The 72,089-nt window shown below is 43.9% G+C and overlaps 1 long non-coding RNA gene across 1 annotated transcript; it reads left to right on the top strand.

Annotated features, from left to right (window-relative positions):
* Positions 1-17,010: 17,010 nt before the first annotated feature.
* Positions 17,011-51,540, top strand: LOC120027510. The gene is made up of 3 exons (XR_005473306.1): positions 17,011-17,123; positions 18,206-18,327; positions 50,267-51,540. It is a non-coding gene; the product is annotated as an uncharacterized LOC120027510 (long non-coding RNA).
* Positions 51,541-72,089: the final 20,549 nt, after the last annotated feature.

Raw genomic sequence — 72,089 nt, 5'->3', positions numbered from 1 at the left:
AGTCAGGTGCAGAAAGCAGAGGGTTCAAGAAAAATAGGCACTTTTATTCCGGCACAAACGGTCATGCCCAAACACAGGGCGGAAAACACTGACGAACCCAAAACACAGGGCGGAAAACACTGACCAACCCAAAACACAGGGTAAAAACGGTCCGGAGCACCAAACCACAGCCAACACTAAACGTGAACACAAAATAATCGCGCACAAACTAGAGCGGGCCTAACAAGCTTAAATAGGCTAGAAAATCAAGAAAACACAAATAGGAACAGGTGCAACTAATAAGACTAAACTAACACAAAAGGAAAAAAGGATCGGTGGTGGCTAGTAGGCCGGTGACGACGACCGCCGAGCACCGCCCGAACAGGCAGGGGAGCCAACTTCGGCGGGAGTCGTGACTGTACCCCCCCCCTGACGCGCGGCTCCCACAGCGCGCCGCCACCGGCCTCGAGGGCGACCCGGGGGGCGAGGTGCCGGGCGATCCGAGTGGAGGTGGTGGAAGTCCCTCAGAAGTGAAGCGTCCAAAATGTCCCCCACCGGTACCCAGCACCTCTCCTCCGGACCGTACCCCTCCCAGTCCACGAGGTACTGTAGGCCCCCCACCCTGCGTCTCGAGTCCAGAATGGCACGTACTGTGTACGCCGAGGACCCCCCGATGTCCAGAGGGGGTAGAGGGACCTCAGGCACCTCACCCTCTTGCAGGGGACCAGCCACCACCGACCTGAGGAGAGACACATGAAACAAGGGGTTAATACGATAATAAGTAGGAAGTTGTAACCTATAACACACCTCGTTTATCCTCCTCAGGACTTTAAATGGCCCCACACACTGCGGCCCCAGCTTCCGGCAGGGCAGGCGGAGGGGCAGGTTTCGGGTCGAGAGCCAGACCCGGTCCCCCGGTGCGAACACGGGGGCCTCACTGCGGTGCTGGTCAGCGCTCTTCTTCTGTCGTCCACCAGCCAGTCTCAACGATTCCTGGACGGCTCTCCAGGTGTCCCTTGAGCACTGCACCCATTCCTCCACCGCAGGAGCTTCGGTCTGGCTCTGATGCCATGGGGCCAGGACCGGCTGGCACCCCAACACACACTGGAAGGGAGACATGTTAGTCGAGGAGTGGCGAAGGGAGTTCTGAGCGAGCTCTGCCCATGGAACATACCTCGCCCACTCACCAGGCCGGACCCGGCAATACGACCGCAGAAACCTACCCACATCCTGGTTTACTCGCTCCACCTGCCCATTACTCTCAAGTTTCAAGTTTATTTTATATAGCCCTTTGTATATCAGCTAATATCTCGAAGTGCTGTACAGGAACCCAGCCTAAAACCCCAAACAGCAAGCAATGCAGGTGTAGAAGCACGGCGTCTAGGAAAAACTCCCTAGAAAGGCCATAACCTACGAAGAAACCTAGAGAGGAACCAGGCTATGAGGGGTGGCCAGTCCTCCTCTGGCTGTGCCGGGTGGAGATTATAACAGAACATGGCCAAGATGTTCAAATGTTCATAAATGACCAGCATGGTCAAATAATAATCAGAAGTAAATGTCAGTTGGCTTTTCATAGCCGATCATTAAGAGTATCTCTACCGCTCCTGCGGTCTCTAGAGAGTTGAAAACAGCAGGTCTGGGACAGGTAGCACGTCCGGTGGACAGGTCAGGGTTCCATAGCCGCAGGCAGAACAGTTGAAACTGGAACAGCAGCAAGGCCAGGTGGACTGGGGACAGCAAGGAGTCATCATGCCCGGTAGTCCTGACGCATGGTCCTAGGGCTCAGGTCCTCCGAGAGAGAGAAAGAAAGAGAGAAGGAGAGAATTAGAGAGAGCATACTTAAATTCACACAGGACACCGGATAAGACAGGAGAAGTACTCCAGATATAACCAACTGACCCTAGCCCCCCGACACATAAACTACTGCAGCATAAATACTGGAGGCTGAGACAGGAGGGGTCAGGAGACACTGTGGCCCCATCCAATGATACCCCCGGACAGGGCCAAACAGGAAGGATATAACCCCACCCACTTTGCCAAAGCACAGCCCCCACACCACTAGAGGGATATCTTCAACCACCAACTTACCATCCTGAGACAAGGCCGAGTATAGCCCACAAAGATCTCCACCACAGCACAAACCAAGGGGGGGGGGCGCCAACCCAGACAGGAAGATCACGTCAGTAACTCAACCCACTCAAGTGACGCACCCCTCCTAGGGACGGCATGAAAGAGCACCAGTAAGCCAGTGACTCAGCCCCTGTAATAGGGTTAGAGGCAGAGAATCCCAGTGGAGAGAGGGGAACCGGCCAGGCAGAGACTCTCGGGGTGGAAACCCGAGGTCAGGCTGACCGAGACCCCCAGCCTCTCCATAAAAGCCCTCCAAACTCTGGACGTGAACTGGGGACCCCGATCAGAAACGATGTCCTCAGGCACCCCGTAGTGCCGGAAGACATGGGTAAACAGAGCCTTCACAGTCTGTAGGGCCGTAGGGAGACCAGGCAACGGGATGAGACGGCAGGACTTAGAAAACCGATCCACAACGACCAGGATCGTAGTACTTCCCTGGGACGGGGGAAGGTCGGTGAGGAAGTCCACCTACAAGTGTGACCACGGCCGTTGCGGAACGGGGAGGGGCTGTAACTTCCCTCTAGGCAGGTGTCGGGGAGCCTTGCTCTGAGTGCACACCGAGCAGGAGGAGACATAAAACCTCACGTCCTTCGCCAACGTGGGCCACCAGTACCTCCCCCTAAGACTCCGCACTGTCCTCTCGATGCCAGGATGACCCGAGGAGGGTAGAGTATGGGCCCAACGAATTAACCTATCACGGACACCCCGCGGCACGTGCCGAGCCCCTGCGGGACACTGAGGGGGTGCAGGCTCCAACCGTGATGCCCTCTCGATCTCCTCGTCCACCTCCCATACCACCGGTGCCATGAGACATGAAGGTGGAAGGATGGGGGTCGGCTCGATGGACCGCTCCTCGGTATCATATAGGCAGGACAGCGCGTCGGCCTTCGTGTTTTGGGAGTTGGGAGCCTGGCCGGTATGAGATGGTGAAACGGAACCAGGTAAAGAACATGGCCCATCTAGCCTGACGCGGATTCAGTCTCCTCGCTGCCCGGATGTACTCGAGATTACGATGGTCAGTCCAGATGAGGAAAGGGTGCTTAGCCCCCTCAAGCCAATGTCTCCACACCTTCAGAGCCTTGACTACAGCTAACAACTCCTGGTCCCCCACGTCATAGGGAGCTTTGGTGGCGCGCCCGAGTGCTGTGACAGCACGGCTCCTACCCCAGCCTCGGACGCGTCCACCTCTACTATGAACGCTAAAGAGGGGTCCGGATGCGCCAACACGAGCGCATTGGTGAACAGCTCCTTCAGACGACTGAAAGCTCTGCCCGCCTCTGCTGCCCAGCGCAAGCACGCCGGTCCTCCCTTCAGCAGTGAGGTAATGGGAGCAGCCACCTGACCAAAACCCCGGATAAACCGGCAAACCCTAAAAAATTGGCAAACCCTAAAAAACGCTGCACCTCTTTTACCGTGGTCGGAGTCGGCCAATTACGCACGGCTGTAACGCGGTCACACTCCATCACCACCCCAGAGGTGGAAATGCGATAACCCAGGAAGGAAACGGCTTGTTTGGAGAACACACATTTCTCAGCCTTGACGTGCAGGTCATGCTCCAGCAGTCGCCCAAGTACCTTACGCACCAGAGACACGTGCGCGGCGCGTGTGGCAGAATAGATCAGTATGTCATCGATGTACACTACCACTCCCTGCCCGTGCAGGTCTCTGAGAATCTCATCTACGAAAGATTGGAAAACGGCTGGAGCATTCTTCAACCCATATGGCATGACGAGGTACTCATAATGGCCAGATGTAGTACTAAATGCGGTCTTCCACTCATCTCCCCCCCGGATACGCACCAGGTTATACGCACTGGTGCGTAAGGTCCAGTTTTGTGAAGAAACGCGCCCCGTGAAATGATTTCACCGCCGTGGCGATGAGAGGTAGTGGGTAACTAAACCCCACTGTGATTGAATTTAGACCTCTATAATCAATGCACGGACGCAGACCTCCCTCCTTCTTAAAAAAAAAAGAAGCTCGAGGAGACGGGTGACGTGGAGGGTCGAATGTACCCCTGTCCCAGAGATTCAGTGTGATGTATGTCTCCATAGCCACTGTCTCCTCCTGGGACAACGTGACTCCTAGGAAGTGCAGCGTTCTCCAGGAGGTTTATCACGCAGTCCCCTCGTCGATGGGGTGGTAATTGGGTCGCCTTCTTCTTACAGAAGGCGATAGCCAAATCGGCATATTCAGAGGGAATGCACACAGTGGAAACCTGGTCTGGACTCTCCAGTGGTCCATCAAAGCCCTGTCGTTCCACCCCTCCCCTGCGGCCACGGTCCGGAACTCCAGTGTAAAGTCCTGTGCACTCCTCGTCTCCAGTCGCAGGTGGAACAGCCGTTCACCCAGCCGCTCGGCCTTCCGGTGGGTGGTCGAACACAGCCCGGAATCGGCGGGTGAACTCGGGGTAGTGATCCCTCGCTGAGTCTGGGCCATTCCACACTGCGTTGGCCCACTCCAGGTGCAACTAATAATACTAAACTAACAGAAAAGGAAAAAGGGATCGGTGGCGGCTAGTAGGCCGGTGACGACGACCGCCGAGCACCGCCCGAACAGACAGGGGAGCCAACTTCGGCGGGAGTCGTGACACCATTAGTCTTTTCATCATCCTAATGGATAAAAGTAATCATGTGCTCACACCTCTTATACTCTGGTCTCACTTTATCCACCATTAGCTTAATTAACATACTGCACATTCCTTATGAAATGTGATTAATTAGCATACTGCACATTCCTTATGAAAGGTGCTTAATTAACATAATGTACATTCCTTATGAAATGTGCTTAATTAACATACTGTACATGCCTTATGAAAGGAGATGAATGAACATACTGTACATTCCTTATGAAAGATGCTTAATTAACATACTGTACATGCCTTATGAAAGGTGCTTAATTAACATACTGTACATGCCTTATGAAAGGTGCTTAATTAACATACTGTACATGCCTTATGAAAGGTGCTTTAAGACCATTTGCTTGTATTTATAGACCCCAATGGACTGCACTGTCCAGTCCATCGGAGAGGGAGAGGGAGAGGGAGAAGGAGAGGGAGAGGGAGAGGGAGAGGGAGAGGGAGAGGGAGAGAAAGAGAACTGAGGTAGGAGAGAGAGGAGAGGTCATAAAAGCAGAAGAGCTCCTGCATTTTTCAGCATGATCTTAGAAAAATATAGATTTAGAGTTAGATAAACTTGGATTTTTTGTCAGGGACATATACAGGATGCTACCCTTTACAACATAACCTTCACTCCAAATCAAAACTCAAAACCTTCAACGTGACTTTGGATGGAATTACGGAATCACCTGGAAGGTTTACAACTACCAAAGATTATTATTCCAAAGCTATACAGCAAATGTTCTGGAAAACAACAGAAACCTGAAAACACCATCCAACCTGGAACTGAGTGAATAATGTTTAGTCTGAAGCTATATTTTATTTCCAAAAGTCAAGAAGTGTCACGAATCCCGCTTCCTGAGTGTTTTTGCCTGTGTTCTGTCCTGGAGTGTTTTTTCCGGTGTCCTGGAACGCACCCTGTCTGGTTGCCGGGCGACGTAGCTAGTTGGAGGATCTCTGAGTACCCGCACCTGTCTCCCATCAGCTATCTGCACACCTGGTCCTGATCATCACCCCTCCACTTCATAAGCGCTGACCTGACATCCATTCCCTGCCGGATCGTTAGCCATGAACAGTATGTTGTGCCAGCGTATCAGCCTCCAGTTTGATAGAGTTTGTTTTGTTGTTTTGTACGTCTTGCTTGCCTTGAACTCACCTCCGTTTTTTTCTGTCTACAGTCATTCACCCGGAACACTCATCCCATCCCTACCTGGTCGTCGGTGACTTCAGTTACTTCTTTGGATCTGCCTATTCAATTCCATCAACTCACCTCTGCTGCCCGCTCCGCCACTTGGATTTTTCTATCACTACATTTAAACTTGTAAATAAATACTCACCTTCGTCTTACTCTCCTTGTCCTGGTCTGCTTCTGGGTTCTACGTTAGAAAACCGTGACAAGAAGAAAAATACATTACATTACTTTATAAGGACTGAATGCTAAATTAAGGCTGCCAAGCTTGATACAACTTCAATTAGCACTGACGTGTCAAGTGAGAGGTGTCAAAGCCTTTTAGCCCAATAATGGCAGGAGAGTCGCACAGTCTACTCCAACCAAATGGAGAGGCCTTAGAAGCTGCCTCCCGCTGTTCAGAGGTAATTAAAACACAGTACCCTGTTTATGTAAAGAATGATAAGACACGAAAAGAGCACAAAATTAAGCTCCTTAGGAAAACATTTTTTTTTTTCAAAAGACACTTTTTGCTGACTTATAAAAATGGGAACATCAGCAACCTTATCTTCCACATAGACCATCCCTTGGCATGACACACATGCTATATTAGCACACTACACCTCTGTTAAGAGGGGGGGGGGGTGTTACCGAGGGGTGGAAACTCAGGATACTAGACAACGAGGACTCTGAGTCAGCTAATATAAATCTATATAAGTCTGGAACAGTATTGGTACAGGGCCACCCCAAACAGTTTCAGCTGGACTTTCACCTAATCAAAGAATTAGCTCAGCAGAAGAAGCTCTCCCATGAGAAAGATACCCCCACCTCGAGCGGGTCAGACCTGACCTCTTCATTATATAACCCCACAGATGAGCAACACCAAGCGGAAAGTCAACCTCCCAGCATACAGTACTACTCCCTCATTGAAATGAAGGATACATTTACCCAGCTGGAGATAAGGTAGGTGGAGCTGGAACAGCAAGTTCCAGTCAGCACAGTCCCAGACAACAGTCCAGCACAACAACACCCCCTTAACCAGACCCGGAGAGCTGGAGGTGGAGAGAGACATATCTGCACTCTGGACTGTGGTGAGACAACTTCAACATGAGACAGACCAGGAGCAGGAGAAGAACAGAGCACTAGAGGAGAGGATCAGACTGCTGGAGGAGAGGTTGAGGGGGATGGCGTGTGACAGAGAACAACCCACTAGAGAGGTGGCCACCCCCGCAGAGAAGCCAGCAGAACAGCCCACCTCAGCTCCCGACAAAAGTCTCGACACCACAGCAGAACAGTCCACTCCAGACCCTCCTCTGAGAATTTGTTCTTAACTGACTTGCCTAGTTAAATAAATTGGAAATACAGACATTGTCATCTGACAAGAAACATGGTATAAAGGAGATGGACCCACTGGTTGCCCTCTAGGTTACAGAGAGCTGCTAGTCCCATCCACCAAACTACCAGGTGTCAAACAGGGAAGAGACTCAGGGGTATGCTAATTTGGTATAGAACAGACTTAACTCACTCCATTAAATTAATCAAAACAGGAACGTTTTACATTTGGCTAGACATTCAAAAGGAAATGAGCTGAACAGAGAAAAATGTCATCCTGTGTGCTACCTATTAGGCCCCACTAGAATTACCATACTTCAATGAAGACAGCTTCTCCATCCTGGAGGGGGAAATCAATCATTTCCAGGCCCAGGGACATGTAATAGTCTGTGGCGACCTAAATGCCAGAACCGGACAAGAACCTGACACCCTCAGCACACAGGGGGACAAATACCTGCCTGGATGTGACAGCATTTCCTCCCCCATATGCCCCCCTAGGCACAACTATGACAACATAACCAACAAAAACGGGTCACAAGTCCTGCAGCTCTGTCGCACACTGGGTATGTACATAGTCAATGGTAGGCTTTGAGGGGACTCCTATGGTAGGTACACCTACAGCTCATCTCTTGGCAGTAGTACTGTAGACTACCTTATCACTGACCTCAGCCCAGAGTCTCTCAGAGCGTTCACAGTCAGCCCACTGACACCCCTATCAGATCACAGCAAAATCATAGTCTACTTGAACAGAGCGATACTCAATCCTGAGGCATCAAAGCCAAAGGAACTGAGTAATATTAGGAAATGCTATAGATGGAAGGAATGTAGTGAAAACCTACCATGCAAACCTAGCAAAAAACCTATTAGGCAACAACAAATTCAATCACTTTCACAACAGCTTCCTGGACAAAACATTCCACTGTAATAATGAAGGTGTAATCTTAACAGTATATTTGACCTCTCAGCTTCCCTATCAAATCTAAAAATTCCAAACAGAAAACTGAAAAAAATTAATAACAATGACAAATGGTTTGATGAAGAATGCAAAAACCTAAGAAAGAAATTGAGAAACCTTATCCAAACAAAAACATAAACCTGAGTCTACGCCTTCACAGCACGTCAGAAATCAGCTCAATGTAATTGAAGAATCCATAGACTCTAACCACTTGGAAAACACTAAACAAACAACAACACAAAGAATTATCTATCCAAAATGGAAATGAATGGGTAAACTACTTCTCTAATCTTTTTGGCTCTAACAAAGAACAAACAGCAAAAACATATACATGATCAAATATAAATCTTAGAATCAACTATTAAAGACTACCAGAACCCACTGGATTCTCCAATTACCTTGAATGAACTACAGGACAAAACACAAACCCTCCAACCTAAAAAACCCTGTGGTGTTGATGGTATCCTCAATGAAATGTTCAAATATACAGACAACAAATTCCAATTGGCTAAACTGAAACTCGTTAACATTATCCTTAGCTCTGGCATCTTCCCCAATATTTGGAACCAAAACCACCCAAATCCACAAAAGTGGAGACAAATTTGACCCCAATAACTACCGTGGTATATGCGTCAATAGCAACCTTGGGAAGATCCTCTGCATTATCATTAACAGCAGACTTGTACATTTCCTCAGTGAAAACAATGTACTGAGCAAATGTCTTATTGGCTTTTTACCAAATGGTCGTACGACAGACCACGTATTCACCCTGCACACCCTAATTGACAAACAAACAAACCAAAACAAAGGCAAAGTCTTCTCATGCTTTGTTGATTTCAAAAAACCCTTCGACTCAATTTGGCATGAGGGTCTGCTATACAAATTGATGGAAAGTGGTATTGGGGGAAAAACATACAACATTATAAAATCCATGTACACAAACAACAAGTGTACGGTTAAAATAGGCAAAAAACACACACATTTCTTCCCACATGGCCATGGGGTGAGACAGGGATGCAGCTTAAGCTTCACCCTCTTCAACATATATATCAACGAATTGGCGAGGGCACTAGAACATTCTGCAGCACTTGGCCTCACCCTACTAGAATCTGAAGTTGAGTGTCTACTGTTTGCTGATGATCTGGTGCTTCTGTCACCAACCAAGGAGCGCCTACAGAAGCTCCTAGATCTTCTGCACAGATTCTGCCAGACCTGGGCCCTGACAGTGAATCTCAGTAAGACAAAAATAATGGTGTTCCAAAAAAGGTCCAGTCGCCAGGACCACAAATACAAATTCCATCTAGACACCGTTGCCCAAGATCACACAAAAAACGATACATAGCTTGGCCTAAACATCAGCGCCACAGGTACAGTTGAAGTCAAAAGTTTACAAACACCTCAGCCAAATACATTTAAACTCAGTTTTTCACAATTTCTGACATTTAATCCTAGTAAAAACTCCCTGTTTTAGGTCAGTTAGGATCACCACTTTATTTTAAGAATGTGAAATGTCAGAATAATAGTAGAGATTTATTTCAGCTTTTATTTCTTTCATCACATTCCTAGTGGGTAAGAAGTTTACATACACTCAATTAGTATTTGGTAGCATTGTCTTTAAATTGTTTAACTTGGGTCAAACATTTCAAGTAGCCTTTCACAAGCTTCCCACAATACGTTGGGTGAATTTTGGCCCATTCCTCCTGACAGAGCTGGTGTAACAGAGTCAGGTTTGTAGGCCTCCTTAATCGCAAACGCTTTTTCAGTTCTGCCCACAAATTCTCTATAGGATTGCGGTCAGGGCTTTGTGATATCCACTCCAATACCTTGACTTTGTTGTCCTTAAGCCATTTTGCCACAACTTTGGAAGTATGTTTGGGGTCATTGTCCTTTTGGAAGACCCATTTGCGACCAAGCTTTGTCACAACTTCTACCGAAGTCAATGCCTCTCCTTGTTCAGGCGGTGTTCGGCGGTCGACGTTGCCGGTCTTCTAGCCATCGCCAATCCATTTTTCATTTTCCATTTGTTTTGTCTCGTTTTTCCACACACCTGGTTCTCATTTCGCTCATTATGTGTTGTGTATTTAACCCTCTGTTTTCCCCCATGTCTTTGTGTGGTATTGTTTATCTGTTTCATGTATGCGCACGTATGTCTGGTTGCGCTGGGTTATGTCAACCCGTATTGTATTTCGTGTTCGTTGTGCTGTGTGCTTTTGGTTCGCCAAATAAAAGGCTCTGTGTTACTATCAACTATCTGCTCTCCTGCACCTGACTTCCTACAGCCCTTCAAGCATACCTTGACAAGCTTTAACTTCCTGACTGATGTCTTGAGATGTTGCTTTAATATATCCACATCATTTTCCATCCTCATGAAGACATCTATTTTGTGAAGTGCACCAGTCCCTCCTGCAGCAAAGCATGCCACAACATGATGCTGCCACCTCTGTGCTTCATGGTTGGGATGGTGTTCTTCGGCTTGCATGCCTCCCCCTTTTTCCTCCAAACATAACGATGGTCATTTTGGCCAAACAGTTCTATTTTTGTTTCATCAGACCAGAGGATATTTCTCCAAAAAGTACGATCTTTGTCCCCAAGTGCAGTTGCAAACTGTAGACTGGCTTTTTTATGGCGGTTGGAGCAGTGGCTTCTTCCTTGCTCTGCGGCCTTTCAGGTTATGTCGATATAGGACTCGTTTAACTGTGGATATAAATACTTTTATACCTTTTTCCTCCAGCATCTTCACAAGGTCCGTTGCTGTTGTTCTGGGATTGATTTGCACTTTTCGCACCAAAGTACTTTCATCTCTAGGAGACAGAACGCGTCTCCTTCCTGAGCGGTGTGATGGCTGCGTGGTCTCATGGTGTTTATACTTGCGTACTATTGTTTGTACAGATGAACGTGGTACCTTCAGACATTTGGAAATTGCTCCCAAGGATGAACCAGACTTGTGGAGGTCTACAATTTTTTTTCTGAGTTCTTGGCTGATTTCTTTTGATTTTCCCATGATGTCAAGCAAAGAGTCACTGAGTTTGAAGGTAGGCCTTGAAATACATCCACAGGTACACCTCCAATTGACTCAAATTATGTCAATTAGCCTATCAGAAGCTTCTAAAGCCATTACATCATTTTCTGGAATTTTCCAAGCTGTTTAAAGGCACATTCAACTTAGTGTATGTAAACTTCTGACCCACTGGAATTGTGATACGGTGGATTATAAAGGGAAATAATCTGTCTGTAAACAATTGTTGGAAAAATTACTTGTGTCATGTGTAACGGATGTGAAATGGCTAGCTAGTTAGCGGGTACGCGCTAATAGCGTTTCAATCAGTTACGTCACTTGCTCTGAAACCTAGAAGTAGTGTTGCCCCTTGCTCTGCAAGGGCCGCGGCCTTTGTGGAGCGATGGGTAAAGACGCTTCGTGGGTGACTGTTGTTGATGTGTGCAGAGGGTCCCTGGTTTGAGCCCGGGTATGGGCGAGGGGACGGACTAAAGTTATACTGTTACATTGATGCTGTTGACCCGGATCACTGGTTGCTGCGGAAAAGGAGGAGGTTGAAAGGGGGGTGAGTGTAAAGGATGTGAAATGGCTAGCTAGTTAGCGGGTACGCGCTAATAGCGTTTCAATCAGTTACGTCACTTGCTCTGAAACCTAGAAGTAGTGTTGAAAAACAAGTTTTAATGACTGCAACCTAAGTGTATGTAAACTTCCAACTTCAACTGTAACTTCCACAAAGCTTTGAACGATCTGAGAGACAAGGCAAGAAGGGCATTCTATGCCATCAAAAGGAACAAAGAATTTGACATACCATTTAGGATCTGGCTAAAAATACTTATAGAATACAGTTTTAGAACCCATTGCCCTTTATGGTTGTGAGGTCTGGGGTCCGCTCACCAACCAAGAATTTACAAAATGGGCCAAACACCAAGATGAGACTCTGCAAGCAGAATTCTGCAAAAATATCCTCCATGTACAACGTAAAACACCAAATAATGCATGCAGAGCAGAATTAGGCCGATACCCGCTGTAACGGTACTCGTCCTCGTCTGATGACGAGTATGAAAGATCGGACCAATGTGCAGTGTCGTGACGTTGTATTAGTTAATGTGGCGACTGTTGCTCATCGAATGATTACAAGTTTCTAATTACGTGATTAACTGAATCAAGCAATTATTAACTCATTAACCTGGGGCACCATGGGAAAACTAGTTTTTATTGAGTTTCTATTTCCCAAATTAACTCAAAGAATATCAGAATATCGATTTTACCACAGCCGCTGATTAACCAGTTGCCTCTAACAGTCTCGTTCTGAACGTCGTATAGCCCGGGATTCTGCACGGACCCGGGTCTCACTAATGAATTCGCACCACACCAATCTTAGTTGAATGTTTATTTACTAAAAAGCTAAAATGATGATAAAAGATACACATACACAAAAACACATTCTAGGCTATTGATTAGAACTTAGTATAATGGGCCAACACACTAGGGCGCGTGTTACCCAAAATGGGGATTTAAAAGAGAGAGAAAGAGAGAAAGTACACAAGAGGAATATACATTTGGGTGAAATTGTCAGCTATGCTCATTCTAACCCTAGCCTTGCCCCAAACTGCCGCTGTTATGAGTCAGAATATAATGATGTAATTACTTGTGGAAGGTCTCCGTGGATTTTCCCGCGTGGACCGTTCAAGCTGCTCAATGACGCACTTCTCCTGCGCACCTCTCTAGGTGTCATCACGATGTCCGTGTCCTTTGGCTTTACTGGCCTGTTCCTTTGTCCTCGCTCTGGAAGGGGTCTTCGGAGGACAGATAGCTCTGTAGCTCAGAGCTCACAGCGTAAAGATGACGCTTAGACACCGCTACTCATCCGTAGCTTGGGTAGAAAAATATTTCTTTGTCTTCAAACTTGTTGCGTTTTGGGTTCGTTGACCTTTTAGACCTTTGGCTGCAGCTCGGGTCACTTAGTCTAATCTGTTAATTCTGCACTCACAGGTTTTATACCCTCGGGTCAGAAGTTGGCCTAACCGCCTTCAGGGCAATTCTCTGGGCGTACCAAGTTTTAGGGGCAAGGTATAGATTTTACTCAAATCCAATTTTAGACAACTAACTTCACATTTCATCTCTACCGAAACATTCTCTTTGATTTGGACATTTTCCACACAACGTACAATGTATAAACATCAAGCATATACGAGGAAAACTCTTAACGTTACAATGTTTTCATAATAACGTAATCTATTAACCTTTAATAACAAAACAAAAATGACATACATTTTCATATTCCATCTATCGTCATGACCACCATTGTAGTTGACGGAAACCATTGTTCCAAAGTCCCTTTATTGCATGTTTACAGTTCTGAGGCTGGTTCTCCATAGTGAGAGGGAAGGGACAAGGGAATGTTGTCCGTGGTCTCAGAATTACCATGGGTGTGAGGGGTCATAAAACCCCCACATCTTCAGACCCCTAGATCTCTCCTCCTCTGTTGGGGTTGAGAGATAATCTGTAGGGTTGTGGTCTCCTGTAACCTGACCTGATCAGGACAGTCATGACAGCAGCGTGGTAAGTGTCCATTTTCATGAAAACCAACTGAACACTGAATGACAAAACAAAATGAGAATGACCGAGACTGAAACAGTTCTGTATGGTAAAACACAGAAAACTACCCACAACCCATAGTGGGAAAACAGGCTACCTAAGTATGATTCTCAATCAGAGACAACGATCGACAGCTGCCTCTGACTGAGAACCATACCAGGCCAAACACAGAAATACAAACATAGAAAAACAACATAGAATGCCCACCCCAACTCACGCCCTGACCAAACCAAAATAAAGACATAAAAAAGGAACTAAGGTCAGAACGTGACACCCGCTAATTATCGAAATCCAGAAAAGAGCCATTAAATTCTACAACCACCTAAAAGGAAGTGATTTACAAACCTTCCTTAACAAAGCAATCACCTACAAAGAGATGAGCCTGGAGAAGAGTCCCCTAAGCAAGCTGGTCCTGGGGCTCTGTTCACAAACACAAACAGACCCCACAGAGCCCCAGGACAGAAACACAATTAGACCCAACCAAATCATGAGAAAACAAAAAGATGATTACTTGACACATCGGAAAGAATTAACAACAAAAAACAGTGTGCTATTTCAATGCTAGAATGCTATTTGGCCCTAAACAGAGAGTACACAGTGGCAGAATACCTGACCACTGTGACTGACCCAAACTTAAGGAAAGGTTTGACAATGTACAGACTCAGTGAGCATAGCCTTGCTATTGAGAAAGGCCGCCATAGGCAGACCTGGCTATCAAGAGAAGACAGGCTATGTGCACACTGCCCACAAAATGAGGTGGAAACTGAGCTGTACTTCCTAACCTTCTGCCCAATGTATGACCATATTAGAGACACATTCATCCCTCAGATTACACAGAGCCACAAAGAATTCGAAAACAACCCCAATTTTGATAAACTCCCATATCTACTGGGTGAAATACCACAGTGTGCCATCACAGCAGCAAGATTTGTGACCTGTTGCCACAAGAAAAGGGCAACCAATGAAGAACAAACACCATTGTAAATACAACCCATATTTATGTTTATTTATTTTCCATTTTGTACTTTAACTATTTGCACATCGTTACAACACTGTATATAGACATAATATGACATTTGAAATGTATTTCTGTGAGTGTAATGTTTGTTTTTGAGTGTAATGCTTTTGTTTATTATCTATTTCACTTGCTTTGGCAATGTTAACATATGTTTTCCATGCTAATAAAGCCCTTGAATTGAATTTAATTGCGAGAGAAGCAGAGAGAGAGAGAAGCAGAGAGAGAGAGAAGCAGAGAGAAAGAGAAGCAAAGAGAGAGAGAGAGAAGCAGAGAGAGAGAGAGAGAAGCAGAAAGAGAAAGAAGAGAGAAGAGAAAGAGAAGCAGAGAGAAAGAGAGAAGCCTCCCAGTGACATTCCTTGACCTTTATTCTCCTGTGTTAACCATCATCTCTTTTCAGTACACTGTGTCATACATAGACGACTTATCTCTTGATTTTTTCTCCTGGGAGCTTTGTCTTACTGTAGCTCAAAGCTGAGAAACAAAAAATGTGTTTTGATGTATGCAGTAAAGAATGATGGTGGAAAAGTTTTTGTTCTATCTCAGGTAATCTCTCGTGGACAGGCCGACCAAATTACGAGAGATTTTAGGATATGTGTAACCCTGGCATCCAGACTCCAGCCAGCAGGAAGCAATCGACTGTGTGGTCATTTTGTGCTTTAGCTAACTGTCAAGCAGGAAGTCTTTTGTGAAATTTCCCACTGTTTTGTTTTTCTTATGTGTATATTACACCAGGAAACTCATACCTGGCGTCCTTGACTCATTTTGTTTTAATTTCCCCCCTGTCCTGTCTACAGAAAACCTTTTCTTACTGTTCCCAGATACTCATACCTCATCCTTACTGCTTACATCAGATAGGCCTAGTGAATAGTCCTTTATTTCCCCCCTTCCCCTTTCACCTCCAGGTTAAACTATTTGATTCTCACCATAACATTTTCAATTTCATTACACAAAGAGCACCTCCACCTCCTCTTCACCCCCTGTGTAGACTCGATGTAACAAAGTAAATGTAAACACTCAAATTAGTATGATATGTTACATTTAGTATGGTTACATTAGACAGATAGTTACAAACCTTTTACTTGAGTGGGCTAAATCTGGGTCATACAGAGAATTTCTTGGTAGTCTTAAAACAATCTATTTGAAACAAAAGTGTACACCTCACACACATGGTTATGGACTTAGAAAAACGAAGACACCTGTACCATGTCAGATATAGAGTTGAAATGTATTACATTTTGAGTTTGCATCCCAATATTACACTTTATATACATCACAGAAGACTGAAATATAACAAAACCATCTGACATAGAAACACCGAATTCTCTGCAGGTTTTTTGAAATAATGTTTATTAATTATTAAAATAATTTCAGATTTAATTAACAGCAGCATACCATCCTGCATCCCACTGCTGGGTTGCCCATGAAGCTAAGCAGTGTTGTACCTGGATGGGAGACCAGATGCTGCTAGAAGTGGTGTTGGAGGGCCAGTAGGAGGCACTCTTTCCTCTGGTCTAAAAAAATATTGCATGGATTGGGGACATTGCCCTGCGTAAAGTGCAGTCTTTTAGATGTCAAGATAAACAGGTGTTCAGATTATCTGTGGTCACTAAAGAGTAGGCCTGTTAACCTGTTGTTCTGGCTAAATTCCCAATCTGGACAGCGTACCATCATGGCCACCTAATCATCCCCAGCTTCCAAATGGCTCATTCATCCCCCCTCCTCTCCCCTGTAACCATTCCCCAATTCGTTGCCATAAATGAGAATGTGTCTCGGTCAATTTACCTGGTAAAATAACAAATTACTAAAAGTGTTATTAAGAATGTTATAGAATTTAGACCACAGGTGTCAAACTCATTCCACGGGGGGCCGAGTGTCTGCGGGTTTTCGCTCCTCCCTTATACTTGATTGATGAATTAACATCACTAATTAGTTAGGAACTCCCCACACCTGGTTGTCTAGGGCTTTATTGAAAGGAAAAACCAAAAACCTGCAGACACTAGGCCCTCCGTGGAATGAGTTTGACACCCCTGATTTAGACTGTTAATGCAAGTACAGAGTACCATCATGCATATGCAAATAACGTGAGATAACGCCCACTATGTTTTTATTTTCTCCTTTAAATCGAAAACCCCAGCCCTTTATGCAAATCGCTCATCCCGTCAGCGGAAGCTGGCTGTAAGCTTATTTCCGACAGATATTCCTTTAAAGCTGTGGCTTGACTGCAAGACGTCCCAGAGGATCCAGTCGATGCACCAATACAAAAATACCTTTCGAGGGGACGTAAACATTATATCACAACAATAACGAACGAAGGAAAGAGATACCAATAACTGGGTAAGCATAGTGCATGTTTTAAAAGATGACATTATTATAATTTACCAGCTCAAGTTACTAAGCATCTCAGTTTTCTTGCTGCATCAGAAGGTTTCGCTCGACTAACCGTCAGCTATGTACTTGTGAAAAAGCAACATCGAAATGCCTGCAAGTTCCGTGGTAGGCTATAATAAACGCGTTTCCATATGTAGTATTATTACTACACTGTACTAGAATGAACTGACGACCTCAAGTTTGTTGATAACATTGAATACACAGCGGGCTTAATTAATACATTTGAGTGCTCGTACAACTGTTGACGATGGATGCTCTTGACAGTAACACTAGAGGGTAGGTTGCATAATTAGGCAGTTGCAATTACAAATTGTCATGTTAACCTTTTCATATAATTATTTCAAAAGCACTTGTTCATTATTCCACGAGACCTGTTACTATTTTCTACCGTGGCATCTAGTTCAACTGTACAGGTCCGGTGCGCCTGTGAAACGTAAAGGCAATGTTTTGCATTTGCAAAACTTTTTTTCATACATTAATAATATAATTTGAAATTGAGAGTAATGTTTTGGAATGGAATTAATACAAAGATGCACCAGAAAATTGGTTTGCTGCCCTTTCTTTTGGTTGAAATTGTTATGCAATTGCAATCATTCAATTTAGCATGCTGCATGTGTCAGGAGGTTGGAAGCAATTTATGAGCAAAGTACATAGCCTTTTTCATAACTGTCAAATCAAACCAGTTAATAATACAGTAATAGCAACCAAGTGTGTTTGTTGACCAGTTTTGTCGAAATACAGTGGTGTGAGTCGATATCATGTGTGCATCATGTGAGTCTCTGTATTTACTGCAGAGTCCAGGTTCACGTCAGGGAAGTGGTGGATATTAAAATCCGATGTAAATCGCTTCTTGATGAGTGAGATGCAAACCAGAAGGGTAGAGAGAGCCCGTGGTATGTTTATCTCCTATGAGGATTACCCAAGTGCCCCAAGGGTGGTGGTGCACCAGGTGCTCTTTGCTTTTCACTTTGCTTTCCTGAAATGTGTGTTCGCTAACCTTGCCACTATGGATAATTTGTCTTTTGCAGGTGCCAAGAAGACAGCTGCTCCTCTTTTCCAAAAGGAGGAGGCGCACAACGTCTTTGGGACAACTGCTGTTGCATGCAGTCATCTGCAGAGGTTACTGTATGAAGCTTTTAAGGCCTTTTTGGTGAGTCTGTCTGGATGTTTTTATAACTCATTCGTTTTTAGATTATTCAGGTTAGATACAAGATGTGTGTGTGTGTGTATCTACATGGTCTACATCTACAAACACCCTTTCAGACACTCCTGAGCGCTAATCTGGTCCGATCTGGTTTCAGCTCGTGACTGCGTGGACGCATGTCATGAAGAGAAACCTTTACATCCCATTAACGGTATTGATCACTAAACACTCCCGCTGGCTCAACAGTCGGTCTCACAACGCAGCAGAGAGACGGGGAACCACAGACCCTTGTTCTTATTCGTTGCAGACTGTCTATGTTGCGTCAACACCCCTGAATAAAGCAAACTATGACACAAGACAGAAAGGTTACATTGGAGCATTAGCATAGGCTACTAAAGTTGAAATGTTCTTCCTTTCATAACCCCAAAGATCACTGGACTGCACTCACATACAACTTGTCCCTCCGGCTCTGTGTTTCTTATTCCATCTTAAAACTGCTGATTAAAACTTTCTGGCTGACTGCTCCATGCTGAGGCTTGTGAAATCACCTTAAATGGGTGAAACACAGCTCTTAAAAAAAATTCTACATTTCAGTTTTGGCTATCTTATGTTGTCTTTGGTAGTTTGCTTCAGACAAGGCCTAATTCTTTTGATTTAAGGGTGTGACTATATCATTTCATCAGAATCATACATTGACAGTGAGTTTAGAAAAAGTAGGCCTAGGCCTATATTTGGAATATTTTACTACTTGTTTGATGTGGAGACATCAGATATTACGGGCATATCGTCCAGATGATTACAATATTATAATAATCGTAATTATGACGGTATCATTGTGAATCCCAGCTTTGTCATTAACAAAGAAATTGACCACAGATAACCCCACCCACCTCACTGAGATCCCGACCGAGCTTCCAAGTACAGGACACTGTGTGTCTTGAATTACACAGTCTATTTGTGCGGTGTGGTCTGAGTTCTTCTCAACAGTCTTCTTTTATCCTTGTCGGCTTTCTCTTGAAGTTGTGTGACGTCATTCTAGTCCACTCTAGGCTCAGTAGGCCTTATATGGGATGTTGTTCAACCACAATAGAATATTGGATTAAAGTCAGGCAAAGAAATCATTTTGTTTACTGTTCATGTCACAGTGACGGCTGAGAGAGAGCAGATCTGACTCCGGCCAGGCAGCCACATTGTTGGAGCTCGAGCACATTCAATATCTAAATCGATATCAGATAACATGCATGCAGTATGATGCCACTGAGGTTTAATAATAGCCCTGGTTCTAATGCAGAGGGCAGCTACACTATGCTCCTGTTCTGTCCGGTCTGCCATGGCAACTACTTCATTGAGTGTCATGCTTTTTACTGTTTGCAAGTGGTATTGTCACACAGTAGTTATAGACCTTGGTCTGTAATAGTTATTATAAAACGAGGTATATAGTTATTATAGACCATGTTATAGACCAGGGGTATTCAAATCTTACCCTACGATGTCCAGACTACTGCTGGTTTTCTGTTCTACCTGATGAAAATGCATAATTGCACCCACCTGGTCTCCCAGGTCTAAATCACTCCCTGATTAGAGGAAAAGAATAAAAAAAAGCAGTGGAACTGGCTTCGAGGTCCAGATAAAAATTTGAGGTTTATACACCATAGTCAGTTTTGATGAGTTTGACAGATGAACAAGTATTCAAATTCAACATGAGTTGAGGCAAAGCCACAGAGATCAAATCACATTTTATTTGTCACAGGCGCCAAAACATTTTTAAAATTGAGCCTTTATTTAACTAGGCAAGTCGGTTAAGAACAAATTCTTATTTACAACGACGGCCTACACCGGCCAAACCCGGACGACACTGGGCCAATTGTGCGCCGCCCTATGGGACTCCCAATCACGGCCAGTTGTGATACAGCCTGGAATCAAACCAGGGTGTCTGTAGTGATGCCTCAAGCACCGAGAAGCAGTGCCTTAAACCGCTGCGCCACTTGGGAGCCCAAGTGTAGACTTTACCGTGAAATGCTTACTTATGAGCCCTTTCCCAACAATTCAGTTAAAAGTAAGAAAATAGTTACATACTAAAATTAAAATAACGAGGCTATATACAAGGAGTACCAGTACCTAGTCAGTGTACTGGGGTATGAGGTAGTTGGGGTGATTGATTGCGGTAATATGTACATGTACATTTGGTTAGGTGATTGATTGAAGTACTATGTACATCTAGCTAGGGGGTGAAAAGCAGAAAATCCAGGTAGCCATTTGATTAACTGTTCAGCAGTCTTATGGCTTTGGGGTAGAAGCTGTTCAGGAGCCTCTTGGTCCCAGACTTGGTTCTCTGCCACCGCTTGCCCTTTTGGTAGCAGAGAGAACAGACTGGGACTTGGGTGGCTGGATTCTTTGACAATTTTTAGGGCCTTCCTCTGACACCGCGTGGTATTGAAGTCCTGGATGACAGGGAGCTTAGCCCCAGTGATGTACTGGGCCGTACGCACTAGAGGTCGACCGATTATGATTTTTCAACGCCGGTACCAATACCGATTTATTGGAGGACCAAAAAAAGACGATACCGATTAATCGGCCAATTTTTAAAAAATGTATTTATTTGTAATAATGACAATTACAACAATACTGAATGAACACTTTTAACTTAATATAATACATCAATAAAATCAATTTAGCCTCAAATAATGAAACATGTTCAATTTGGTTTAAATAATGCAAAATGTAAGAAATAATGCAAAATGTAAGAAAGCTAGGTTGTAGTTATTATAGGAATTATAGGACTATTTCTCTCTATACCATTTGTATTTCATTAACCTTTGACTATTGGATGTTCTTATAGGCACTTTAGTACTGCCAGTGTAACAGTATAGCTTCCGTCCCTCTCCTCGCTCGAACCAGGAACACATCGACAACAGCCACCCCCGAAGCAGCATTACCCATGCAGAGCAAGGGGAACAACCACTCCAAGTCTCAGAGCGAGTGACGTTTGAAACGCTATTAGCGCGCACCCCGCTAACTAGCTAGCCATTTCACATCGGTTACACCAGCCTAATCTCGGGAGTTGATAGGCTTGAAGTCATAAACAGCGCAATGCTTGAAGCACAACGAAGAGCTGCTGGCAAAATGCACGAAATTGCTGTTTGAATGAATGCTTACGAGCCTGCTGCAGCCTACCAACGCTCAGTCAGACTGCTCTATCTAATCATAGACTTAGTTATAACATAATAACACACAGAAATACGAGCCTTAGGTCATTAATATGGTCGAATCCGTAAACTATCATCGAAAACAAGACGTTTATTCTTTCAGTGAAATACGGAATGGGTGGCATCCATAAGTCTAAATATTCCTGTTGCATTGCACAACCTTCAATGTTATGTCATAATTACGTAAAATTTTGGCAAATTAGGCGGCCCAAACTGTTGCATATACACTGACTCTGCGTGCAATGAATGCAAGAGAAGTGACACAATTTCACCTGGTTAATATTGCCTGCTAACCTGGATTTCTTTTGGCTAAATATGCAGGTTTAAAAATATATACGTCTGTGTATTGATTTTAAGAAAGGCATTGATGTTTATGGTTAGGTACACATTGGAGCAACGATACGCACCGCATCGATTATATGCAACGCAGGACACACTAGATAACTACACATGGTTGATGATATTACTAGTTTAACTAGTGATTATGATTGATTGTTTTTTATAAGATAAGTTTAATGCTAGCTAGCAACTTACCTTGGCTTCAACTGCATTCGCGTAACAGGCAGGCTCCTCGTGGAGTGCAATGTAATCAGGTGGTTAGAGTATTGGACTAGTTAACTGTAAGGTTGCAAGATTGAATCCCCCGAGCTGACAAGGTAAAAATCTGTCATTCTGCCCCTGAACGAGGCAGTTACCCCACCGTTCCTAGGCCGTCATTGTAAATAAGAATTTGTTCTTAACTGACTTGCCTAGTTAAATAAAGATGAAATAAAGGTGTAAAAAAATACAGATTTGATTGTTATGAAAAGTTGAAATCGGCCCTAATTTATCGGCCATTCCGATTAATCGGTCGACCGATTAACCCGGATGCCGAGCAGTTGCCATACCAAGCCTTGATTCAGTCCGTCTACATGATCTCTATGGTGCAGCTGTAGAATTTTTTTGAGGATCTGAGGGCCCATGCCAAATATTTTCAGCCTCCTGAGGGGGAAGAGGCATTGCTGTGCCCTCTTCACAATTGTATTGGTGTGTTTTGTTTCTTCCACATTGCGTGATAAATGACATTGCTCTCTCCTTTCCTCTGCACATGACCAGTTAACAGTCGTCTCTACAGAGCAGAGGCTCTGCCTGATCCCTGGGCTGCCTTCCTGGCTGGGTGCTCCTCTAATGATATTTAAAGGACCTCTCAATAATGCACAACGCCTGCTAATAATAGACTCGGTCACAGTGAAGGAGCCCTTTCAGGATGAGCCTCAGTTTCACTATCTTTTTTCTCTCTCTTTCTCTCTCTCGATGTGCTTGCTCCCCCCCCCCCCTCTCTCTCGATGTGCTCACTTTTCCCTCTCTCCACCCCTTCACACTGCCTGCTCATAAGATGGCCAAAGCTGTAGTTATGTTACTGCATCACAACACAAACTCAGCCAGTCCAGCTCCTTCTATGGAGCCTGCCCTGCAGCAGGAGGATTCTGCCTGAACTGAGTGTGAAAGTCTGAGAAGAGAGAGTGCATTTCGCGTTGTTCCTATCTGAGCTCAACTTTGATTCATGTTCTCTGGTACTCAGGGCTGTGATGTTTTTCAGCTATTTCACTCATGTTTGAGCTGCCCGTCTACCTGTACCACAGGAGGCTGCTGAGGGGAGGACGGCTCATAATAATGTTTGGAATGAACTGTGTTTGAAACCATTTCATTCCAGCCATTACTGTGAGCCTGTCCTCCCCAAGTATGATGCCACCTGTGCTGTGTACTACAGAACTGTACAATAGGTATAGGTCCTCTCTTCACACTGAGTAGCTAGGGAGGGCCCTCCAAACAAAAAACTATATACAGGGCGCAGTTGGTTTTCTTTGTTGTGTCTGGTGATACCTGAGTATTGTTGATGATAAACCATTCAGATACTGGCAGCTTTTCTTCTCTCATGCCCCTTTTGTAATGAGAGAAGTGGGAGGTTTTGCCCCCTTCTCTCCTGTATCCCCTCCTTTCCATAAACAGTTTCTCCAACCCAGGTAGCTCTCTCAGAAGCTTGGGTGACAGGACTTGGCAGTAGTAGAACAACATTAAGGTAGCAGCCAGCTAGGGACTGAGGACGGACTTCTCCTCTCAGACAACACACATGCACTGTGGCTGGTTTGGTTGGCAGAAAGGCTCCCTTGTAGTGTTTGGAAATGACTGGGCCAGATCTGTTTGGATGCGGTTGAGATGAGACGTGCCGTCACCATCTTTCCACACAGGTGGGTCACTGTTCATTTAGTGATGAATGGATGATTTTCAAGATACTGGTTTTGCTTTGTAATTCAGTTGAATGTGCAATTGTTAGGTGGATAGGATAACCATAATTATTTTTGTGTTGAGCATTGTCAACTGTCCATGGTTTAGAGGAATAGATAGGATGTGAAGATGACAGTTTTCACACAGACATCTGAGCATGGAGATATAATCTATTACTATGCACCTGAGTGTGATGTCTGCCAGGTTTGACATGGATCTGTCACGGAACATTGTCACAGAACATTGTCACGGGGAGCACCAGGGCAGCATACTCTGAGGACTGATTTTAAGAAATTAAATATGGATTTTACTAATCTCCTTCCCGTCTTAACACTCACAGCTTTGCCAGCTGTCTCCTGCTATGTCAACTGAGGATGGAAGTCAACATTTGTGTTTATTTAGTGACCCGTGGGCTTGGTTTTCTAATAACCTGACCTCGGTTACATTTCTCTTCTGGTCTTAAGATTTACTGTAACTCAGTTGGTAGAGCATTAGATTAACTGTAACTCAGTTGGTAGAGCATTAGATTTACTAACTCAGTTGGTCGAGCATGTATTGTATACTGTTTCTTTGTGGTGTGGTTTTCCTATAAGCCCATGGGCTTCCAACCACACCTGTTTTTATCTCTATTGTTGCCTATCACTTATTTTTAAATAATAAAATAAATGCCAGGATAGTGGGTTCAATTCCCAGGACCACCCATATGACTTTAGGTCGCTTTATATAGGAGTGTCTAATAATTGCCATGTATATTATATAAGGGGGATACCTAGTCAGTTGTCCAACTGAATGTATTCAACTGAAATGTGTCTTCCGCATTTAACCCAACCCCTCTGAATCAGAGAGGTGCGGGGGGCTGCCTTAATCGACATCCACGTCTTCGGCGTCCGGGGAACAGTGGGTTAACTGCCTTGCTCAGGGGCAGAATGACAGATTTTTACCTTGTCAGCTCGGGGATTCAATCCAGCAACCTTTCGGTTACTGACCCAACGCTCTAACCACTAGGCTACCTGTCGCCATATATATTAGCTGCATGATATTTTTTACATATTCTTGTTCAGTGGGAGTTTATAAGAACCAGTTTATCAAAAAATATATGATATTGGTTTAAATATGCTGTTATTTCAACCTCAGACAAATAGTCACAATCTATTAATCTAACTTCAAGAGCTCTGTATCTATCTTGTTTCCTGGTTGTACCTACTGTACTACAGTGTACCTTGTCTGTTTTTCAGCCATTATGTAACACTCTGGACTTCAACAGGCTATAATGGGAGATGTGTTGTCCTGTGTAGAGCATGTCTGGACAACTGGGATTAAATAGCGCATAGGGAAAAAGGGTTATCTGTAGCTGAAGTTGTTTTCACCACCAGGCTCTGGGAAAACCAGTTAAGGTACCTTTCACCATACCAAATAGCCAGGATGAGATGGGAAGTTGCATTGAATGGTGCATGCAGTAACACCACTTTAGTGTTAATCTTTATAGTCTTACTCTACGCTGAGAATATAAAACATTAAGAACACCTGCTCTTTCCATGACATAGACTAACCAGGTGAATCCAGGTGAAACCTATGATCCCTTATTGATGTCACCTGGTAAATACACTTCACATCAGTGTAGATGAGTGGGAGGAGACAGGTTAAAGAAGGATCTTTAAGCCTTGAGACATGGATTGTCTGTGTGCCATTCAGATGGTGAATGGGCAAGACAAAATATTTAAGTGCCTTTCAACGGGATATGGTAGTAGGTGCCAGGCGCACTGGTTTGTGCCAAGAATTGCAACGCTGCTGGGTTTTTCACACTCAACAGTTTCCCGTGTGTATCAAGAATGGTCTATCACCCAAAGGACATCCAGTCAACTTGACACAACTGTGGGAAGCATTGGAGTCAACATGAGCCATCATCCCTGTGGAATGCTTTCAACACGTTGTAGAGTCCACCCCCAACAAATTGAGGCTGTTCTGAGGGCAAAAGGGGGGTGTACAACTCCATATTAGGAAGGTGTTCCTGATGTTTGGTATACTTTTATATACTGTGTATATAAAATGTTGATTTGAAGAATCTATAGTCCCACTATGTCAATTACATGTTGATTTTGAAGGCAGGCTATGTGAGACTCCTGCCGGGCCGTTGCATTTGATGTTGTAGGTAATAACACACAGAAATACGAGCCTTAAGTCATTAATATGGTCGAATCCGGAAACAATTACAACAATACTGAATGAATCAATAAAATCAATTTAGCCTCAAATAAATAATACCAAATAAATTGGTTTAAATAATGCAAAAACTAAGTGTTGGAGAAGAAAGTAATATGTGACATGTAAGAAAGCTAATGTTTAAGTTCCTTGCTCAGAACATGAGAACATATGAAAGCTGGTGGTTCCTTTTAACATGAGTCTTCAATATTCCCAGGTAAGAAGTTTTAGGTTGTAGTTATTATAGGAATTATAGGACTATTTATCTCTATACTATTTGTATTTCATATACCTTTGACTATTGGATGTTCTTATAGGCACTTTAGTATTGCCAGTGTAACCGTATAGCTTCCATCCCTCTCCTCGCCGCTACCTGGGCTTGAACCAGGAACACACCATGCAGAGCAAGGGGAACAACTACTCCAAGTCTCAGAGCGAGTGACGTTTGAAATGCTATTAGCGCGCACCCCGCTAACTAGCTAGCCATTTCACATCGGTTACACCAGCCTAATCTCGGGAGTTGATAGGCTTGAAGTCATAAACAGCGCGATGCTTGAAGCATTGCGAAGAGCTGCTGGCAAAACGCACGAAAGTGCTGTTTGAATGAATGCTTACGAGCCTGCTGGTGCCTACCATCGCTCAGTCAGACTGCTCTATCAAATCATAGACTTAATTATAACATAATAACACACAGAAATACGAGCCTTAGGTCATTAATATGGTCGAATCCGGAAACTATCGTCTCGAAAACAAGACGTTTATTCTTTCAGTGAAATACAGAACCGTTCCGTATTTTATCTAACGGGTGGCATCCATAAGTCTAAATATTCCTGTTACATTGCACAACCTTCAATGTTATGTCATAATTACGTAAAATTCTGGCAAATTAGTTCGCAATGAGCCAGGTGGCCCAAACTGTTGCATATACACTGACTCTGCGTGCAATGAATGCAAGAGAAGTGACAAAATTTCACCTGGTTAATATTGCCTGCTAACCTGGATTTCTTTTGGCTAAATATGCAGGTTTAAAAATATATACCTCTGTGTATTGATTTTAAGAAAGGCATTGATGTTTATGGTTAGGTACGCGTTGGAGCAACGACAGTCCTTTTTCGCGAATGCGCACCGCATCGATTATATGCAACGCAGGACACACTAGATAACTACACATGGTTGATGATATTACTAGTTTAACTAGTGATTATGATTGATTGATTGTTTTTTATAAGATAAGTTTAATGTTAGCTAGCAACTTACCTTGGCTTCTTACTGCATTCGCGTAACAGGTACGCTCCTCGTGAGGCAGGTGGTTAGAGCGTTGGACTAGTTAACCGTAAGGTTGCAAGATTGAATCCCTGAGCTTACAAGGTAAAAATTTGTCGTTCTGCCCCTGAACGAGGCAGTTAACCCACTGTTCCTAGGCCGTCATTGAAAATAAGAATTTGTTCTTAACTGGCTTGCCTAGTTAGATAAAGTTTTTTTTTTTTTTAACCTATTTCTGATTGTTATGAAAACTTGAAATCGGCCCTAATTAATCGGCCATTCCGATTAATCGGTCGACCTCTAGTAGGTAGCTAGTAGCTGATTCTACACACAGGCTGCTGTTGATTCCCACGTCTGTGTATGCGTAACCTAACGTAGCAGGAGTAAAATAAACGCCTGAAACTAGATCCCCCTACATACTGGTCTTGACGAGAAGAAACAAAACTGTCGGGAGGTTCTCTTCTGCACTGTTTAATGGAGGAGGAGTTAATATGGAGTAGGGATGCACTGATATTACATTTTTGTCCGATTCCGATATTTTCCTTGCCCAAAAAAACCCGATACCGATATTTGACATTTTAGCAGCCTTTTAAGCGTTCTAGTACAGTTAAATAGTTGAAACAAAGTGTCATTTGTTCAGTTAGGAACAGATTGTTTAAAAACTTGTAAATTAGAAAAATTACACATCCATGAATGTATTTAATCGCACAACAGACACATATTTTATCTGCCCCGTATTACAAAGATGGTGAAGTTGCTGGTGGCTTTTCTTACTATCCAGTCTTGACTCTGTGGAGAAACTTCAAAAATAAAATATTGGTTGAAACTAAAATGCAGTTAATCATTTTAGCTTTAACTGTTTGAAAAAAGTACTGTCTCTAGGCTGTCAACCTGCTATAAATGACACAACTTAAACTTTTCAAATGTGCTCAACTGACTTGACGAGTAAAATGAGAGAAATTTACAACACATCTCATCTTTCATTTAGAAAATAAAAAAATAAAAAACAACTGCTTTGTTTTAAATGAAATGAAAATCTTGACCTATTATACCAGCCATTGATGAACAACAGAAAAGCCACTGGGCTTAGTAAATTTTTTCCAGTGCCATTAGATGGCTGGGTTACAATATGACTGCCCATTTACAATTTTAACATTTGGGAGGTTTTTCTTCACAAAGAGGACCTGCTTGACTTTGTCACGAGAGTCTGTTTCTTTTTTCGTCTACAATGTGTGAAGCTGCACTGAAAAAGCGCTCACTGTCCACACTAGTACAGGGAGAACCAATATACTTGCGCGCAGCTTTAGCTAGGATGAGGAAATGGTGTTTGTTACTTCTCCAGTATCTAAGTGCATCTTCATTCCTGGGAATAGTAGGTTATTTGCAAATAAGGGTTGTGGACATTTTGCATTATTCTTGCATTTCCAAATGATCATTAGGCATAGATCAACATTGACAAATGTTGGCCGATGTAGTAACAGAAAATAAAAATACAACGCTTCTCTCTCTGACACACACACACACACACACACACTGACCAAAAAGTTATTTTGTTGGCATTTATGTATGGCCCCATTACCAGTAAAACATAATCAAAACCTATTTCTTTCATTTACTTGCTGTGCTGTTTCGTTGTTCAGTCGTTTCATTCTCAACCAGGATTTCATCATGCATGTCAAGCAGTGAATTTTCAGCCCTGTCTGTCCTTGGCCTCTTCTGTCGTCGGTCTTCTTCTTCGGTGTGCACGGTCACTGTCTGTTTCCATCTTGTCCAGCTGTGTGTAACATTTCACGTAAACCCTGTTTCTTGTCTGCATCGAAGTAGCGGTCCTTGTACCTAGCGTCTGCAGCAGAAAGGATACCCTCTGTCATGGCATTGAAACGTCTGCTAAACAAAACTGCCGACAGACCGTGGGGTTAACTTGCAAAAGTACTTTACTAGACACTGTGAACAAGCGATTCGGTGGAATTTGCAAGTTTTAACCCCACTGTCTGTGTCTGCAGTTTTGTTGAGCAGGCGTTTCAGTGCCATGACGGAGGGTATCACGTCTGCTGCAGACGCAGTTGAAGAGCTTATTTCTTGAGTCAGTTGTTCGAATGGCACTAGGAGTGTGCTCATGTTTTTAATGAGAGTCCACTGGTTTGTACTGATTGTTGCAGGTAACTCCTAGTCGGCTACGTACATGCCAAGCACTCGTTTTTGTTCCAGCAGGCTCTCCATCATGTAAAGTACTGTTCCATCTGGTGGAAACGTCTTGCTTAAGCCTTTTCGTTTTCATTCCAAGCTGTTCCTGTATTGCTTGCAGGTGGCTGTATGCTAGCCTGTAAGCAATACAGATCATTTATTCGTTCGACATGGTGGTATCTTTTTGTGTCGGTAAAATTATTTGTGGGAAATGGAGGTGGAAACGCCCTTATGCGCAAATATTTATGTAAAACAACATCGAAGTAAATTTGGAGTCACGCGATGATATAGTATGTGGTCCTCCCACTACGACTCGGGGAAACCATGAAGTTTATTAGGCTACAGATGAAATAAGTTATGATGAACTTTGCAGGGTGGTGAAAGTGCACGGTGATGAGCTTGATGCTCCTTTCCAATAAATATTGAGGGTCTTATTCTGGTGATGATGATGATCGATGCTTGACTGCATCGATGCTTGACTGCCTGACAAATAAATAAAAATATTTTCGCTCTTATCCATAATAATCTCATCATGTAGATTAGACCAGGGGCTCGCAAACGTTTTCACTCATTCCAGCATTGGGGAACATCCCACACCCCCTTTGTACGAGTGCACACACGCCACGTTTATTTCTATGGTCACAAGCACTGTTCATGACACAAACTGTTCACACCCCTCTTGTTTCATGTTATCCAGAGCGTTGGTATCTGTCCTGCTGGCAACAATTTGTCACACTTTTTAATTTTTTTTGCTAACGTTTACTGACTGGCCATATTCAACGGGTGCTTTGAAATCTGAGTAGATACATAATTAACAATGTCAATTTGAAATGCACAACAACTATACCACTTAGCTAAGAAGGATGTGAATAATCAAGTCAATAAATGTTGGGTAGTTAGAAGATAGTTAATATACTGCCTGGCAAGTTCAATGTATAGGTAACTAGCTAACGTACCAGTAAAGTACATACTGCTGTAAAGCTATGTGGTTCGTAAGGATAGTGTAGCTAACAAATTGTCAGCCAACATAACGTGTAACGTAACTTATTTGAAAAGTTATTACTTTAATACTTTTCTCAGCATTTTCTTAACATTTGTCATAGTTAGTTAAAGCAATTAATTTGTATCCGCTCTCGTCGGACTTCGGCTGCATATTTTCTTCAAATCTGAAAAGTTATGAAGCCACGCCCATTTTATGAAGAATTGCATTATGGGCCATAAAAGGACGGAAATAGTGTCCACTGCATGTATACTTTGTATTTTGGCGAATTTAGTACGACATCCGGGAACTTTTGGCATACTAACTATATCCATACTATGACTAATAAACATACTCAATTCACATCACAAATAGTATGGTTATGCGTATTCGAACACAGCCTAAATAAAAAATGGGCTAGTTGATCTGGATATTTCTTAAAAGTTATAAATAGCTCTCTAAGGTCTGCAATGACTAACATGACAAGAGGAACTGATGCACCACCCAATGTCGAAGTTGCACCTTGTGCATTCTACTATTACAACTTTCGAGCGTAAGTTCAAAGCCGGACTGCCGCCCCACAGTTTGGGAACCACTGGACTAGACAACCCGCACAGCCTACCCACACTGTATCTGTGAACTGTTAGCTAGAGCGCAGGTGCCAAGGCCAGAGTAGGCACATTTAGCGCAACAGTTTTTATGACAAAACTATCGGTAGAGTTGCAAATGCGATGGAAACACATTGAACTTTACATTTTTATTTGGTTCTTGAAAGCTTAAGTGGAAAGTTACATTTTGTGTGCACTACTTCATTACGCACTGATTTTTATCCGGAACAAGTCCATTTGGTGGAAACATACCATGGGTGGGAAAATGCACATATTTCTAGAATATTCGCATAAATTTTGTCACTAATTGGATGGAAACCTAGCTACAGGCTCTTTCCATTTCCCCTCAACTGAAAACATCTGGTTATTGGGGACTCGGCAGATGCTAGTGTGTGTGCATGCATGTGTGTCAGTTAGGTCAAGCCAATGCTGAGCTGGAGGTTTTGGTTTGACCTTTATCAGAAGTGCAGGTGTGTATCAGTAGCTATCAGAGCAGACCATGGGGTGCTGTTCATGCACACTAGCCAGAATATTCTGTCCTCGTTAGGCTTAGGCCCCGCCTAACTCGTGGTGTTTTTTTTGGGACGTGGTTGTTATGTTGTCATGGAAAGACTGCTGCATCACCTTGAATGAGCCTGGCACGCCTGCTTGTTTTTACATTTCAGTGCAATTGATCACTGCATGTATGTGTAACGTGAAGGTCAGGGCTGTTTCCTAACCAAAATACTGTGGTGTAGGAGGTTTGCCGTTGGATTGTTTTGAGTTAATTGTTGCGGTGGTGTGAATCTACTGTGGTCTTAATCAAGATAACTGACATTGCACCACTGAGAGGGATCTATGAAATGTATTTTCTTGGATGTTTTCCCGCTTGTTATTTCTGTGGTCTTTGAATATCCCTCTCATTTTGCTTCAGGGCCTTTCCTTCAGCTGTGGTTGATCACACTTAGGTACACACCCCTAAGTGTATCAAATACCCTGACCAGGCCTAAATTCCCCTTTTCCTTCAATTGATTTGTGCATTACATGATGTAGGCTGACATTGCAAGACTAGTGTTTATGACTTGGTTTCCTTCAAGGGGAAACTGAGAATAAGGCTAGAGGATGATTTGTGAACCATTTTGATGAGGGACTCAACGACCTGCCCTGACCAACACCCCAGGGAGGCATTCAGCAATGCAGTATCATCCACTGAAAGAATGTTGTCTTCTCTCAAAGTAAGACTCGGAAATACTTGGTAACACTACCTATTTTCCAAAGACGAAAGGCCTTCTAGGAAAGGCCACTATATGACCCTCATGATTGTATAGGCCTAGCTAGCTGTGCTTAGTGAGGTGCTGACAAGCTAGAAGAAGGGCGGGCAGGCAGAGGAGGCCCACATGGAATTAGGGTGGCCAGTGTCCGTCCACTAAATAAAGCCAGGGATGATAGCCTTATAATAGTTGTCCTGTAAGCTGCCTCGTACCTTGCCACAACAACAGAGAATAGGTAATTGACATGGCAGTCAGGCTCCATGCCATCTCAGCCATGTTGTTGGCTACATAGGCCTACAACATAGAGTGGAACAGTATGGTTAGTATCCAAGATAGGTCATAGGTCCACTCTAACCCTTACAGCTGATGACTTTGCATAGCATGACCTCACACATTTGACATTGAACAGCCAAAATGCCCTGGACATGTGTTGTTTATATACTGTAACCATAGTTTTGTAAGTTTTGACATTTCATCCTGTCACCACCTCCCTATCTAGAAAAGCATGCTCTGTTATGCAAGTTACTCAAAATATGCCACTCAAAGCAGAGCATGTTGTCTTTACCAAAAAAATGTGGAGAAAGACAGCAAGTCCCAAGAATGGACCTCTGACAAATATCATAGTTGCAGTCCATTATTGGGTGTTGCTGACTTCTGCCCTCTTTTTGAAGACTTCTAGTAGCCTGTCCATTTACTCAGACAAGCACTCCATTCTCACAGTGCTCTTTGGTAGCACCGGCATACCTGCATAAATTACCAACACTTGACTTGGGAATGTGCTTCATTTTTTTTTTGTCTTACAAATGAACTGGCCTCCCTTGTTTACAGCTTAAAATGTCTGGATCGTTGACGCAGGAGTTTCTTCCACTGCTTTCTGTAAGGTAATTCCACCATTATACATCACAAGGCAGGGTTGTTGCTGCGGTTAGACCTCAAGCTGGTAAACCTGCTGATGTGGTGATCTACATAGCACATTGTGGCTGTGTGCGTGTGTGCGTGCAGAGTCTCTGCCCATGCGTGTGTTTATGGCCATATATGTGGGAGAGAGAAAGTGTGTTCAGGTGAGTGTGTGTGTGTGAGGGGGATTTGTCATACTCCCTGTTCACCAACGCCTTCTGTCCCGGCCTCACACACTCTCCCTCTGCTACAGCAGTGCTATACACACACACAATCATCATCCCTGCCACTTTGTTTAAAGTCCTACTGTATTATCAGGCTGCAGTGGGGCAGTGAGTCTCAACAAATCCATACATTTTTCTTCTGATCTGCCACTTCTCTAAGCAGGGCGGGATCTGATCTGTCTGAGCTCGAAATGAAATGGATACTGTTATGAATGATGGAATACTGTACACACAGCTACACACTGCCCTGGGATTCTCCCTTCTCAGAGCTTTGAGATACCTAGCAGTCGAGGGAATGGGACTAGGAAATAATTTAATTATTTTTAAAAGTAATATACAGTGCAATCGGAAAGTATTCAGACCCCTTGACTTTACAGCCTTATTCTAAAATGGATTAAATATTTTTTTTTACCTCAAATCTACACACAATACACCTTAATGACAAAGCAAAAACAGGTAGATGTTTGCTAATTTCTTCAGACCCTTTATACAGTACTTTTGCAGCACCTTTGCTCGCGATTACAGCCTCGAGTCTTCTTGGGTATGACGCTACAAGCTTGGTTCTTCCATTCTTCTCTGCAGATCCTCTCAAGCACTGTCAGGTTGGAATGGATAATGTTGCTGGACAGCTATTTTCAGATTTCTCCAGACATGTTCAATTCCGTGCTCTTGCTGGGCCACTCAAGGACATTCAAAGACTTGTCCCGAAGCCACTCTTGCGTTGTCTTGGATGTGTGCTTTGGGTCGTTGTCTTGTTGGAAGGTAAACCTTCTTCGCCCCAGTCTGAGGTCTCAGTTTCATCAGACCAGAGAATCTTGTTTCTCATGGTCTGAGAGTCCTTTAGGTGCCTTTTGGGAAAACTATAAAGGCCCGATTGGTGGAGTGCTGCAGAGACGGTTGTCCTTCTGGAAGGTTCCCCCACCTCCACAGAGGAACTCTGGAGCTCTGTCAGAGTGACCATCGGGTTCTTGGTCACCTCCCTGACCAAGGCCCTTCTCCCCCGATTGCTCAGTTTAGTCTGGCGGCCAGCTCTAGGATGAGTCTTGGTGGTTCCAAACTTCTTCCATTTTGAGAGTGATGGAGACCACTGTGTTCTTGGGGACCTCCAATGCTGCAGACATTTTTTGGTATACTTCCCCAGATCTGTACCTCGACACAAAGCTGTCTTGGAGCTCTAAGGAAAATTCCTTTGACCTCATGGCTTGGTTTTTGCTCAGACAAGCACTGTCAACTGTGGGACCTTATATAGACAGGTGTTTTTGCCTTTACAAATCATGTCCAATAAATGTAATTTTCCACAGGTGGACTTGTAGAAACATACTCAATGATGATCAATGAAAACAGGATGACTACTTATGTAAATAAGTATACATTTACAAACATTTCTAAACTTTTTTGGGGGGTAGATTGATGAGGGAAAAAAAGATTTAATCAATTTTAGAACAAGGCTGTAACGTAAGAAAATGTAGAAAAAGATCTGAATACTTTCCAAAAGAACTGTATATGATCAGGACTTGTATCTGTGACCTAGAGATGTGGTATGCGGTGCAGTGAGTTGTAACTGAACCTGTGACCAGGTCAACCCCCTAAGCCAACCATCTAACCTTGGTAGCTCGACAAACACAATTTAAATGGACGGTCATCCAGTCTACAAAATGGCCACCATGCAACAATAGGTCAGATGGGTCATTGCTTGGAGCAGGATCGCTGGCTCATCAGACTCCATGATGGGTGAAGCGATCAATAGGTAGGCAGACTGCACTAATCAAAGACCTCATGATGGATGAATGGATCAATATGTAGGCAGACTGTACTAATCAATGCCATTGGCGTGTATGTGAGTTCAAAGACAACGATTCAAATACAAACCGCCAATCCTGAGTAAGGTGTAATTCAGAGTCCATTGATGGCTCATTGTGACATGGCTACGCGGCTCTGAGACCACCCTCCGTGGGGGACGCACAGCCCTACTGCGCACCTCCCCAAGATTCCCAACCAGCACAGCTCCGCCTTAGCATCTTCTATTCATTTGAATGGGGTGGTGGTTGGAAAAATAGCTTGAGCCGTACTGTCACGTCCTGACCATAGTGCTTATGTGTTTTGCTTGTTTTAGTGTTGGTCAGGACGTGAGCTGGGTGGGCATTCTATGTTGTGTGTCTAGTTTGTTTGTTTCTGTGTTCAGCCTAATATGGTTCTCAATCAGAGGCAGCTGTCAATCGTTGTCCCTGATTGAGAATCATATATAGGTGGCTTGTTTTGTGTTGGGATTTTGTTGGGTGGTTGTTTCCTGTGTCAGTGTTTGTGCCACACGGGACTGTTACGGTATGTTCTTTTGTTATTTTGTATAGTGTATTGTTTTCATGTTCATTAAATCATGGAAACTTACCACGCTGCACATTGGTCCTCCGATCCTTCTCGCCTCTCCTCGTCGGAGGAGGAAGAGCTAGACTGCCGTTACACGCGCTGAGAATTCCAGAAGTTCTTAAAGCCAATGGTCCAATATTCTAAAACACTACTGTGCGGACATGTAGACCTACATTTTTGGGGACTTTTATGAGTGCTTAAGGCAGTGGTCACCAACCGATCGGTCCATCTCCAAGGCTTTCCTAGTCTTTGCTTCATGCTGTTTGCGGTATGCACACTTCATTCAGTTGTCCTGCGCACCGTGTATTCAATTTTTTTTTTTTTTTTAACTATTCTTTGCGTCTGAAAATACTAACTCTGCCTACCCGGCAGGCCCAGAGAGAAAATCAAGTTCACCTATAGGCCTACCGCTGGCCAATCCGATAGCTCAGATCACTGTGTATGCAGCTTCCACAATCCCACAGTGAAGATGATATTCGACTGTGATATTTCACAACTTTTTTAAAAACCATGACTAGAGAGACTACAGAAAATAGCTGTTTTTTTATGAGTTCATGTTTAAGATTTTATTCAGCACTGGCAACACTTTCTTCAACTGTTTTATAATCCTTAAAATGCCCTCTCCCAAACCACTCGCACTACGAAGTGAATTGATAGGCTTGCATTGTTATTACGGCTTGTCTTTCTAATATCGAGGATTATTTCACGTTCTGATCATACGACTAACAACATGAATTGGTGCATGAGTCAGAACTAATGAAGTGCGGCTTGTGTTTTGTCATCAGCTTGAAGACAGTGTCCCCTTTTTGGTCAGTCTGCAGAGGGAGGAAGAGCTGAGGGACTGTGAGAGGCAATCTCTCTCTCGCTCTCCCTCCCTCCATCTGCTGGGACTGACCATCAGATGCAGTCACCATCAGCCCAGTAAAAAAAAAAGCTAATAATTTAAATCTGACTCACAAGTAATACTATGTATTACCAGTGTGATCATATAATTCGCATTTTTAAATATCATTTTAAAAATGGTCTGAGAAGAACAACCATTGGTGGGGCAATTCAAGAATACCCAATATGCAGTGATCATGTATTGAGATGAATGTGTTTTTTTTAATTAATTTTTTAAAAGTAATATCTTTTTAAGAAAAAAAGTGATCTCAGCTCAGAAAAGGTTGGTGACCACTGGCTTAAGGCGTCACCAGTGCACACAGCCCAGCTCTCCCAGGGTGTTGTCGGTGGCGGTTATGTGCCTGCCTGGTTGGCACAAATTTAAACCTGATAGCCTGTCGCCCTCACTCAGTCAGCTGGCCTCCCAACACCACCAATGTAATCCATATCTGGGCCTCTATTTTGGTTAGCCAAGCAGTACACAGTGTATACACATTCACGTATACACACACTCACATATAGCCTACGTACTTACAATCACAAACAACATCCAGAGAGGGTGGAGTTGAGGTTAGGTCAGGTAGGCCAACAGTTGGAAGTTTACATACACTTAGGTTGGTCATTAAAACTAATTTTTCAACCACTCCACAAATTTCTTGTTAACAAACTATAGTTTTGGCAAATCGGTTAGGACATCTACTTTCTGCATGACACAAGTAATTTTCCAACAATCGTTTACAAACAGATTATTTCACTTATAATTCACTGTATCACAATTCCAGTGGGTCTGTGCCTTTTAAACAGCTTGGAAAATTCCAGAAAATGATGTCATGGCTTTAGAAGCTTCTGATAGGCTAATTAACATAATTTGAGTCAATTGGAGGTGTACCTGTGGATGTATTTCAAGGCCTACCTTTAAACTCAGTGCCTCTTTGCTTGACATCATGTGAAAATCAAAAGAAATCAGCCAAGAAATCATTCAAATTGTAGACCTCCACAAGTCTGGTTCGTCTGTAACGGCAGCCTTCCTCTTCGTCTGAAGAGGAGGTGTAGCAGGGATCGGACCAAGACGCAGCGTAGTTCGTGTTCAACATGTTAAATAAAAGACGATAACGTGAACACTACACAAATACAAAATAACACGTGGCAAAACCGAAACAGTCCTATCTGGTGCAATGAACACAAAGACAGAAGACAACCACCCACAAACCCCAACACAAAACAAGCTACCTAATGTGGCAAAGAAGGGAGTCGAGTGATAAATGGCAGATATGTGAGAGCAGAACTAATAAACGGGCTCTGCCCGATCACTAAAATGGCCACCCCGATCAGAACTACAGATCACAAAATGGCAGACTGCCAAAACTACAAGTCCCAGAAGCAAGGGGAACCCTCAGAAGGTGGAGCCGACACACAGATAAAGGGTCAAGAAAAACCAGGAAGGGGGATTGAGGAGTGGAAGGATCTATGAACCGTAGAGAAAGAGACAATAGATATTGGCTGGATTTACCGTGTATGAGCTGGACTGTTTTGGACTTACCTGTTGGCGTTTGGACCTGGACATACCGAGAACCCGATATGTGTACCGAACCCTGCTATCCTTGACCTTGCCTACGACCTGGGTGGACCATGACGGAGAAACAAACACACAGGTACTGTCCTGTTCGAAATAACTCTCATTCTGGGGTAATTTGGTGACAGTGTCCCACTTAATTTGTGACAAACACTCATAACCTTGAAGAGGTTTGCCACACTAAATATGGTTCCCAATCAGAGACAATGACTAACACCTGCCTCTGATTGAGAACCATATCAGGCCATACATAGAAACGGACAAACTAGACACACAACATAGAATGCCCACCCAGCTCACGTCCTGACCAACACTAAAACAAAGAAAACACAAAAGAACTATGGTCAGAACGTGACATCGTCCTTGGGAGCAATTTTAAAATGCCTGAAGGTACCACGTTCATCTGTACAAACAATAGTACGCAAGTATAAACACCATGGGACCACGCAGCCGTCATAACGCTCAGGAACGAGACGCGTTCTGTTTCCTAGAGATGAACGTACTTTGGTGCAAAAAGTGCAAATCAATCCCAGAACAACAGCAAAGGACCTTGTGAAGATGCTGGAAGAAACGGGTACAAAAGTATCTATATCCACAGTTAAATGAGTTCTATATCGACAACCTGAAAGGCCACTCAAAAAGGAAGAAGCCACTGCTCCAACCGCCATAAAAAAAACTACGGTTTGCAACTGCACATGGGGACAAATATCATACTTTTTGCAGAAATGTCCTCTGGTCTGATGAAACAAAAATAGAACTGTTTGGCCATAATGACCATTGTTATGTTTGGAGGGAAAAGGGGGAGGCTTGCAAGCCGAAGAACACCATCCCATCCGTGAAGCACGGGGGTGGCAGCTTCATGTTGTGGGGGTGCTTTGCTGCAGGAGGGACTGGTACACTTCACAAAATAGATGGCATCATGAGTCAGGAAAATTATGTGGATATATTGAAGCAACATCTCAAGACATCATTCAGGAAGTTAAAGCTTGGTCGCAAATGGGTCTTACAAATGGACAATGACCCCAAGCATACTTCCAAAGTTGTGGCAAAATGGCTTAAGGGCAACAAAGTCAAGGTATTGGAGTGGCCATCACAATGCCCTGACCTCATTCCTATAGAAAATGTGTGGGCAGAACTGAAAAAGCATTTGCGAGCAAGGAGGCCTACAAACCTGACTCAGTTACACCAGCTCTGTCAGGAGGAATGGGCCAAAATTCACCCAACTTATTGTGGGAAGCTTGTGGAAAGCTACCCGAAATGTTTGACCCAAGTTAAACAATTTTAAGGCAATGCCACCAAATACTAATTGAGTGTATGTAAACTAGAGGTCGACCGATTAATCGGAATGGCCGATTTAATTAGTGCCGATTTCAAGTTTTCATAACAATCGGTGATCTGCATTTTTATATTGCACTCCACGAGGAGACTGCTTGGCAGGCTGACTACCTGATGCGAGTGCAGCAAGGAGCCAAGGTAAGGTGCTAGCTAGCATTAAACGTATCTTATAAAAAAAACAATCAATCTTAACATAATCACTAGTTAACTAGACATGGTTGATGATATTACTAGTTTATCTAGCTTGTCCTGCGTTGCATATAATCGATGCGGTGCCTGTTAATTTATCATTGAATCATAGCCTACTTCGCCAAACGGGTGATTTAACAAGCGCATTTGCGAGAAAAGCGCCTTTCTTAAAATCAATACACAAGTATATATTTTTAAACCTGCATATTTAGTTAATTTTGCCTGCTAACATGAATTTCTTTTAACTAGTGAAAATAACAGAGTCCGGGTATATGCAGCAGTTTGGGCCGCCTGGCTCGTTGTGAACTGTGTGAAGACCATTTCTTCCTAACAAAGACAGCCAACTTCGCCAAACGGGGGATGATTTATCAAAAGCGCATTTGCGAAAAAAGCACAATCATTGCACGAATGTACCTAACCATAAACATCAATGCCTTTCTTAAAATCAATACACAGAATTATATATTTTTAAACCTGCATATTTAGTTAAAAGAAATTCATGGTAGCAGGCAATATTAAATGAGGGAAATTGTGTCACTTCTCTTGCGTTCATTGTACGCAGAGTCAGGGTATATGCAACAGTTTGGGCCGCCTGGCTCGTTGCGAACTAATTTGCCAGAATTTTACGTAATTATGACATAACATTGAAGGTTGTGCAATGTAACAGGAATATTTAGACTTATGGATGCATCCCGTTAGATAAAATACGGAACGGTTCCGTATTTCACTGAAATAATAAAAGTTTTATTTTTATCGAAATTATAGTTTCCGGATTTTACCATATTAATGACCTAAGGCTTGTATTTCTGTGTGTTATTATGTTATAATTAAGTCTATGATTTGATAGAGCAGTCTGACCGAGCGGAGGTAGGCAGCAGCAGCCCGTTCGTAAGCATTCATTCAAACAGCACTTTCGTGCGTTTGCCAGCAGCTGTTTATGACTTCAAGCCTATCAACTCCCGAGATTAGGCTGGTGTAACCAATGTGAAATGGCTAGCTAGATAGCGGGGTGCGCGCTAATAGCGTTTCAAACGTCACTCGCTCTGAGACTTGGAGTAGTTGTTCCCCTTGCTCTGCAAGGGCCGCGTCTTTTGTGGAGCGATGGGTAACGATGCTTCGAGGGTGGCTGTTGTCGATGTGTTCCTGGTTCGAGCCCAGGCAGGGGCGAGGACAGGGACGGAAGCTATGTCAGGAATTGTGAAAAACTGAGTTTAAATGTAGTTGACTAAGGTGTATGTCATCTTCTGACTTCAACTGTATATAGTGTCGGGTCTGTTCTAAAGACATTATCATCACACTGATCTTATTTCCCTTCCTGAGAGAACATGATGTTACAACTTCTGTTTTGTAGCTGCATGAGAACAACAGTTTATCCTTAGACTTGTTGTTTTGAGTTGGGTAACATAGACGGTTATAGTATTTCAACTTCTATGATTGCTGATGATGGGTGGCCTGACAGTGAAAGCTATCTCTTCCAGTATCCTAAAACTGAAGGTCCCTTCTCCGGACCCATTTTGTCACCCAAGACTGAGCTTGACAAAATATCACGTTTGGTCACAATTGGGGCTCTGGCTGTCATGAAATGTTGTCAGCTGGTGATTGTCAAGCAAATAACTGTCGGTCTCACGGTATTTGACTGTTAATTAACATAAGCACATTTAGCATCTTCTGGCTCCCACACGCCGCTGATGCAAACCTTTGGAACATCTACACTACCGTTCAAAAGTTTGGGGTCCTTGTTTTTGAAATATATATTTTTTTTTTAAACATCAAATTGATCAGAAATACAGCGTAGACATTGTTAATGTTGTAAATGACTATTGTAGCTGGAAATGGCAGATTTTATGGAATATCTACATAGGCGTACAGAGGCCCACTATCAGCAACCATCACTCCTGTGTTCCAATGGCACATTGTGTTAGCTAATCCAAGTTTATAATTTTAAAAGGCTAATTGATCATTAGAAAACCCTTTTGCAATTCTGTTAGCACAGCTGAAAACTGTTGTCCTGATTTAAAGAAGCAATAAAACTGGCCTTCTTTAGACTAGTTTAGTATCTGGAGCATCAGCATTTGTGTGTTCGATTACAGGTTCAAAATGGTCAGAAACAAAGACCTTCTGAAACTCGTCAGTCTATTCTTGTTCTGAGAAATGAAGGCTATTCCATTCGAGAAATTGCCAAGAAACTGTCACGACTTCCGCCGAAGTCGGCTCCTCTCCTTGTTCGGGCGGCGTTCGGCGGTCGACGTCACTGGTCTTCTAGCCATCGCCGCTCCACTTGTCCATTTGTTTTGTCTTGTTTCCCCGCACACCTGGTTTACATTCCCTAATCACACTACATATATATTCCCTCTGTTTCCCCCATGTCTTTGTGTGGAATTGTTTTGTTACATGTTACGCGCCAGGCTGGTTTTCCCCCGGGTACCGTGTTGAACTCGAGTGTGTTTAATTGTTTAACTTATGCATTATTGTGACTGTTGTCGCGCTTTGCACTTTTGCCATTTGGTTGGAGGTTTTTGACGCAGGTGCGTCCGGCTGTTGTTACTTTTGCCAATTAAAGTGTGCGCCTGATCACAACTCTCCGCTCTCCTGCACCTGACTTCTTACCAGTAGCACACAACCTGACAGAAACTGAAGATCTCGTACAACGCTGTGTGCTACTCCCTTCACAGAACAGTGCAAACTGGCTCTAACCAGAATAGAAAGAGTAGTGGTGCACAACTGAGCAAGAGGACAAGTACATTAGAGTGTCTAGTTTGAGAAACAGACGCCTCACAAGTCCTCAACTGGCAGCATCATTAATATGGTCACCATAACAGCCCTAGTCACAATGTAGTTTTGTCTTGGCCCTTTGATCTCACTAGACCTAGGCTATATAACCTTGTCATATTTCAGTCGACAGAGCCAAAAGATTTCTCATTAGCTTTTGTCTTACACAACCAAACGCTTCAGTTTTGACCTTGAGGACTCTGACCTTTCACAACTGTGAACATTGATTTGATTGGAAGCATAGTCACATTGAGTCATAAGGAATAGATATATTGAGTATCATAATTGATAGTGATGTACAGACAGTGAATCTCTTTTCAGAACGGTACGGATTATACAGTACTGATTATCTCCTCTTGGAAAAGCATTTATTTTCTATCCATGTTTGCGATGAGTGGAGTGGCATAGGTAATCCAATTTCAGCCATGTACTGCAAATAAACAACCATCAAAATAGTCCCCCTAGCTGCCCTATATGTTGAGCATGTGTGGAGGGCGAAAGCTAGTCACAGGAGGCGACAGACTGCAACTTAATCATTTGTTCCCAACCTTGAACTTTACAGGCATCTACATATCTCTTTCCTTCCCTTTATACCACTCCTTTTCTCATACCCTCACTCACTCGCTCTCTCAATCCCTTTTTGACAGACTCTCACGTGAGTATACAAAAATAATGGTCTATTTTCTTTGCGAGTATCACCTGGGTAGATAAATATGTAATTTGGTAAGGAGCAGAGGCATTCAGTGGTCAGGTTACCACAGAACGGGGCGGTTGTGAGCTAATGCTAAATGTTTCTATTGACACTCATCTGATACACTCTTAGAAAAAAAGGCTTCAAAAGGGTTCTCCGACTGTCCCCATAGGAGAACCCTTTTTGTGTCCTTGTAGAACCCTCTGTGGAAAAGGTTCTTCAAAGGGTTCTCCCGTGGGGAAATCCTAAGAACCCTTTTAGGTTCTAGATAGAATAAAAAGGTGCTAAGAGTGTTTTTTTTATTCTAAGAGTGTATTTTTATTCTAAGAGTTTTTTTATTTTTACCATTCCAAATAAAATACAATTCTATTTGTCACATGCGCCGAATACAACAGGTGGACCTTACCGTGAACAAGCCCTTTACCAACAATGCAGTATATATATATTTTTTGAAATGTATGAGAATAAACAATAAAAGTAACAAATAAGGAAGAGCAGCAGTAAAATAACAATAGCAAGTCTATATACAGGGGTACCGGTCGAGTCAATGTGGGGGGGCACTGGTTAGTCGAAGTAATTGAGGTAATATGTACATGTAGGTAGAGTTATTAAAGTGACTATGCATAGATTATAACAGAGTAGCAGCAGTATAAAGGGGGGAGGGGGGCAATGCAAATAGTCTGGGTAGCCATTTGATTAGATGTTCAGGATTCTTATGGCTTGGTGGTAGAAGCTGTTTAGAAGCCTCTTGGACCTAGACTTGGCGCTCCGGTACGGCTTGCCATGCGGTAGCAGAGAGAACAGTCTCTGACTAGGGTGGCTGGAGTCTTTGACAATTTTTAGGGCCTTCCTCTGACACCGCCTACTATATAGGTCCTGGATGGCAGGAATCTTGGCCCCAGTGACGTCCTGGGCCTTACGCACTATCCTCTGTAGTGCCTTGTGGTCGAAGGCCGAGCAGTTGCCATACGAAGCAGTGATGCAACCCGTCAGGATGCTCTCGATGGTGCAGCTGTAGAACCTTTTGAGGATCTGAGGACCCATGCCAAATCTTTTCAGTCTCCTGAAGGGGAATAGGTTTTGTTGTGCCCTCTCTGTTGGTGTGTTTGGACCATGTTAGTTTGTTGGTGATGTGGACACTAAGGAACTTGAAGCTCTCAACCTGCTCCACTACAGCCCCGTCGACCTTGCTTTGGAGAGAGAGAGAGAGCGAGAGACTCATTCCTACCATTAATGATTAATCGTAGAGCCGTAGCCTGCCTGTGTGGTTCACTGAAACCAGCCCTCCCCTGACCACACGGGTCAAATTCACAACACACTTCTGCTCACTGCCGATTGGACAGGACACGAGGGGGGAGTAACAACCCTGATCCTGCTTAGTGCAGCAAAGAAACAAAACGGTTAAACTGAACTACCCCCCCCCCAACCACACACACACACACACAGTCCCCTAGCCTCTCGTTCCCCAGCTCCCCTCCTGGTGTGGATGCAGGCAGGGTGGAGGGTGTAGTACGATGTGACTGTTATGTAACCGTCCTGTGTCAGGCAGCCGGCACACAGCAGGCAGGCTGGGAGGGCAGGTAGTAACAGGGTCTTTTTACCTGATAACACACCGACTGAGCACCTCTGTCCTGCTCTGTCCTTCAGAATGTTTATACTGAGGCCTTTTGTTTGCTTTTCTCTCATACACATACTGTTAAGCCGAGAAGAGACTAGGTTGTTATTCTGCCTGGCAACAGCTGTATTGAAAAGGACTAATAGCCTATTCCTCACATCTGCTGTTCTTCTTTGCCACTGCAGCATAGGCACTAGTGGAAATGCTACAGTGGTTGAATGTTACAGTGGGAAACTATTGGATTGCTTTACCTTTTCATGTGACTAGGTTAGCTAAATGGATACGGTATAAGTTCTTTTTTATAAGGGTTATAAATCTGAGACAGTTGAAGTACTGTTAGTGGTTAACCCACTCACATAGCAGACCACTCACATAGCAGACATCATTCAGAGAATAAAGGCAACACCAATTTCCCAAAGCTAAATAAATCCCCTTCTAACAAACTCTCTTCCTCCCAGCTTGTGTTTTTGTTATTGCATCAAATGAGGAAACTCATCCAAAGACTCATAAGATGAAAGCCTATAATGCACTACAATCTCTCTCCGGTCTCCTTCTCAGGTCTCCTCTGTATATAAATGAAAAGCACCAGAGAGAGAGAGACTGTTTAATGTTAGTGTGGGAATTGGCTAGTGGATTCTCAGATGGCGCATGCATTAAACGAGCAGTTCCAAGACTCAATCATTTATATGTAGCCTATAGACGTGTCCTTCTGAAACCATGACCCCTCCTGCAGTCACGCCTCTCAGCCTCTCGTCAGCATGTCCTCTCTCCTCTCTCTTTCTCAAAACTACTGACTGACAGGCAGTGTGAGCACTAGGCCTAACCCAGAGAGCCTCTCCGGAACATTCAGATCCCCAGTCAGTGTGCAGTGAACCCCCATGGCCCTCCAAGTCCTAACAGGTCTTGATTGACTGGTTCTGGAGCCCCTATTCTGCCCCCTTGTAACTGTCACTTACGGTATAATTTTTGATGCATCTTATGGATGCTTAGCTAGTATAGTGTTAAAATGGTGATTATTGATTAAAGCTTACAAAGGGATAAGGGGTGTAATGCTTCAGTAACCGGTCACAGAAGACCCAGTGTTTTGCCTGCATTACTTAGTTCTACATGACTATGTTGTATCAGAGGCCTTTGCTCAATCACTGCAAGCCACTGATTTTCTCACACAGACCAGTCCATCTCCTAGAATGTGTCCCAAATGGAACACTTGACCTGGGCCGGTTGGTACTATATAGAGATTAGGGTACCATTTGGGACGCACACCTGGTCTCTTGCGCATCTTTCATCAGGTAGAGAGAGCCACTGATCTCTCATGAGGAAATGGGCCCCATAGAGTGAGGATGGATAGCCTGGCCTGCAGTAGACCAGTGTTTCTCAACTCCAGTCCTCCAGTACCCCCAACAGACCATCTCCAGTCCTCCAGTATCCACAACAGACCATCTCCAGTCCTCCAGTATCCACAACAGACCATCTCCAGTCCTCCAGTATCCACAACAGACCATCTCCAGTCCTCCAGTACCCCCACAACAGACCATCTCCAGTCCTCCAGTACCCCCACAACAGACCATCTCCAGTCCTCCAGTATCCCCAACAGACCATCTCCAGTCCTCCAGTATCCCCAACAGACCATCTCCAGTCCTCCAGTATCCCCAACAGACCATCTCCAGTCCTCCAGTACCCCCCCAACAGACCAACTCCAGTCCTCCAGTACCCCCCCAACAGACCAACTCCAGTCCTCCAGTACCCCCCCAACAGACCATCTCCAGTCCTCCAGTATCCACAACAGACCATCTCCAGTATCCACAACAGACCATCTCCAGTACCCCCCAACAGACCATCTCCAGTCCTCCAGTATCCACAACAGACCATCTCCAGTACCCCCCAACAGACCATCTCCAGTCCTCCAGTATCCCCAACAGACCATCTCCAGTCTTCCAGTATCCCCAACAGACCATCTCCAGTCCTCCAGTATCCCCCAACAGACCAACTCCAGTACCCCCCAACAGACCAACTCCAGTACCCCCCAACAGACCATCTCCAGTCCTCCAGTATCCCCCAACAGACCATCTCCAGTATCCCCCAACAGACCATCTCCAGTCCCCCCCCAACAGACCATCTCCAGTCCTCCAGTACCCCCAACAGACCATCTCCAGTCCTCCAGTACCCCCAACAGACCAACTCCAGTCCTCCAGTACCCCCCAACAGACCAACTCCAGTCCTCCAGTACCCCCAACAGACCAACTCCAGTCCTCCAGTACCCCCAACAGACCAACTCCAGTCCTCCAGTACCCCCAACAGATCATCTCCAGTCCTCCAGTATCCACAACAGATCATCTCCAGTCCTCCAGTACCCCCCCCCCCCCCCCCCAACAGACCATCTCCAGTCCTCCAGTACCCCCCCAACAGATCATCTCCAGTCCTCCAGTACCCCCCCAACAGATCATCTCCAGTCCTCCAGTACCCCCCCAACAGATCATCTCCAGTCCTCCAGTACCCCCCCAACAGATCATCTCCAGTCCTCCAGTACCCCCGCAACAGACCAACTCCAGTCCTCCAGTACCCCCCAACAGACCATCTCCAGTCCTCCAGTACCCCCCAACAGACCATCTCCAGTATCCCCAACAGACCATCTCCAGTACCCCCAACAGACCATCTCCAGTCCTCCAGTATCCGCAACAGACCATCTCCAGTCCTCCAGTATCCCCAACAGACCATCTCCAGTCCTCCAGTATCCCCAACAGACCATCTCCAGTCCTCCAGTATCCACAACAGACCATCTCCAGTCCTCCAGTATCCACAACAGACCATCTCCAGTACCCCCCCAACAGACCATCTCCAGTCCTCCAGTACCCCCCAACAGACCAACTCCAGTCCTCCAGTACCCCCAACAGACCATCTCCAGTCCTCCAGTACCCCCCCCCCCCCCAACAGACCATCTCCAGTCCTCCAGTATCCCCAACAGACCAACTCCAGTCCTCCAGTATCCCCAACAGACCAACTCCAGTCCTCCAGTACCCCCAACAGACCATCTGCAGTCCTCCAGTACCCCCAACAGACCATCTCCAGTCCTCCAGTGCCCCCCAACAGACCATCTCCAGTCCTCCAGTATCCACAACAGACCATCTCCAGTATCCACAACAGACCATCTCCAGTCCTCCAGTATCCCCAACAGACCATCTCCAGTCCTCCAGTATCCCCAACAGACCATCTCCAGTCCTCCAGTATCCCCAACAGACCATCTCCAGTCCTCCAGTATCCCCAACAGACCATCTCCAGTCCTCCAGTACCCCCCCAAGAGACCATCTCCAGTTCTCCAGTATCCACAACAGACCATCTCCAGTACCCCCCCAACAGACCAACTCCAGTCCTCCAGTACCCCCCAACAGACCAACTCCAGTCCTCCAGTACCCCCCCCCCAACAGACCAACTCCAGTCCTCCAGTACCCCCCCCCCCCAACAGACCAACTCCAGTACTCCAGTACCCCCCCCCCCCCAACAGACCAACTCCAGTACTCCAGTACCCCCCCCCCCCAACAGACCATCTCCAGTCCTCCAGTATCCCCCAACAGACCATCTCCAGTCCTCCAGTATCCACAACAGACCATCTCCAGTATCCACAACAGACCATCTCCAGTCCTCCAGTATCCACAACAGACCATCTCCAGTCCTCCAGTATCCCCAACAGACCATCTCCAGTCCTCCAGTATCCCCAACAGACCATCTCCAGTCCTCCAGTATCCCCAACAGACCATCTCCAGTCCTCCAGTATCCACAACAGACCATCTCCAGTACCCCCCCAACAGACCAACTCCAGTACCCCCCCCAACAGACCAACTCCAGTCCTCCAGTACCCCCCCCCCCCCCCAACAGACCAACTCCAGTCCTCCAGTACACCCCCCAACAGACCAACAAAAACACCTGATTCAACTTGTCAAGAGCTTGATGATTAGTTGACAAGTAGAATCAGGTGAGTTTGTCTGGGGCCACAACAAAAATATGTATTGTTGGGGGGTACTGGAGGACCGGAGTTTGAAAAACACTGCAGTAGGGGATGCCAGAGATGATGAGGAAATCAGCCAGGGTAGCATGAGGAGGCCAAGGGAATCACTGTAGGGTTGAATAGCAAGGCTCACTTTTCACTTGTTTAACAGTGGTACTGTAACCCCCAAGGCAGCTGTAACCCTATAACTGTAAACATGTCCTGAAGTGTGTAATCAATGTTCTGAATGGTTCTGGGGAATGGATGACAATGTGATAAATTAGCTGATTGATTTGTCCTCTGGGGGAGCTTGTTTGAGGAGCATGGGAATGTTGGTGTCAGTCAGTGCCTTACTGGATCGATTAGGCCTAGCTCCTGGCTAGTTCAGTGAGCTGAGTGAGACGGACTAATGTTGGTAATTGCGTTTTGAAGGGATTCCTTCTCATCATTCAGCAGAAAAAAGGAAGACTAAAGAATAACACATAAAAAAGACTAACACATCTCTCATTACCATACAGCATCGCGTTAATTGAAGTTAATCAGAGTTCTTTCTTTCTCTTTTGCCTCAGGAATCTCAATATCGGCTCTCATCAGCCCCCTCCCACCCAAACCCATGTGGTCCGTTTTCTGTCTTTCAATTACTTATAAGAGTCTCACAGAAAGAGCTTTACCTGTAATAGTAGGCCTATTGTTTGTGTGGTATTATAAAGTTTCACGTGTCAAGTCTTTACAGGGTGTTGTAGTCCTGCCTCTGTAGCCTGCCGTTTCCCCGTCTTAATCTCTCGAGGGGTCCCAGCCCCAATCCTCTGAGTCATGCTAATGCCTAGCTGTTTGTTCATAGCAGAACAGCACATGCGTACACACATACACACACGAGGGGTTGTTTTTTCAAGTTCTGTTTTATTTGTCACATGCACAAGTACAGTGAAATGCTAAACTTGCAAGCCCTACCCAACTGTGCAGTAATGGCCCCTCAGGTGCTTTATTCATGCCTTGACTTAGAGGATAAAGGAGCGGAATGGAATGCCCCCGGGAGGTGTGTGAGTGAAACCTGGGCCCTCTCCCTTTACATAGGCCTAATTTACCCTGTATGCACACGTCTCTGGCCTGGGGTTGAAGCATTCCTAAGAGCCAGATTGCTATGAAGCAGAAACTAGGCCTATACATGGTCCATTTTCAAATATTTTATTCACCTCAGAGTTAAAAAAAAATATTGAGAATCTGTTTGCACCTTTTCCACAATCCGCCCAAGCTGACCCATATTCTTCTGTATTAGGCTAGTGTGGTTCAGTTTTCCACTGCCTTACTGGAAGTTTAAAAAATATTACTGTCCACACACTCTGCCGGCCGCCATTTTAATAACTGTCTCTCTGTCCCCATCTCTCTCTCTACCTTTCACTCTCTTGTTCTCTCTCTCTCTCTCTCTCTCTCTCTTGCTGGCCCTGGCTTCCCTCTGCACCCTGGGTACTGCAGAATGATCGGCCACTCGATGGGGATTCACCGAGGAGCTCTCACCTGTGTCGCCTCCTGCCCTCCGGCCCGCCGCCTGCCCTCCCTCTTCTGCACCTCCTCCACACACATCATGAAACTGGTATTAACTGAATGGCAATTGATATGGATTTTTACTGATTCCAGTAGACAGTGAAGCAACAAAAACACAAAAAGGGAGGAAAAGCCATATCTCATTTTCACACGTCCTTCTTTACACCAAATAAACCTGCCTGTGGGGTGCTGTTCTAGGCTGCCTGCACAGGCCCTCCCTGAAAACAACACCTCTCTGGAAAACACCAGGAATGTATTGTACGCTTTGAGAGATTCTTCCTCCTACCTGATTACCTCGTTTGAGGACATCGACGGCAGAGGGAGCTATACTTTGAGGACCAGCTCACATCAGGCGCCACCAAGCCACCGGTGTATGCATACAGATCCTTTTTAATTTTTTTTTATATATATATTGTTTTTCTCTGGAGCCTGAAGCGCTGTGCGTTTGGCTGTGTGCATGCCGAAGAAGAAGAAAATGGCTCCCCAGAACTCTGAGGCAGATGCTATGCAAGTGCAGGGGGTGATGGTGGTCCCTACTGCTAAGAAAACCACCACAGGCTCTGCTGCCACAGGGGATAGAGGAGGAGGAGGTGGAGAAGGTGTGGTGCTGGAGTCATGCCAGGAGGAGTCGGTGAGCGAGGGGTCTATAGACCGGATCCCCCTGCAGCAGTGGGTGATGCATGGAGCCGTCATGTTCGGACGAGAGTTCTGCTACGCCATGGAAACGGCCTTGGTTACGCCTGTACTGCTGCAAATAGGTGAGAGAGATATGAGACGGCACTGTGCAGAAGCATGAACATTGTACACATATAAACACCTGCACGCACACACACAGAATCCAGAATTATAGGGACGACCCGCGTGACAGGTAGGTGAATTCCCATACTGTACACATGCTGTTGAAGCTGTAAAGACAGCACATCCCAACCATCGTAAACACTGGATAACAATTCAAGGCATGTTGTCATCATTCCTGCTCCCTTCCTGTGTCCCTGTCACATTCACAGCCCTAATAACAGGCCTGCCTAGGAAAGAGAAGGCTGAGGTTAGGGCTGTGGTGAACATGACATTTTGTCAGCCGGTTATTGTCATGCAAAAGGCTGCCGGTCTCGCAGTAATTGACCGTTAATTAACATAAACGCGTTTAGCGTTTATGCTCGCCTTTGGAACATCTACATTTAAAAAAGTCTAATAAATCAATTGAATATAAACCATCACACTAAATCCATTATTTATTTTAGTCAGGTCTAAAGAAACATGATATGAAGAAAAAAAAATTCAGATGAACAGAATATGAGTTGGCTTACTGTATGTTATCTGGCTAGGCTCCATGCCATAGGCTGTAGTCTTGTTCATTTTAGCAGACAGGATATGCTTCTAAGTCCCATTACATTGTTTTATATTATATGATTTTACAGTGACAAGAATATAATTGTACTTAGCTGAATAAAATAGAAAGGATAGTTTTCCCATTGAGGAACGAGGACAAATATCAAGTGGTTATGTTGAGCATAAAAGTGTTCATTTGAAACATGTCCTATATGCTAGATTGAGTTATTTGGCAACATTAGTTGTGAATGATACAAACCTTAGAATGTCTTAGAAATCAAAACATATATGGGCTGCATGATGCGACTAGAGGCTGTAATGATTTGAGAAAGTTGCAAAGCTCGCACTCTGTTCCTTGCCTCAGGCTGCATAGCTGTTCTCTCCTCAAGTCATCATATTTTCACCCATCGTAGTATTCTCAATTTAATCTGGTCTTTACTAATATGTAAAATGTGTTTCGATTTAGAATTGCCTATTATCAAATGGGCAGGAACATGGGCAGGGGAAAAAGACATGTCATCTGTTTTCACTCGAATAGCGAACGGAGGCTGCGCGCTTTCCCGCCGGTACGTTTTTCAATGATGCCTGGTAGGCTACTTCGGTTATATAGCAGAGCTGTGCTTAATATGAGCAGCTGAGAAATACATATAAGAACACTTATTTCGGTCTATGTATTGTGTAACGGCACAATCAATTTTAATTTAGGGTATTTTTCGGGTTTGGGCTCATAAGCCTATACGTATTCATTAGCTCTAATATGAGTATGGGTGTTTTGGATTAATCATCCCCTTAGAATGCGCTGTCTGTTTCGTTGTTAGGCTTTGAAAAAACATCCACAACGACCATGTTTTACAACCTGCTGTCTTCAAATTGATCACCAGAGTCAGGTGTTTATAAAAAAATAAAAAAAAGCACTATTCTGTTTTGATGTGATTTTTGATTGTATTTGCATTTTCTGTCAGAGTGGTTAGAGGGACAATAGACCCCTGAGTACCAGGCCATCAGGACCTGATGGTCATTAGCAAGTTAGGTACTACCAAAGCATGTCCATACTACCAAAGCATGTCCAGAGGGCATAAAAGGATATTAGTGACTCACCGGTCACATGGCATTTTACTGCAGCCATGACTCATGACTGTTGGTGTGGTGGTAATATGGTCACCGCAACAGCCCTAGCTGAGGTCCTTTTACAGCTGATTAGACTTTCAGATTAGATGCTATCAGTGCTGTAAACAGTATATCATAATGTTTGACTGGCCAAGGGGCATCGGTTTGGGCAGCAGTGTATAGACACTGGATGTGTGATTTAGCAGAGGATTAGAATAACCACGTGGGGGGATGCAGTGATACACCAGTGATCTTCTTGACTAATGACAGTGAGCTACAGCTGTAGATAAAAGAGATCTCCAAATGATAAATACTTTTTCAGATCTAGTGAGGGGGAGGGTCTGTGTTTCCATTCGTCCAGCTGATACATTATTAATGTCATTGAGTCTATACAGATAAAATAAATAATCTGTGATTGACGCCACTCAGTTGACGAAACAAGCCTACTTCTTGGGACCTAACCGTGTCGGTGTGTTAGTTGTTGTGGTGTTTAAGTATCGTGCGTTCTACTTAATTCAGTATTTTCAATTGCAAGCATGAAGTAAATGTAAAGGAAATCAAACCATGTTATTATCAAGTGTAAGAACATCAGGCAAGTGTGGAGAAGGCAGAGGCCCCCTCTGAGCTGTATTCCATCATGGCTGATGCCAGTGTTGATGCCAGTGTTTTGAAGGTGTAACTAGCTGGCTGTTCTGTCCTCTACTCTAAGCTCGCTGTTACGTCTGCTTGGGGATTACAGCTCTCTGCAACACCACAATCCTTCCTGTCCGTAGCCTCAGAAAGATGATCTACCTACCTCACAGGAGGGGTGTGAAGGAAGAGATGAAGAGAGATATAAAGGGCGAGGCGGGAGAGAGAGAGGGCTCAGCATTCTCTGGCCCGAGCTCTGACTGGGCGCTAACCTTGTTTACAACTCTAACAAAGTCACATCTCCAGCAATCCTGGAGCCGTATGTGTTCCCTGGCAGCCGCTCTCACGCTACGTCTCAAATGGCACCCTATTTCCTATATAAGGCACTACCTTTTACCAGACCTCCTCACTCAGACATACTGCGTTTCAATGATGGTGTGGAAAAGTGACATATTATTCTGGGTTACGTAAGTCAGCCATGGTACTGGAGCTGAGTCCAGTCCAGGGAAACACCCCTGTCTAAGTGAATTAGTGTTTGACTTGAGTAATGTCTGGTAGTGTTCATCATAGGGTGAGACGATGCCTTGTCGTCCATCATTACGATCTGTTAAAATGTCCCTTCATTCTCTCTTGTAGAGTATGCAGTCAGACAATATCACACTGGTTGATGTGTTTTTTTTTGGGGGGGGGGGGGTTGGCCACATGACAACCCAATATCCTACCCTTGTTTAGATTCAATAAATTCCATTGTACATTATCAGGGTGCATCCCAAATGGCACCCTATTCCCTATGTAGTGCCTAATATAGTACACTACTTTTGACCAGACCCCTATGGGTGTCATTTAAGATGCAGACTCCGTTACTCTTCTCCATAGTAATATGCAGACATAGGCCACTAGTCCAACTAGATGGGCCCCCCCCCAGGGAATAACCTAGGTGCCCGACTACCCTGTCCCCTGCATTCTGACCATCAGTTTCCTCACATCGTTTTGAGAAACACAGAGGAGTTGTATTGTTGTTGATGTGGAGGTCAGGATGGCCTCCTGATGTAACTCCTGTGTATCTGCACCTCACCTGGTTCAGCCATCAACAGGCAGGTCTCATAGGTGATGTTGACACAACCCACTGTAGTGAAGGGAAATGGGATATTCCACTAGACGGTTCAAATACACTTATTCATATGTCAACAAACATCACTGTAGGATGGTGAGAGTCAGATTCAATTGAACTGATACAATTTAAGACACCTCAATTCCTTAGTCTCTGTTAGTTTTGATTGCTGTTCAGCATTCTAATAATGTCACTGTTTGATTGAGGTCTCGCTTTAGTACCTTTTTTTTCACTGATGGTTCTACATCAGCCTTAAAGTATGGGTCGCAACGTGTGAGTAAATGTATAATTATTTAATTGATTACTGTAATAGATTTGGCTAAGTGTAACTGCTCTCACTGTTCAGTGCGCTCTCTTAGCAGCAGCAGTTTCACACAGCTGTTTGGCAGTGTGCTTCGCAGTTTACAGGATCTTTTTTCCCCGTCAGTTTTCTTGAAGATCATTCTGCGACCCACACGATGCAGCGCTGTCGTTCAGCAGCAGATGATGCGCTGTCAGCCACTGACTTGTCATTCCCACTCGCCATCACTCACCACTGTCATCAAATGGACTCAAGCTAGCCACAGTTCTGACTGAGCTCAATCGTCATGAAACGCAAATACAGCAATGAGTTTCTCTCTCTTGGTTTCATACTAACTTTGAGAAATAACAAGGGGCACCCACAATGTGTTTTGTGCGGGGAAGTGCTTAGTAATGAGTTTCTCAAAACTAACAAATTAATATAACGACAGGTCCTGACCAAAAATCCCCAGCATGATGGTAAACCCAGGGAGTTCTTTCAGAACAAGGCAGAATGCTTCAGGAAGCAATGTTTCGACAGTGGAAAAGTCAGCTAGCAAGGCATTTTTGTCATTTTATAACAGGTGATGATAAGCAGAAATAAGGGAGTACTATCTCATAGTAGTAGATGTGAGTTTATCTTTCAAACAATCCCCTGGCCTTGTACACAGCTAATAGCTAATGTTAGCCAAAGCAAGCTAGCTAGCTACTGATAGTGTAATAGTAAATACAGATGAAGATGAACAATGATCAGGCCTGCTGTGCATCTTACTGTATAAATTATTGTTGAAAGAAAGTCTAGGTTGGAACTGTTGCTGTTAAAATACAAGTAATCAATTTTTATTCTGAACTGGAATAAACTGATTGAAGCAAGATGCTTTTTTTAATTTTTAATTTTTTAATTTTTTATAAATGTATCCCATTTTCTCCCCAATTTTCGTGGTATCCAATCGCTAGTAATTACTATCTTGTCTCATCGCTACAACTCCCGTACGGGCTCGGGAGAGACAAAGGTCGAAAGCCATGCGTCCTCCGAAGCACAACCCAACCAAGCCGCACTGCTTCTTAACACAGCGCGCCTCCAACCCGGAAGCCAGCCGCACCAATGTGTCGGAGGAAACACCGTGTACCTGGCCCCCTTGGTTAGCGCGCACTGCGCCCGGCCCACCACAGGAGTCGCTGGAGCGCGATGAGACAAGGATATCCCTACCGGCCAAACCCTCCCTAACCCGGACGACGCTATGCCAATTGTGCGTCGCCCCACGGACCTCCCGGTCGCGGCCGGCTGCGACAGAGCCTGGGCGCGAACCCAGAGACTCTGATGGCGCAGTTAGCACTGCGATGCAGTGCCCTAGACCACTGCGCCACCCGGGAGGCCCAGCAAGATGCTTTTTGAGGCAAACACACTCACACAGTTCTGGGTTGTTCATCTACAGCAGGAAGTGGTCTCCTGCCTGTCTGAGAAAGCAGTAGATGTTCTGGTCCAGTTTGTCACCACATACCTATGCAAGTCAGGGTTCTCAACTCTGACATACTTAAAAAAACAAGTACAGAAACAGTTTCAATGCTGAGTATGACCTCAGTGTTGCACTGTTAAAAACCCAGAATAGACATTCTTGTTGAAATATTCAACCTGTGTGATTTGATCAATCAGTTTATTCCAGTTCAGAATAAACTAATATTTACTGTATTTTAACAGCAACAGTTCCAACCTAGACTTGTTTTTAACAATAGTTTCTACAGTAAGATGTACAGTAGGCCTGAATTTTTCATCTGTACTGTTCTATCAAACTCTGTGTGTGTGTTCTGTTATACATCTGTGTGATGTGATCAATCAGTTTATTCTAGTTCAGAATGAAATGTATTTATTGTATTTTAACAGCAACAGTTCCATCCTAAACCGATATGTAAGAGTGTTTTTAATGGGGAAAAATGAACATGAATAGCTGTTTATATGGGTATTTAATTGTTATTCGTTTTAGCCTATATTTCATTTGTTTTAGCCATAAATGTAAGTGAGGACTTGGTGGACTGTATATTCTTTAGGTTAGGGTCTACTTTGTGTTCTCTCCCATGTGCTGGTACGGGCACAGATGACACACAGGTAGGATTCCAGTTGAGGTGTTTAATAATGCTGAAGATGCACAGAACAGTGTATGTAGTATGGATGGGCTAAGGCACTTAGTGGTCTGGCAAATATTAACAAGGACGTGCACTGGCCTTGGCTAACAATGAAAGTTAGCTGGTGGGAAAACACAAGGATGACTGGAACTTTCTCTCACTTCACTTCTCTCCAGCTGATCTTCTACTCTGAGCTGGAGATCACCCAGAATGCTCCACTTCACCAGTGGGCAGAGCTACAGCTCTGATATGTTGAACTAACATTACTGATATGATTAACTACAAATACTAAACAGCCTTTTGTACAATAAGGGCAATGAAATGTACCAATATTTACGCATAGTTGCATATTTTCATAAGCTTGGCTCCCAGGAAAACACAGAACTTCTCATTTACAGTGGGGAGAACAAGTATTTGAAACACTGCCGATTTTGCAGGTTTTCATACTTACAAAGCATGTAGAGGTCTGTAATTTTTATCATAGGTACACTTCAACTGTGAGAGACGGAATCTAAAAAAAATCCAGAAATCCAAAAAATCCAAAAATCCAGAAAATCACATTGTATGATTTTTAAGTAATTAAGTAGCATTTTATTGCATGACATAAGTATTTGATACATCAGAAAAGCAGAACTTAATATTTGGTACAGAAACCTTTGTTTGCAATTACAGAGATCATACGTTTCCTGTAGTTCTTGACCAGGTTTGCACACACTGCAGCAGGGATTTTGGCCCACTCCTCCATACAGACCTTCTCCAGATCCTTCAGGTTTCGGGGCTGTCGCTGGGCAATACAGACTTTCAGCTCCCTCCAAAGATTTTCTATTGGGTTCAGGACTGGCTAGGCCACTCCAGGACCTTGAGATGCTTCTTACGGAGCCACTCCTTAGTTGCCCTGGCTATGTGTTTCGAGTCGTTGTCATGCTGGAAGACCCAGCCACGACCCATCTTCAATGCTCTTACTGAGGGAAGGAGGTTGTTGGCCAAGATCTCGCGATACATGGCCCCATCCATCCTCCCCTCAATACGGTGCAGTCGTCCTGTCCCCTTTGCAGAAAAGCATCCCCAAAGAATGATGTTTCCACCTCCATGCTTCACGGTTGGGATGGTGTTCTTGGGGTTGTACTCATCCTTCTTCTTCCTCCAAACACGGCGAGTGGAGTTTAGACCAAAAATATCTATTTTTGTCTCATCAGACCACATGACCGTCTCCCATTCCTCCTCTGGATCATCCAGATGGTCATTGGCAAACTTCTGACGGGCCTGGACATGCGCTGGCTTGAGCAGGGGGACCTTGCGTGCGCTGCAGGATTTTAATCCATGACGGCGTAGTGTGTTACTAATGGTTTTCTTTGAGACTGTGGTCCCAGCTCTCTTCAGGTCATTGACCAGGTCCTGCCGTGTAGTTCTGGGCTGATCCCTCACCTTCCTCATGATCATTGATGCCCCACGAGGTGAGATCTTGCATGGAGCCCCAGACCGAGGGTGATTGACCGTCATCTTGAACTTCTTACATTTTCTAATAATTGCGCCAACAGTTGTTGCCTTCTCACCAAGCTGCTTGCCTATTGTCCTGTAGCCCATCCCAGCCTTGTGCAGGTCTACAATTTTATCCCTGATGTCCTTACACAGCTCTCTGGTCTTGGCCATTGTGGAGAGGTTGGAGTCTGTTTGAGTGTGTGGACAGGTGTCTTTTATACAGGTAACGAGTTCAAACAGGTGCAGTTAATACAGGTAATGAGTGGAGAACAGAAGGGCTTCTTAATTAAAGAAAAACGAACAGGTCTGTGAGAGCCGGAATTCTTACTGGTTGGTAGGTGATCAAATACTTATGTCATGCAATAAAATGCAAATGAATTACTTAAAAATCATACAATGTGATTTTCTGGATTTTTGTTTTAGATTCCGTCTCTCACAGTTGAAATGTACCTATGATAAAAATGACAGACCTCTACATGCTTTGTAAGTAGGAAAACCTGCAAAATCGTCAGTGTATCAAATACTTGTTCTCCCCACTGTAGGTCCCAGGCTGAAAAAGTTTAAGAACCCTTGTTCTACATGGATCCCAAATGTTTCTACGTGGAACCAAAAGGGTTATCCTGTGGGGAAAGCCAAATAACCTTTTTGGAACCCTTTTTTCTAAGAGTGTCATAACAGTGTCATGGATCTTTAAGTGTAATTTATGGTGAGTCAGGCTGTGTATGTTATGTCAGTCTGGTCGGTCTAATCTGTCAGTTTGTCTGTCTAGTCTGGACCAGAGGACCTTTCCTGTCAGGACCTTCATGCCATTTCAGAGACATTATAGCACTCAGAGCAAGGGAGGGAGGGAGGGGGGAAAGAAGAGAGGGGGATAGTGATAACAAGAGGTAGGAAGAAGGGGAGAGGGAGGGTAGGACGCACGCAAGGTTTATGGAACAAATCAACATTTTTGAAATGTATGCCCAGGCTGTTGATTTCCTCAGTACGCAAAGGTGTGTGGTTGTGTTTCTGCCCCTTTCCCACAGTCCCCCACCCTTTGTAGTCCCTAAACACAGGGAACTACCTCAGCAAAGATGTCTGGGGATGTTGGAATAATACTCTAATTAACATTGTTGGGAATTTAGTTTTTTTAGCTTCTAAAAGGTACAGAATTAAAAAGGAAAATGGCAGTTCCACTGCTTCGTAATGTTGGTAATACCGTTGATAAGTGTTTGTGGTCTGAGTCTCCTGTGAATGTTTGTCTGGCAACTCAACAGAGCTGCGGCTTTTCCCAACAGGAACCTTCTCATGGCTCCTAAACGTGGGAACAGGACAATGACAGGAGAATAATAACCCTGTTTCAGGGCTTTTCACTATTTTTTTCCTTCTATTTTTTACCACATTCATTGTTTTATTATTTTCTTCACAGAAGGTTAATGACCACAATGTGACATTTGTTTATATGAATAAGCCTAGCTCACAACATCTGAACCAGACAATATATGAGAACTACACAGTACATGAGAATATAGCTAGTATTACAGTCTACCTGAATAAGCCCTTGAGCTAATAACATTGTACCAGCACCAGACAATGTATGGAAATAGAAGTATTAACATTAGTCTATAAATCGAAGCTACTTTATAATCTACATACATACATACACCAAGTGTACAAAACATTAAGATCACTGCTGTTTCCATGATAGACTGACCAGGTGAAAGCTATGATCCCTTATTGACGTCACTTCTTAAATCCACTTCAATCAGTCTAGATGAAGGGAAGGAGACCGGTTAAAGAAGGATTTTTAAGCCTTGACAATTGAGACATGGATTGTCTGTGTGCCATTCAGAGGGTGAATGGGCAAGACAAAATATTTAAGTGCCTTTGAACAGGGTTTGGTAGTAGGTGCCAGGCGCACTGGTTTGTGTCAAACTGCAACGCTGCTGGGTTTTTCATGCTCAACAGTTTCCCGTGTGTATCAATAAATGTCCACCACCCAAAAGACATCCAGCCAATTTGACACAACTATGAGAATCATTGGAGTCAAAATGGGCCCATCATCCCAGTGGAACGCTTTTGACTCCTTGTAGAGTCCATGCCCTGACAAATTGAGGCTGTTCTGAGGATTATATGGGGTGCAACACAATATTAGAAAGGTGTTCCTAATGTTTTGTACACTCAACGTGTATTAATAATACCAGTATACATGACATCCGTCCTAAATTTAATCTTGTCCTGTTATATAAAAGAATGGCTTAAGGTTATGGATTTGCGCTCTAATCTGCATGAAGCCAGGCTTGCTTGACAGGATGTTGGGATGCTGAGTGTTAGTTTAGATGGATCAAGATTATGTGACTTAAAGATGCACTATGCCGAAATGGCTCCGCAATTTCCTGGTTGCTAAAATACTAATTGCCTAATTTCAGTTTGTGACATAACAAGCAAGTATAGTGTAGAGAATCATTGTACCATCTAAACCACTGTGACATATATATTATCCGTAAGCAAAAAATATTGTGTTTTCAGCTGTTTGAAACTGGTGTACAAAACCGAAGGTAAAAGACGCAAAAACTAAATTTAAGAACGGGAAGCATAGAAATTGTGCATATAGAACAGATCTACCTACCACTTAGATGTGCCTTCAATGAGAATGACAGATCTACAGTATAACACACATTTCTATGTGAATTTGGTTGGGTCGCCCAGAAAGTTATGCCTAGTTTCCTGAATTGGGTCACATATGTATGTCGCAAGTCATGACTTCACAGGAGAGCCATTTGAAGGTAAAAAAAATGTTGGGATCAAAATGCGATTTTTGGCAGAAATGCCTTCTCGAACATGTGAACTTTCATGTGCCTTAATGACAAACTTGTATGCCATCTGTAAATACGAATTTAAAAAATGTAAAATTACAAACCTTGTTGGTTAAGCCACAGAAAGTCAGCAACCTTCCCACTAGCCATGATTGGCTGAGATAATGAGTGGGCTGGACATACCGAGAGATGAGTTCAGCTTGGTCTGCTATATAGAAGGTGTCTGTCTATTTGAGCTCGTCAGTCTGTGTTGGTTATCCTGTCGAGCGCGGCTTTTAAAAAAATGTATTGTGTAGTAGAGCTGCAAAATTGCTGCTCTCCACTTTCTGGAGGATCAGTGGAATTAGAGTATGATAGCTAAAGAGATGGAGAAAACGCCTGTCTCCGGATTATATCTTCAAAGGGCAACCGTGGTATGGCATTCCTGACAGGGAGACGCGTCCATCATACATGTTGATAGTCTAGTGTTGACTAGCTACATTTTCAGATATTACACGTTTCAAATTTTGACAAAGTGGTTTCATTTCAAGCTAAAGTGTACTGTTAGCTAGCTAACGTTAGCTGCCTGGCTCCCTAGCTGATGTTGTTATTTGTATCCCAGAGCCATTTGCTTTTCTAGTTAGAGCCTAATGTTAGCTAGCTAAAGTTGAACCTGATTGGTTAGCTCCCAGCACTGTGGCACTGTTCATTAACTAGCTAACGTTAGCTGGCTGGCTCGTTAGCTAACGTGACATGTGTACAACACCCATTTGAATATGGCCGGTGGCAGTAAACGTTTGCAAAAAATCGTAATGAAATTGTTGCAGCAGAGCTGGTTAGGCTGTTTTCTTGTTATCTATAGGTAAACAAATCATCGCTCCGAGAGAGCAAACCGAGATGGGTGGGGGTAAAGTTTAAGAGGGTGTGAACGATGCTGAATGGGTGTAGACAAAGAAGAGCTCTTCACTAGATACCAAAACATTCAAAGACCATTTTCTCAAAAGTGAGTTTACAAGTTGATCAACTTTCAAAGAAGAATTACTTTCCCATTGTTCCTCAAATGCAGTGTATGATATACCATTTTGTAGCTCTGAATCTCTACTTTTATCCAATGTAAAAAAACACAATTTCAAATGTTGCTACATAAAACCGAATCCAGGTGGTGAGGCACAAATTGCAGCTTTCAGTGTTAACACAGGGAGGAAGCGGTTCTTAGTCCAAAACAGGTGACGAGGACTGTGTCCTAAATGTCACTCTATTCCCTTTATAGTGCAATACATTTGACAAGAGCAAAATAAAAAAAATATTGTGCACTACAGGGAATAGGGTTACATTTGGGATGCATCCTGGGTTGTTCAGACGAAATCCAATACAACTTTCTTCCTTTTCCAATCCCAGTTTTTCCTGCAGGCAAAGCTGGGTTGAGATGATGTCATGACAACCAATTTTGCCTTGTGCCTTGGGTTAAGATTGAAACGAAAACATACAACAATCATTTAAACGTACATTTTCAGCACATGCATGGAGTGTTTCAAACGTATCCGGAAAAACGGTCCAATGTTTTTTGTCTTGACCTAATATGAAGTATACAGTCCATATCAATGAATTAGTCAGGATCTCTGTTATCTGATAGAATGGGTTTTAATTCATCAGTGTTCTCTGTCTCACAGTTTGTACTATGTCATAACGAGTGGTGGGCCATATGTCGTTGTTGGACAGGTGTTTGTTGCCTAAGAGGCATCCAGACTAGCTATTTATAATGGGTGCTTCGATATCTGCTATATGTCCATGCACCTCTCTATGGAACCCAGCACTAGGGAATTGCTCTGTTTACGTCTGAACTCTCCCTCCGCAGTGCCATGAAATGGTGTCGGTGTGAGTGTGTGAGCAGTCCATAAAACAGCAGGCATTTTAGATTGCCAGCATGAACTCCGTGGACAGTCAAACGTGCCTATTTATAGGTTTTTATTATTGCGTAATGGCTGCAGCAGAACTTGTGATTTATTAATACAACCATCATGCTGCATAGTATGCAAAAAGCAAACTAGTGTATACTTCAATTGAGGCAGAATATTTGATATACCCCAACAACAAAAAAACAGCACATTTGTAGGACAGCCTGTCATGTAGGCTGTGTGTCTGTGATATTTTCCACATCCAGTGTGAAATGAGTACTTCGCAGGTTTTTCGTCTGCCCCTTGAATGAACAGTAGGCATATCGTATGATCGGTTATAACACCACGCCATTGGCTAATCCCTGGTATCCCTGCCCTATGGCATGTTGTCCAGAAATGCCAACTATTTGCAATGGCAGCAAGGAGGCTTCTATGTTTCCATCCGTGTTTACCTCCCTATGCTGAATAAGAAGAATCACCACAAAGAGATGGAGACTGGGAGGTTTGCTAGGTATGGTGGGAATGTGTGAGCTGGCACATTTTTTTTCACCCCCTCCCCTGTTTTTCTCTGCAGAAGAATTTTTGGGGGTGAGGTCACTGACAAACCCCAAACTCTCAGCTGAGGGGGGGTGGGGGGACAGGTGCCGTTTCTAATGAGGCCGGAATTTGTGGAATTGCAAGGCCATGTTGTTGTGGTTCTATGTCAATATAGTTTCCACCAGTTTTCTTTCCACAATCCCCATCCAACATTCCTGCATACCATGCAGATCGAATTCTGGGAGAGAATTAGGCAGTGGTGTAAAGTACTTTTAAAGTATTTTTACTTAAGTCGTTTTTTGGGGTATCTGTACATTACTTTACTATTTATATTTTTTACTACTTTTGCTTCACTACATTCCTAAAGAAAAGTATGTACTTTTTACTCCATACATTTTCCCTGACACCCAAAGTACTCGTTACATTTTGAATGCTCAGCAGGACAGGAAAATGGTCCAATTCACACTTATCAAGAGAACATCCCTGGTCATCCCTACTACCTCTGATCTGACGGACTCACTGAACACACATGCTTCATTTTTAATGATATTTGAGTGTTGGTGTTTACCCCTGGCTATCCGTAAATAAAAAAACAAGAAAATGGTGCCGTCAGGTTTGCTTAATATAAGGAATTTGAAATGATTAATCTTTTGATACTGAAGTATATTTAACACAAAATACTTTTAGACTTTTACTTAAGTAGAATTTTACTGGGTGACTTTTACTTGAGTCTTTTTCTATTAAGGTATCTTCACTTTTACTCAAGTATGACAATTGGGTACTTTTTCCACCACTGGAATTAGGTTCGTTGGACATAGTTAGTTGGACATTGAATTCTAGGAAAAATAATTAGTTGGATGTTGGACACAGTGTTGGGGAGTAGTGAACTACGTGTAGTGCAACTAGTAATTAAACTACATTTTGCAGTAGCTTGGTCATAGTTGAACTAAATTCAAATCTAGGTAGTGTTTCCACTAGTTATAACTTTTTTGCCATCTGGTGGTGTATCTAACTACTGGAACTACACTCTACGGCAGGTAGCCTAGTGGTTAGAACGTTGGGCCAGTAACCGAAAGGTTAATGGATTGAATCCCCGAGCTGACAAGGTAAAATCTGTCGTTCTGCCCCTGAGCAAGGCAGTTAACCCACTGTTCTCTGGGTGCCGAAGACGTGGATGTCGATTAAGGCAGTCCCCCGCACCTCTCTGATTCAGAGGGGTTGGGTTAAATGCGGAAGACACATTTCAGTTGAATAAATTCAGTTGGACAACTGACTAGGTATCCCCCTTTACTACTTTTTTAGCAAAAATAATTTTTTAAATATGGGTGAAATAGACCATTTCCCTTCTTTTTCAGGATCAGATGAGCCTTGTTTTTATTAATAGGCTAAATTACACATTTTAATCAAATTAAATCAAATTGTATTGGTCACATACACATGGTTAGCAGATGTTAATGCGAGTGTAGCGAAATGCTTGTGCTTTTGCGTCTAGTAACGCCTGACCCAGAGTGATCTTGCTTCTAGTAACGCCTGACCCCAGAGTGATCTTGCTTCTAGTAACGCCTGACCCCAGGGTGATCTTGCTTCTAGTAACGCCTGACCCCAGGGTGATCTTGCTTCTAGTAACGCCTGACCCCAGAGTGATCTTGCTTCTAGTAACGCCTGACCCCAGAGTGATCTTGCTTCTAGTAACGCCTGACCCCAGAGTGATCTTGCTTCTAGTAACGCCTGACCCCAGAGTGATCTTGCTTCTAGTAACGCCTGACCCCAGAGTGATCTTGCTTCTAGTAACGCCTGACCCCAGAGGGATCTTGCTTCTAGTAACGCCTGACCCCAGAGGGATCTTGCTTCTAGTAACGCCTGACCCCAGAGTGATCTTGCAATGTGTAGTCTATGATATTTCACATTTTTGATATGACAAGAAACTTCTTCTAGTGTGAAGTGTTTGGTAAACTATGATTTCAGAGTAGCTTCCACAACACTGGTTGGACATTGTACCAGTGAGTGTAGTATAGCCTAGATGACCAATATGTTTTCAGATGATCTCGCTGAACAATACATACCGTATGTCCAATGTACAATCTCAGCAAAGTCATGGTAGCCACAGACCAAATAAACCGTATGCAATGGCAATAGATCTCAGAAATCTATACTGCTATGCTATACACACACACTCTCTCTCACACTCACACACACACACACACACACACCACATACAGCCCCCCCAGGGCATCCATTACTGCCAGCTCTCTGCCCCCCTCTGTCAATGCATGCAGTGTCTAAAAGGTTAAGATCCTTTTCCATTAGGGTACTCTGTGGATAAATGAAATGAGGTAATGGTATCTATGGCATCTATCTATGGGTAGACTAGATAGTGGGCCTTTTGTCTGCTTGCCTTTCCCTCTCCCAGTTAGTTAGACAGCAAGGAGAGATTGTGTCATTTCTCTAACTGCTGTTCTCTCTCTGTGCAGCTCAGGCAAAGCGAGGGAGGGTTTGGGCTAGACTCATCTCATCACCTTCAGATCAGTCCTGTCACTTGCTTTAGTTCATATTAAGAGACCTATTCATTTAGGGTTTGTATTATTTCAGTATAGCCATCGTCATCTCTCTCCAAACCTTGAACCATCTGTGTCTACAAAAGCAGGAAACCCCCACACTGTGACCCATTTCGTTCCAGGAGCCCGTTGAGAACAGCTCGTTGGGTTCAGCCCGTTGGGATCCTAAATTGTCTGAATGGGATTTAATAGACAATGTGTAATGAGGAGTAGTGTGTGGACGATCATGGCTCTGCAGGGTTGTTGTGTTGGCGCAGAACGTTGCTACTGCTGTGGTTTACTGCCAGTTGTAAAAAAAAACGACAGTGTACTATAAGAAATGTATCAATTTTATTTAAATCTTGAGATAAAACAAAAACAAAAAAACAATGTTAATAATCTGACTTTGTGTTAGTCACCCATGTCTTTGTGCTGTGTGGTTGGAGGTAGAATCCTCTCTACGTCTATGATCCTGCACTGTCCCAGGACTAGGTGGCTGGTTACTGACTACTGCAGTGTTATGTAACACGGCTGACTAGCAGGTGGGGGTGTGTGAGATTCATGCAGTTTTAATTGTCCCCTTCAGGAGGTGGAAAATTAGCCGGGTGGATGCCGCATAAAAAAAAATAACCTGTTATATTAGAAGTCAGCTCAGAATCCAACAATCAGAGCTGAGAACGGCTCCCTCTCTCCTAGGCGCACACACTGCTAACACACCATACTGCATCTTAGCTGGCACAGAGCAAATGACCTTGACAGCACTACTGTTCTACGTGTGTCCTGAGAAAGGGGACAGACGGCTGTGTGTTTGTTTTCTGCACGTACTGCGGCGCTAGTTCTTGTTCTGGCTGTATTCTATTCTGGGCAGTACCCACCTGTCCTGAATCCTGAACATCTCCTTTCTCTTCATAATGATTGCACCAACACAAATGATCATCATAATGTTTCTCTACCACGCAAATCATAAACCCAACCCCCCCAAATTACTTTTTCTCTCTCTCTCTCATTCTCAGTCTCTCTCTCTCACACACACACACACACACAGAGAGACATGCACATACACTCAGCGTGGCAAACAAACAAGCTGCCGTGTGGGTGCTCTATCCGTCTGTTTCTGGTCCTCTTCATTGAGAGTCAGATCCTCCGCTCGGTCGGCGGAGCCTGACAAAGCTCTTAATCACGGGGTGCACTTTAAACTGTCCTAAGTAATGAAATCATGTAATGCCGAGTCCAGGCAGGCAGATGTGCCACTGATGGCTTTCTTGGCAGGGGCAGGCTTCTCCGCCTATCGTCATATTTCACCGTTTCACTCCTTAACCAAATCAAATTTAGTTGATACAGTTTGTTTAGATTCTTCCATTTTCTGTTTAGTTTTTTTGGAGGACAGGATATGTAGTTGTCTATTGCTGATAGTGATCTAGCTAAGCTACAAAATAAGTTACATTTTCTCTCCTCGGGGAAGCTGAGGTTGTTAACGTTCTAATTGTTTGTCAGAAGCGGTGGCTCTAACCACTGCTCCATACCGCTCTGCAGTCTGGGAAACGAGTCCTCTGTTGCCACCATCCATCAAATGTTGTGTGTGAGTGGAAACCCATCTCTTTTCGGGTGAGGAGGCATTTTCATAAAATAGTTTCCTCACTCACACTCCCCCTCACACTGCTGGGAAGCAGCAAACACTATGACTCACATCCCACGACCCTGTAGGCCACTCTCCTCCCCCTCCGCCACTCCTCGCTCTCACCTCTCAGGGACTCTGCTAGAGAACTGTCATCTCTCTCTTTTAGTTCTCTCTCTCTCTGTGTCTCTCTCTGTGTCTCTGTGTCTCTCTCTGTCTCTGCTTCTCTCTCTCTGCTTCTCTCTCTCTGTCTCTGTCTCTGCTTCTCTCTCTCTCTCTGCTTCTCTCTCTCTCTCTCTCTCTCTCTCTCTCTCTCTCTCTGTCTCTGCTTCTCTCTCTCTCTCTCTCTGTCTCTGTCTCTGCTTCTCTCTCTCTCTCTCTCTCTCTCTCTCTGTCTCTCTGTCTCTCTGTCTCTCTGTCTCTGCTTCTCTCTCTCTCTCTCTGTCTCTGCTTCTCTCTGCTTCTCTGTCTCTGTCTCTGTCTCTCTCTCTCTGTCTCTCTGTCACCGTGTCTCTCTCTGTCTCTCTCTCTCTCTCTCTGTCTCGCTCTGTCTCTCTGTCTCGCTCTGTCTCTCTCTCTGTCTCTCTGTCTCTCTGTCTCTCTGTCTCGCTCTGTCTCTCTGTCTCGCTCTGTCTCTCTGTCTCGCTCTGTCTCTCTGTCTCGCTCTGTCTCTCTGTCTCGCTCTGTCTCTCTGTCTCGCTCTGTCTCTCTGTCTCGCTCTGTCTCTCTGTCTCGCTCTGTCTCTCTCTCTCTCTCTCTCTCTCTGTCTCTCTGTCTCTCTCTCTCTCTGTCTCTCTCTCTCTCTGTCTCTCTCTCTCTCTCTCTGCTTCTCTGTCTCTGCTTCTCTCTCTCTGCTTCTCTCTCTCTGCTTCTCTCTCTCTCTGTTTCTGCTTCTCTCTCGCTGTCTCTCTCTGTCTCTGTCTCTCTCTCTCGCTGTCTCTCTCTCTCTCTCTCGCTCTGTCTCTGCTTCTCTCTCTCTCTCTCTCTCTGCTTCTCTCTCTCTCTGCTTCTCTCTCTCTCTCTGCTTCTCTCTCTCTTTCTCTCTCTCTCTGCTTCTCTCTCTTTGCTTCTTCTACATCTTCACTCAATATTTTTCTTTGTTGAGCATCACTGAATTATTCATTGGCTGAGACCACTGCTTGCAGAGCAGCTGTCCCTATTGTTGGAGACACAGTGAATGTTGTGAAATGATCATGAACATTTTTCATCCAGAACATTCATCTGCTAGCCAAGATCGACCCTTCTCTCTGTCCCTGTTGCAAAGGATTTTAAACTGCCATGCCAGCTAGGCTATACATTGCTCGTTGTCAAGGTGTTTTTCTTGAAGAGGGCTTTGTTAGCAGTTGTTAATGGTTACGTCCCAAATGACAACCTATTCCCTATACAGTGCCCTACTATATAGGGAATAGGGTGCCATTTGGGACGTGTAGCCAATGATTTGTACTGTAAACCTAGTCTGAGGCCAGTCTCTCCGTGGTGAGGCCAGGCACACTGTTATGCACCTGACCAAGTCTGTCTGGCAGCAGCACAGCCCCAGAAAGCACCTGTTTCCTGTGGTTCCTCTATCATCCAGCCTGTGGCTACTTCACTTAACCCCCAAGCCCTTCCCCTCCCCTCTCCCTCTTTCCTACACTCCCTGACCTGCTTTTACTTTTCACACCAACCATCAGGACCGGAACACAGTTTCTTGGCAGTTTAATTTTCACATGAAAGCCCTGAAGTTAAATTGGTTGGATGGGAGCGGTGAGGAGCGGATGACATTGTTTTATGCGAAATGGAAGGAGGGAGAAATGAGTCAGGCAGAAAGCTGAGTCATGGGATCGTAAAGTTATGTATAGGTAGTTCGATTGGCCTGCATGAGTCATTTTGTGTGCGTGTGTGTTTGCTTGTTTGCGCGTGTGTGTGTTTGCGCGTGTGTTTGCGTGTGTGTATTTGCTTGTTTGCGTGTGTGTGTTTGCTTGTTTGCGTGTGTGTGTTTGCTTGTTTGCGTGTGTGTATTTGCTTGTTTGCGTGTGTGTATTTGCTTTTGTTTGTGTGTTTGCTTTTGTTTTATTTGTTTGTGTATGTGCATGCTTAGGCCTTGACACTTGTTTTGATTGCCGGGTGCATTCAATGTGCCTTTCAGTACATACCTGAACAGCTAACGCAGCCCATGGCATTTCTATATAAGGTGTTATGACACGAGACGTGCCAGCCTCTAGACACTTAAGCACTCCATTCCTCAGAACATCTTCGAAGAAGTTATAAAAACCTTTGTTCTTCTTCATGTCCCATCCACTTCCAGACATGAACCATAGTTAAATCACCTCTAAGTGTCTCAGCCAAGTGTAAATGTCATTATTATTGACTGGAGCCTAATGGTTACTTTACTGGGTTGAAGAGGGTAAACTGACCAGACACATTGCTTACCCAAGATGCAATGAAAGCATTTGTGTCTAATGACTCCATTGTGGAACTACCGCGCCTTCAGAAAATATTCACACCCCTTGACTTTTTCCAAATGTTGTTGTATTAAAAGGTGGGATTAAAATGTATTTAATTGTAACTTCTTGTCGACGATCGACACCAAATACTAAAATGTTAGTGGAAGAAAAAGATTGAACATTTGTGAAAAATAACATTTTAAAAAAACCACCTTGATTACATAAGTATTTAATCCCCTGAGTCAATACATGTTAGAATCACCTTTGATTAGCGATTTACAGTTATTAGTCTTTCTCTAAGAGCTTTACACACCTGGATTGTACAATATTTGCACATTATTATTTGACAAATTCTTCAATCTCTGTCAAGTTGGTTGTTGATCATTGCTAGACAGCCATTTTCAAGTCTTGCCATAGATGTTCAAGCTGATTTAAGTCAAAACTGTAACTAGGCCACTCAGGAACATTTCAATGTCGTCTTGGTAAGCAACTCCAGTGTAGATTTGGCCTTGTGTTTAAGGTTATTGACCTGTTGAAAGGGGAATTTGTCTCCCGGTGTCTGTTGGAAAGCAGACTGAACCAGGTTTTCCTCTAGGATTTTGCCTGTGCTTAGCTCTATTCAGTTTCTGTTTATCCTAAAAAAAACGACTTAGTCCTTGCTGATGACAAGCATACCCATAACATGATGCAGCCACCACCATGCTTAAAAATATAAAGAGTGGTACTCCGTGATGTGTTGTATTGGATTTGCCCCAAACATAACACTTTGTATTCAGGAAATAAAGTTTGTCATTGCCACATTTTTTGCAGTTTTACTTTAGTGCCTTATTGCAAACAGGATACATGTTTTGGAATATTTGATTCTGTACAGGCTTCCTTGTCACTGTCATTTAGATTAGTATTGTGGAGTTACTACAATGGTGTTGTTTCATCCTATCACAGCCATTAAACTCTAACTGTTTAAAAGTCTCATTTGGCCTCATGGTGAAATCCCTGAGCGGTTTCCTTCCTCTCCGGCAACTGAGTTAGAAAGGACACCTGTATGTTTGTAGTGGCTGGGCGTATTGATACACCATCCAAAGTCTAGTTAATAACTTTAACTTTTTTATTTGTACCTTTTTGAAGGATTCCCGGAATCAGGAGGGAATAGACAGGAAATTGTCCAACCAGGATTTCAGGAATGTTGCAACCCTAACCTAGACTGACTAAACACACAGTAAGGCCTGGACTGGTTAGTGCTATCCGGGATCCGCTATGTATGGTTTGTGCTATCCGGAACCTCTGGACGGTCCCTAACCTTAACCCTTACCGTAACCCGTACCTTGACCATTTTAAATGTCAACTTTATGGATGTCCCAAAGATCCCGGATAGCAAGGACTACGGCTGACCCCATTTAGTTGACTAGTCTATTGTTTGGTCGATAGGCTGCTGGTCGACCAATATTTTTTTTTTGTCAAGCAGTGGCAAATATATGAAGATTTATGGCACACGAGACACCTGTCTGATTCACGCCTGTCTCAGTGGACTAATCCATTGCAGAGGCCGCAGGGATGGCACACTAGTATCACCAGTGGTACATTTACTGTTAATTCCCATAATTTCTAATCTACAATGTTTGGTAATTTCTGTTAATGCATTCAATTTATTATTATTATTATTATTATTACAGTCTTAGTTGTCATTGTAGGAGTGGACACTTTGTTTGCAGAGCTACCTATGCTACACTTACCTACCTACATGTACACATGACCTCGACTAACCTGTACCCCCGCGCATTGACTCGGTACTGGTACCCCTGTATATAGCCTGTTATTTTATTGTATTACTTTTTATGACATTTTTTACTTTAGTTTATTTAGTAAATATTTTCGTAACTATTTCTTGAACTGCATTGTTGGTTAAAGGCTTGTAAGTAAGCA

This window comes from Salvelinus namaycush, chromosome 32, assembly GCF_016432855.1.
Source record: "Salvelinus namaycush isolate Seneca chromosome 32, SaNama_1.0, whole genome shotgun sequence".
Classification (NCBI taxonomy): domain Eukaryota; kingdom Metazoa; phylum Chordata; class Actinopteri; order Salmoniformes; family Salmonidae; genus Salvelinus; species Salvelinus namaycush.
The sequence above is the reverse complement of the archived record's forward strand: the minus strand, read 5'-3'. Positions and strand labels throughout refer to the sequence as shown.